We start from the raw sequence: 72,089 nt of genomic DNA on the forward strand, positions 1-72,089 counted from the left end.
GGCTATGAAATTGTGCATACCCTTTGAACCAGAAATACCACTTCTAGGTCTGTATCCCTAAGAGATCATAAAAATGGGGGAAAGATCCACATATACAAAAATATCTATAGCAACTATCTTTGTGGTGGCCAAGAACTGGAAATTGAGGGGATGCCCATCAATTGGGGAATGGCTGAACAAGTTGTGGTATATGAATGTAATGGAATACTGTTGTTTCATTAGAAATGATGAGCAGGTGGATTCAGAAAACTCTGGAAAGAGTTATATGGACTGATATTGAGAGAAGTGAGCAGAACCAGGAGAACGTAGTACACAGTAACAGCAACATTGTGTGATGACTGACCTTGCCAGACTTAGCACTTTTCAGCAATGCAAGGATCTAAGACAACTCCAAAAGATTCATGGTGGAAAATGCTATCTACATCTAGAGAAAAACCTTTGGTGTCTGAATGCAGATGAAAGCATGCTATTTGTTGTCTCTTTCTTCTATTGCTTTATTTTATTTCTTCTTTCTTGTGGTTCCTCTCATCAGTTCGAATTCTTCTTTACATCGTGACTAATGTGAAAATGAGTTTAATATGAATGTATAAGTAGAGGCTATAACAGATTACATGCTGTCTTGGGGAGGCGGAGGAGAAAATTCAAAACTCAAAATCTTATGGAAGTGAATGTGAAAACTAAAAATAAATAAATTGCTTTTTAAAGAAATTTTTCATATAGCCATTGATAGCTTGTATATCTTCCTTTGAAAATTACCCATTCGTACTATTTGACTGTATTGGGTTCTTAGTCACATTTGAGAAAGTTCCTTCTATTTCTTTGACATGAGACCTTTTATCTGAGAACTTGCTGCAAAGACTCCCCCCTCCAGTTACCCATTTTTCTTCTAATTTTAAGTTCCTTGGTTTTGTTTGTGCAAACACTTTAATATTTTATGCAATCAAAATATTGCCCATTTTCCTCCATCTTTATCCCTTGTGTAGCCATGAAACTTTTCTCATATTCATAGAGTTGCTAGGTAATCTCTTCGCTGCACCTCTAATTTGTATTATGTCACATATTATGCTTAAAGCATGTATCCACTTGGAGTTTCTTTTGGTACATGGTGTGAGATGTTGATCTATACCTAATTTCTACTAGACTGTTTTTTAGTTTCCCCAGAAGTCTGTGTCAAATCATGAGTCCTTAACCCAGTAACAGGAGTCTTTGGGTTTGTTGAACACTGTGCTAAATGCGTTCATTTGCTTCATTATGTTGTGCACCTAAGATGTTTCACTGATAAACGTCTCTATCTCTTTTTTTTTTTCAGCCAATGACAAATCATTTTAATGAGTACCAATTTGTATTAGAGTTTGATATCTGGTCCTGCTAGGTCCCCTTCTTTCCTACTTTTTTTCCTTGCTTCCTTTGATTTTTTTTTTTGTACTTTTTGGTTCCCTAAGATGATTTTCATTATTGCTTTTTTCTAGTTCTATAAAATAATCTTTTAGTAGTCTGACTGGTCTAACAGAAAATAAATAAATTATTGTAGGCAATATTGTCATTTTTATTGTATTTGAAAGATCTACCCATGACTAATTACTACTTCCCCAATTATTTAGGTTTGCATTTTTTCTATTAATAGAAAAGCTTTGTAATTGGATTCATATAGTTCTTGTGTGGGTCATGGTAGATAGATTCCTAAGTATTTTATATACTTTTAGGTGTTTTAAATGAAATGTCTCTTTCTGTCTCTTCCTGCTAGATATTGCTGATAACATACAGGAATAATGATGATTTTTTGAGGATTTATTTGACATCCTACAACTTGGCTGAAGTTGCCAATTATTTCAATTAATATTTAGCTGATGCCCTGAGTAAATTATCGTATCTTCTGCAAAAAGGGATCATTTTGTTTGCTCTTTGCTTGTGCTAATTATTCAATTGGTTTCCCTTTTTTGTCTAATTATTTCAACTCGTATGTCTAGTACTATGTTAAACAAGGGTGATGGGTTCCTTGCTTTACCCCAAACTTATTGGAAAGACCTCTAGCATTTCTCCCTTGCATTTAATGTTGGATCTTAATTTTAGATAGATATTATTCACTATATTCAGGGAAAAGCTCATTTATTTATTCCTATGCTTTCTAATGTTTTTAGCAGAAACCAGCATTGAATTTTGTCAAGTCTTTTCAAGATCTATTGACATAAGCATGTAGTTTTTGTTATTTGTGTTATGAATATAATCTAGTAGGGAGTAGGAGTCCCTGAGGCAGATTGTCATTTTCTGAGGCACGTGGGCCACATCCTCTTCACTCTTGGCTCCATTTCTGATTCTCCAGTTTTTTCTGCCTCTGCCCCAGAATCCTTGACCCCCTCCCCTTTTCCTTTCTCCTCCCTTCCCATTTCTAGCTCCCTTTTTGTGGTATTTTCCCCCATTAGAATATAAGTCCCATGAGGATAGGGACTCTTTTTGCTTGCATTTGTGTCCCTGGAACTCAGTGTAGTGCTGGAATGTAAAAAGCACTTACTAAGTACTTTATCTAGTGATACTCATAGCCCCCTCCTACCCACAGGAGCCTAGCATTGGTTAAGTCTATATTTGCTGTGCCCTCTCCAAAGGCCTGCTCTCCCAATTGGGTCTCAAAGGCAACCCATTCACCCACCTGCCACCCCCTTGCCTCCTGCAATGGAGCCAGGAACCTATCTGTTCCATTAGCCAAGACTGATGGTTTGGGAAGGTTGGCTCCTTTGATCAGACTCTCCTGGATCTGCTCTTTGTGCAGAGGCACACACGGCCATTCCCTAACAGGCTGCTGGATGAAGGCCCTAGGCCTTGGGCCATGAAGAGACAGACCAGCATGCCAGCCCTAGTCCTGGTGACCTTGGGACTAAAGAAAGAGCCAGTTGATAAAACAAGGGAATGAAGAAGGCTTGACCCTGGAGGATGGCCTATGATCTCTCAGTAAAAACACAGTGGGATTTCTCCATGAATGAGGCTGAGAGCTTGGGAGCTTATCTCCATTGGCTTTACTTGCTATTAGATTCTGGCCCTTACATACCTCGGACTTGGAGCTTCTGCTGAACTTTCTACCAGGGGTACAGCATGTAACTTACCTTGTGGCCATCTTGCAAGACTGGGAGAACAACTATCATGTCCATTTAATAAATGAAAAAAATCAATACTTAGGAGACATTGTCAAATCCCAGAATCCCCAGGGCGTTTCACAGGATGTTCAAGTTCATCCAGTCAGAATGTTGCAATGTTCTTCCCATTCTTCTTGACTGTGAATGTGGCTGGGCCTCAGTTTTCTTCACTGTAAGATGGGCTCTTACAGACTAGGTAATCTCTAAGGTTCTTTCCAGTTCTAACATTCTATGTGGGAGATGATCTGACATGGATCTGTGGAAGGCTTCTATAGAATGGCAGGACTGAACGGAACCTTCAAGATCATCTCAGCTGGGAATTCTGAACCTTTCTAGTGTTAAAGACCCCTCTGGCAGGTCTGGAGAAGATCATGAACTCCTTCTCCAAATATTTTTAAATCCACAAAATAAAATACAGAGGATTACAAAGGAAACCAATTATGCTGAAATACAGTTATCAAAATATGAAAAAAAAAAACTCAAGTTCACAGACTCCAGGTTAAGGACTCCTGATTCTGAACCAGGGCCCTCCTTTTATAGAGGAGGAAATCAAGACTGAGTTGAATACCTTGTCTAGGGTCACATGAGGGGTTCTTGGCAAAGCAAGTACTTTTAATCCCAGCCCAGAAGGTGTTCTACTATGTTATGATGGATACTTAGCAATGACTCCAGTGGTGCCTGGAATCTTACGGGCACAACTAGTCCATTTGGCTCTCAAACTCTTTGGAATTGACCCCAGTCTGTCCCTAGCTCATGTGGCTGAGTTGGATAAGGCCCTACAGCTGATTCAGGGAATAAGTCCTGAGGGCCAATTGATCTTCCTCCTCTCTCCAATATCTCCTCCACATAGCTGCCGAAATGACATTGCTTAAGCCCTGGTCTGACTATGTCCATTGCTTGCTCAAGAAGCCTAAGCAGAGGTTCTTAAACCAGACTCCACAGAGTAAACTCCCTCCCAAAGGGGTCTGTGAATAGGCTTCATGAACTTGGATGGGAGAAAATGTCTTTGTTTCCTCTAACTTCTAACTGAACTTCAGCATGTCTTTCCATTATGAAGGCAGGCTACAAGCATAATTCCAAGAAAAGTCCATAGACTGGCAAGGTCAAAAACTCTTGCTCCAGTAGCTCCCTAGTACCTCTAGGAGAAACTCTTCCATTTGGCATTTAAAAACCTTTACAATCTCACTCCAACCCATCTTTCCCAAGTTCATTATATAGAAAATACCAAACAAAATAAATCAAAATACAATAGAACATAAGACATGAGAAAAAGAACATAGATAATGTTAATGCATCATTTTCTAAGTCACTAAGCACCTGCAGCGTAACTAGTGCTCCTGTTTTTGAGTTTAATGTCATTGCTCTAATCCATCTCTATAGTTTTACCAATGAAGAAACTGAGGAACAGATCCAAGAAAGAGCCTTGCCCAAAGTGATACCAGGAGTAAGTAAGAGGGCTGGAATTTAAACCTAGGGCCTTTCTCTAGAAATCCTTCTTGCTCTTCTCAAAGATGGAACCCCTTCTGCCCATTCTGTACCTTTGCACAGTCCTGTTTCTGTATTTATAAGGCACTCCATACCACCTTCAACCCTGGCTTCCTAAAACTTTGAAACTGATCCTGACTGCTACAGTTGCTAACTTTCCATGACAACAATACTTTGTATTTTTTTGTATGTACGTATTTTGTATTTACTCATCGGCATGCAATAAAATGAAAGTTTTGGAGAGCAGGGACCATTTAGTTTTTGTCTTTGTACCCTGTTGCCTGGCACACAGTCTTTACTTAACAAATGCCTATTGAATGAATGAGTTAGGAAGCATCAGTAACATGTAACATGTCACTACTGACAGTGGGGACTTCTCCATCCTAAGGATGTGCTATAGCATGAAATAGTGGAAAGTACATGCGAATAAGACTAAGAAGACTCAGAAGCCTATGTCCTAAGTCTGCTATGGACCAGCATGGACCTTGAACAAGTCATGTCGCCTTCCCTGGGCTTGTTTCTTCATTTGCAAAATGAGTAGGGCAGCTAAGTGGCACTGGAGTGGACAGAGCACCAGGCCTAAAGTCAGGAAGACCTGAATTCAAATCCGGCCTGAGACACTTTTTAGTTGTATGACTCTGGACAAGTCACTTAACCCTATTGGCCTCAGTTTCCTCATGTGTAAAAAGAGAATGAAATAGCAAACCACTCCAGTATCTTTGCCAAGAAAACTCCAAATGGGGTCATGAAGAGTAGGACATGACTGAAAAATGAATGAACAACAACCACAAAATGAGTAGGCTGAACTAAAAGACCTCCAAGTTGTCTTCCAACTCTAGTACTCTATGTGCCACTTCTTCAAGTCTCTTCTAGCTTGGGCATTTGGCTTTAAGGTCTTTTTTCTGTTCTAACAGTGTTTTATTTACTATACTATACTAAGGATCCTTTCAGCTCTACCATTCTATGGTTCTATTGCATTAAGGCCCTGGCAAGGTAGCAGGCCACTGGGTCTCTCTCACTCCACAGAGCCGTTCCCACACAAACAACCTGAGGAGGAATCCAGAGAGGAACTACAAGTCAGCACCGTGGTTCAGTGACACGGGCTCTACTATATTCTCCTGGCTTCCACTCCTATTTAGGGCTGGACTAATGGAATGACATGACCTGTCAGAGCCAACTCTAGGTTAGTATGACTTCATAGACTTAGAGGGTCCATACTTTCAAGGTTATGGCCCGAAAAGCCAGACTGGCCAGTGGGTGAAGTGTTCCATTTGTTAAACTTAACTGGTGTCTAATTAACCCTCCTGTCTTGTTCTCTATCCAAGGGAATAGAGGGTTGCAGTAGAAGGAGCACTGGATTTCTAGAGAAAGGCCCTAGATTTAAATTCCAACCCTCTTAGTTACTCCTGGTATCTCTTCTGGCAAGGCTCTTTCTTGGATCTGTGCCTTAGTTTCTTCATTGGTAAAGCTATAGAGATGGATTAGAGCAGTGATGTCAAATTCAAATAAAAACAGGAGCACTAGGCACCCTGCTGATGCATATTGACTTTGAAAATAACACATTAGCATTATCTATGTTCCTTTTCTCATGTCCTATGTTCTATTGTATTTTTATTTATTTTGTTAAGTATTTCCTAATTATATTTCAATCTGGTTCAGGCTGCATCACAATGTGGCTTTGTAGGCTACTTTTGGATTAGATGATCTCTAAGAGACAAGCTAACTCTATTCAATGACTCTGGAAGAGAGAGTGATGCTGATGTCTCTGCCTCATTTAAATCCAATTCACATTCGAGTCAAGACATCACCACATGGTGCTGTTGATTCTCTTCCAAAACAAAGGATGGACAACCAACCAACCAAGATCTTGGTGGCTAAGGAGGTTTGAAAAGACTGAAAACCCCATGTATGTACTGCACCTTATGTCATACACTTAGTCTATAATCTTGGATCCACTCTGCTCACATGCAAGACTTAACAGATGACTTGTACCTTGAGTTGCTTTAGCGGGGAAAGGTATGAGGAGAGGAAATGGAGGCAGAACTGAGGTTTCCAAGCAGTCTATGGTTTCTGTCAAGGCTACTCAGAGAATTCAGTTGAGGTGACTCCCTGCCACCGGTATCCACACCTGTAACATTTCCTGGAGTAAAAATGTATCCTCCCTCAATTTCTCAGCCCTGGTTCTGTCCTAGCATGGAGGCTAGACTACTAGAGTGAAGTTATCCCACAATATAGAGATATGTGGGCAGAATCAGGAAAGGATGGCATGTTGGTCAGCACATCACTCTCAAAGGAAGTGATCCCAAGGGTATGGAGGACCTTGGGAATTTGAGGAAAGGGGACTTGAGCAAGCTGACACTCCCAAGGCTGCTGTCTCCACTCCAATTTCTGGTCACCTTGTATTTTTGGAGGCCTCTCAAAATGTGGCCAGAAGTTGGAATCAATTGCAGAGAAGGTCATCATAGCAACAGATGCTCTGGTAATGCACACTCTGCAGATGGCATCTTAATAAATACTATTAGATGATAATGCCTTAGTTTATTTAATGTCTTGCTCCAGAGAGCTTTACCCTGTTATATAGCGTATCCTTGCAAAGCCCCAAAACATTGGGTGACTCGTCCAAGGTTATACAACACACAGTCACCAAAGGCAGGAGCCAACTCCAAATCTTCCCCCCATTCCCAGTCCCCAGGTCATCAGTACTCACCACTTGCTGTGGCTTATGTGGGTGTGGGACATTGACTGTGGAACACAAGATGTCAGGGCTAGGAGGGACTTTAAAACAAAGAAAGTCAGAGAAGGTAGAAAGACCTTAGAAAAGATGCTATCAGAACTGGGAGGGATGATAGGTCATAGAAGATCAGAGCTAGTGGGGAAACAGAAATTGTCAGAGCTAAAACGGACCTCTCAGCATAGAATGTCAGAGCTGGAAAGTGACTTTAGTATACAGGAAGTGAGTGACCTTAAGACATAGAATATCAAGGTTGAATAGGATTTTAGTGATCATCTAGTCATTTCATGCATGGGAAAATTGAAACCTAGAAAAATCAAGTGATTGTCCCATGATTACAGATCAGGTTAGTACCAAGGGCACTTCTAGAACCCAGGTCTCCTGGTTCCCAGCATTCCTAAGTCCACTGCATGTCTCATTTTTTTAAAGTATTTAATGATTTCCTCTCTCAGACTTGCCATACCAGCCCAACTGAACTTCCTGGCAGCAGTGATCAGTCTCACACTTCTTCTGGAACTGGATTGGACACAGAAGAGGTGCACAGTCCAGACTTGGTCTATTTGCTGGTGAATGGAGACTAGAGAAACTCTCTCCCCCCTCCACTGGTGGTGGCAGCTTTTCTCCTGGAAAAGGCAGCCTGGATTAAAGGGCAGAGGTCTGGACTAGAAGTCAGAAGGGCCAAGCTTCAGCTCCAGCTTAGCCACTAATGAGCTGGAGGACCTCAGGGAAGTGAGTTCTCCTCTTGGGTCCTCAGTATCCCTTTCTAGAAACAGAGGGAATTAGAACATAGAATGTAAACACTAGAGGAACCTTAGCATATATTCTAAATTCCAAAAGTCCTGACTGTTTTTGCCCATCTATGGCTCAGTATACAGTGAAAAAAACACTAGCTGTGGAGTTAGAAGACTTGGATTCAGACCTTGGGCAAATCCCTTCTCCCTGGGTCACAGTTTTCTCCTCGGTAAAAAGAGGGGGTTCAATTTGGTGGCCTCTGAGAGCCTTTCTAGTTCTATATCTGGACTCCTATGTATGATCTTGGGCAAGACATTTCCCCTCCCTAGGCCTCAATTTCCTCCTCTGTAAAATGAGGGGGGAATGGACTAGCTGGCTTCTAAGAGCCCTTGTCGTGCTAAATCTAGAATGCCAGGCTCCTTTTTCCTGTCTTAGTCCTTTGGGGGTCTTCATCACCCAGGGCTATTCACGTGGCTTGGCTATTCTCTTCTCTCTGCTCCCTCCCACCCCTCTTCATTTCACCTCACTTCTGAGCCCTCTCATTTTTAAGCAGAGAACATGGCAAAGAATTGCTATAGCAACCAGCAGCCTGGCTCTGATTAGCCAGAGTGAGTCATCCTGCAGAGCCGGGGGAGAAGATCTAGGGAGGGGAGAAGGGCTAGGGAGGGAGGCAGAGCTCAGGAGGGGGCCAAAGCAAGGGAGGGGGCAGAGTTAGGGAGGGGGCAGAATTAGGGAGGGGGCAGAGCTAGGGAGGGAGCAAAGCTAGAGAGGGAGCAGAGCTAGAGAGGGAAAAGAGGAAGGGGTAGAGGGAGGGAATAGAGCTAGAGAGGGAGCAGAGCTAGGGAGGAAAAAGAGGAAGGGGAAGAGGGAGAGGGCAGAACTAGGGAGGGAGTAGAGCTAGAGAGGGGCACAGAGACAGAGAGGGGCATAGAAATAGGGAGGGAACAGAGGGAGGGGGCAGAGGGAGGAGGCAGAGATAGGGAGGGGAGCAGAACTAGGGAGGAGAGCAAAGCTAGGGAGGAGGCAGAGCTTTGGGGGTAGGGTTAGGGAGGTGAACTGAGATGGTGAAGGTGCGGAAGTAGGGAGAGGGGCAAAGGGAGGGAGGGAGCAGAACTAGGGAGGGAGTAGAGCTAGGGAGGGAAGAAGAGCTTAGGGAGGGGAGGAGATAGAAGGGAGGCCAGTTAGAGGTTTAGATTTCCAAGAGGAAGGAAAAGGAAAAGGAAAAAGAAAAGTGTCCCAATTGTCTGCCCCAGAGACAAAGCACTTCTCAACAGAAGCAGGAGAGCTCAGGAAGGCCCACAGTGCCTAGACATACGTGTGTCTACACACACGCACTCACAGTCACACTCACACACACACTCACACACACAGAGAGACAGTAAGGTGAGCTCCCAGGGCCCTTCTACTTCTGGTTTCGTGGATGATCCTCCTGATGAGCCGCATCTCTTGACTAGCTCAGCTCAGGTCTTGGTCTTCAGCATGGTCAGAGTTACTTAGGGGCCATGAAAAGGGCAGGAATTTGTCCACAGTTAAACTGCTCCCACGTGTTAGAGGCAAGCCTGGAACCTGGTCTTACTCCATGCTGCCTCATAGAGCATAGAATGGCAGGACTGGGAGGGACTTTGGAGATCATCGAGTCTAACCCACTTGCCAGTTTACAAAGGAGGGAACTGAGCCAGCATGACCCCTTCTTCCTTAACTACTCCCTTGCTCAGCCTCCCTTCTCCCTCTCGTGATGTTTCCTTTACCACTCATTCTATTGAAACAATTTTCTCGAAGGTTTTCCATGACTTCCTCATAGACAAATCCAACAATTTTTTTCTCAGTCTTCATTCTTCCAAAGCTTCATCTCTGCAGCATTTCTAAGTGCTCTATGAACCTTCAAACTCTCTTGGAAGGGGAGCTGTCCTTAAGAGCAGTGTTGGAAAAAAGCTGTTTCTATGCCCTTTCTTGTACCCTCTCCTCCTTTGGCTTTGAGGATACCACATACTTTGGATTCTCTCCCTGCTTCTCTAAAGCATCTCCTTCATTAGTTTTTCTTCCTCTTTCCACCCCATGAATGATATTCCTAATTCTCTCCTCTCCTCTCCCTACACATTCTGATTCTCTCTACACTCATTGATATCAACCACTACTGTGGCTTCAGCTCTAGGCAGATGCTTTAGACCCACATCTCCACCTGGATGTCCCACCAGTATCTCCAACTTAATGTGGCCCAAAAAGAACTCAGCAACTCCTTCCCTAACCCTGAATTTCCTCTGCCCTTCACTAGTTTTATTAATGGCAGGCATCCATCTCTCTATCCACAGTCACCCAGGCTAAACAGCTCAGGCACTTTTGGTTTTCCCAACTGGGGACACTCTTCATTGGTAGGAAGTTTGTTCTCTACATTAAGCCTAAATTTTCCACTTGGCAACTTCTACCCACTGTTGCCTGATCAAAGAAGAAACCTCTCCCAGGCAATGGTCTTTCAAATATGAGAAACCAGACATCAGACTTTAATGTTTCAGGCTCAACATCCCCACTTTCTACAAATGACCATGGAGTAGAATGACCTCCTGCCCTCTCATCATCCTGGTGGCTCTCCTCTGGACATTCTCCAATATGTTAATATCCTTTCTAAAATGAGGCCCCCAGGACTGAACCCAGCATCCTATGCATGGAGTCTGACCAGGGCAGACTGCAATGGGACTCTTACCTCCTTCAATCCTGGACCCTGCATGCCTCTGTTTTGCAGCTCTAGCATTATGTGTTCCAAGATACTTTTCAGCTCTAACATGCATGGCCATAGAATCATAAATACAGAGCTAAAGCCCCATCATTTTATAGAGGAAGAAATGGAAGACCAGAGAAGTCAAAAAGGCTGGAAGGGACCTTGAAGACCACCACATCCTTTTTCCAGAGGGGAAAACTGAGACTCAGGGAAGCAAAGTGACCTGATCAGAGAAAAAATTGGAATCCCCACCTTCTGACTCCAGAGTCAGTGCTCTTTCCTGCATAAATATGACTCCCTTGGGAGCAGTAGATTGTGTGAGTGTGTAGATGTGTGTATGTGTGTATATGTGTGTGCAAGTGAATTGTACATGTGTCTAATGGTGGCATTATGTTGCATGTATATGTGTATTGTGTGCATTCTGCATGTGTGTGTGTGTGTGTGTGTACATCTGTGCATGCTTGCCTCTTGCATTCAGCACGGAATGAGCCCTTGCCTCCCACTTAGATCTCCTTTCCTCTCCTCCATGCCCAACTCCAGGTATCCCTGGCAAAAAGCCCTCCATGAATCAATGAAGATGAAGGGATGGGGTGCTAATAGGGCTTAGTGCTAATAGGGCTTCTACAGGTGTTATTACACTCATCTATTTTCCAACAGAAAATCGTCCAGAGGAGGCTGAATTACAGTGATTATACACATCTTCATCCCCTGGTGGGGGGTTCTGGGGGGAGGCATTGCAGCTAGCAGGGGCTGGAGAAGGAGAGGGGGTGGCAGCCATGACTCGAAAGAAAGAATGAGTTTTCTGGGAAATGTTTAAAAATTGCCTGCCTGTGTCAAGGGTCTACGGTGACAGGCAATTGTGATGATGAGCAGCCATGGTGACGAAGGTAGTCTATTTCTCTGGGGAAATCAGACAGGGCATCCATCCAATCTTATGACTGGTGCTGATGTACCCTTGAGGGAATTCAGAGGACCAGGTGGGGCATGCCCAGAGACCTGAGGTATGGGGGGGGGGGGGGGAGAAACAGCCCAGGGTCACTCAGCTTGGGATGGGATGGGGGGGATGGTGCATGCAACCCCCCCTGGGGGTGTTCAAGCTAGTTTGAGGAGACTCTGTCTCATCCTGAGTACATGAGCACACATACATATGTAGAGACAGGTTCTCTTCCAAAGACCATGTGTCCAGATGCACAGATCTTTTTTCTTCTATATATTTACAGACATGGAGATATATTTGCTTTAAACACTCATTCGTGCAGTAAACATTTGTTAAGTACTGTGCTGGGTGCTAGGGAAGCTGAGATATTGTCTTATTCCTTGTAAGCTCCATGAACACTAGAATCCTAGACCTAGAAGAAATCCCAAAGGTAAAGACTGAGTCCAGATCCCTCATTTGACAGAGGAGGGAACTGAGGGCCAGGAAGGGCCAGGTCACAAAGAGGAGTTGGAAGAAACCAGAAGGGACACAATATGTCCCCTACCATCCCTTCAGAAGAAGCCCCCAGGGCTTGGGCTTGGAGGTCAGAGAACTTGGATTCAGATTCTGCCTCTCTCACTTACTACTTGTGACCTTGAGCAAGTTAACTTTTCCTCCCTATGCCTCAATTTCTTGCTCAGTCAAATGAGAGGGTTAGATTGGATGAGCTTGGAGGTCCCTCCCCACTCTAGTTTTAAGATCCTGGGGGTCACAGAGCTTACAAGGGTAAGAAAAATGCTGAGATAATGATGTGGGTAGTATGACATGAGAAGTGCATTGGAAAGAAGCAAAAGAAAACGTTCCATGTAGATCCAACATGGAAATCAGGGCAGACTTCCTAAAAGAGGTGGCATTGGGGGTGGGTGGACTGAGAACAAAGAGTGCCTCAGTTTGTCTGCAATTCCTGTAAACACCCTTATGTTTGAAATGTAGCCTTCGAACAAATGCCAAGATCACAGTACTAAGCAACATGTGACTTCGAAAGGGCAGAGGAATAAGACAGAGGATTCAAGAGGCAAGCAGCATGGTGTAACAGAGAGGACATTCAACTTCCAGACAGAAGCCTGAGGTTCAAACCCTGCTGTAGTCATTTACTGAGTGATTTCTGGGCAAATCACTAAACCTCTCAATTCCTCATTTTCCTTTGCTATAAAATGAGAGGGCTGGAATTGAGGACCTTTAAGACTTCAAGACCGAAATCTGAGATACTACACTTCCTTTGAGTACAAATAAACAGGAGTAAACATGTACGCAGAGACAATTCTTCTTCCAATAGTCATGCATCTAAATGGACACATAGAGAGAGACTCACTGTCTCTGATACCTATGGACACAGGTACATATATACACACATACATGTAGGCATGCTTTCTTCCCAATATACTGGCAGGGTTGGATAGTGGTTGGAGAAGCTAGAAAGTTCTGCTTTCAAGCCCTGCCTCTGATATATACAGATTGTCTTACCCTGAACAAATCACTTAACTTTACAATGTTCCTGGACAGCTTCCAAAGACTAGAAGCTTCAGAGGTGTTAATTTTTATTGGTGAAGGGAGTTTCCTTATCCAGGAGTCCCTTTATCTGTGAAACCTGAAGTCCCACCTTTACGCCTATGCTGACACATCAGTGAGCTGTGTTTTAATTTAGTTTAGTTTAACTAGTTCCACAACGTGTGTTTGTGGAAGTGCCTAACTCATGACCTCCTTTGCCCAGAGGCAGTTAGACAGATCACTGTGCCTGGAGTCAGGAAGATCTAGGTTTAAATCTGGCCTCAAACACTTACCAGCTATGTGACTCTGGGCAAGTCACTTCATTTCCGTCTGCCTCAGTTTCCTCAACTGCAAAATGGGGAATAATAATAGCTCCTACCTTGAAGGGTAGGAGGATCAAATGAGGTGATATTTGTAAAGTACTTATCACAGTGCCAGGCACATGATAAGTGGTATATAAATGTTTAATCCTCTCCCTTTCTCTGGGGATTGAAAGTGAGAAACCCACTGCTAGCATGGCTAGCCCAAGACTTCCTGGGCCTGTGTTACTATGCCTGGGGAATGGTGGACCCAGCACTGTTCTTTCTGCTTGCGAATTTCTTTAGAGGCAGAGGAAATCAACACCATGCCTTCTCCATCAAACAGCTCTCACCTCACAGGTAACCTCTTCTTCTTTCAGACAAGCCAGAGTCATCTCATTAGAGTTCAAAGGGTCCTTAGAGAATATCGACATATCCACTACTTTTACAGAGGAGATAACTGAGCCCCCAAGAGGAGAAAAAGCTGAGACCTCAAAGCCAGGTCTCCTGCCTTTCCTCACCCTTTGCAGGAGGAGTGTTCATCTTTATATTGTCCCAGCCCAATCTCTGTTGCATTGGGACCACCATTGATATATGGTTTTATTCTTTTGTGTTTTTCTGGGTTACTTTTGGTAGTCAAAGATTGGGGAGGAAGGTGGGTAAGATCCCCCAAATCGGGCCACCTGATGAGTATTAGCATCAAAGATCCTCCTCAGTCTCTTACCACCTTACCTTTCCAACGGTATTTCTTACTGTTCGTTCGCTTCACTGTAATCCAGCCCAAGTTGTATGCCATCTCATTCCCCAAATGTGCGCAGACTCGCCTGCCCCTTTTCCATTCCACAACTCCATATCATCATGAAATATCATAGGATCCTAGATTTGGAGTTGGAAGGAACCTCAGAGATTGGAAGAGGACCTTAAAGTCCAATCCCACCCTGGTTTTACATAGAAATTGAAGTCTGGACTAGTGAAGTAACTTGTCAAGGGTCACACAGAAGATCCTAGATCTAGAGCCAGAAGGGGCCTCAGGGGTCATCTAGTTCCCCTCTTTCATTTGACAAAGGAATAAACTGAGGCCCATGAAGGAAAAAGAACTTCCCAAAGGTTACTCCAATAATACATAGCTAAGCTGGGATTTGAACCCAGCTACTCTGAGTCCATGCTTCCAGGCCCAGGATCTTGTATCTCTCCCAAAAAGTCTAGCTTGCTACCCTCTTCTGGAAGTGCCCTCTACCCCTCACTGTTGTCCCAGCATTTTCTGTTTCCCTGATTCTCTTTACCATGTTCTCATTTCTAACATTATATGTTTTTGTTGATGTGTCTTATGTCCCTATGCAGTTGTGAGCTCCTTGAAGGAGGAGTTGGTGACTTAGACTAGAAATTCACATCTATAGAACTTGAAAGTTCAGAAAGAGCTCTTCCCACAATTATTCTATGGAGGATGTAGATTTTGGTGTGCCCAGATTTTGCTTGGATGAGAAATATCCTGACCCTCCAGGTGGTGGCAGCAGAAAGTTATCTAACATCTGATCCCAGAGTCTTTGAGTTGGTGGTAGCATTGAGAACTCAACTGACTAAAAGACAGTGTGATGAAATGGAAAACATTAGGAGGTAGGGAATCAAAGGACCTGGGATTAAATACTAGCTCTCTCCCTGAAGCTATGTGAGTTCAACCAGTTTTCTGCCCCCTCTTCTGGGCCTTGATTTGCATCTCTGTGAAATAATAGGGCTAGATATCCTAAAGTCACTTCTAGTTCCAATTAGGTTCACAGAAGACACTACATAACACACAATTGCTATCTCATGGGCCATTTTGAGACACAACCGTTCAAATTGTTACTGATGTTTTTTTAAATGTTCACACAATCTATTCTCCCCACAGCCTATAATATTATAATACAATAAATAATGATAATTAAGCAAAACCAAGTAACACATCCATTATTTCCTATAGCATCATTCCACATTTGTAGCTCCACTGCATTTCTACAGAAGCTTAGGGAGGCATCAAGGTACACTGGAAAGAGAAGACAGAGGAGAACACTGGCTGAGAAGACAGAGGACCTGACTTCAAAGCCCCTTACTGATGCTTACGATGTACATAATGTTGAGCAGGTCACTTAAACTCCCGAGGACTTGGTTTCCTCAAACAAAAAATGGAGGAGTTAGACGAAATGGCATCTGAGCCACCTCTAGATCTATGATCCAAAGTGTGTTTCATCCATTATTTCAAGGAGCCAATATTGGTCATTTTAATTAATGAAAAAGCAGCTGGTTTTCAGAGCTATTTCATTCACCTTATTGTCATTATCTAGATTTTTCCTGATTCTCCTTACTTCACTCTGTGTCAAATCTTATGTCTTCTTATATTTCTCCATATCTTTCCTATTCATCATTTCTTGCAATGCTGTAATATTCTGCTATATGCATGGACCACAACTGGTTCAGCCAGCCTCCAATCTATGAGTACACTTACTTTATTTTCGATTTTGGGCTATCACAAAACATTTTGCTTTTAAATATTAGAGCTATCCCAAAGGGAGAGAATGGGATGCTGAGGGAGGTCACTGGTTCTCCTTTACTAGGAGTCTTCAGGAAAAAAATTGGGCGACCACTTGTCGGGTATTTTGGGAAAAGAATTTCTTTGATTAGAAGACTAGAGAGTGGGGCATTAAACTCTTCCTAAAGTCTTCCCATATAGAGGGCTCTGAACTTTCCAGGTTTCACTTTCCAATAGCAGTTCTGCTTGGTTTGGACTCCATGGAACATCATTCCCTGCACCTACTATCCCCTGGTGACTTCCCTTTCCATTTTCCTTTTGTGTGTTGTCTTGTCTTACTAGATGATAAGCCCTGTGAGGCAAGGATTGTCTTTCTTTTTCTTATTTCTATCCCCAGCAACTAGGACTGTGCCTGGTACATAGTAGGTGCTTAATAAAAGTTAACTAAACTGAATTGAATACAATGGCCATTAGTTGGTTGAGATAACTACTAAGCTCTCTTCCAACTCTCAGATTTTGTGATTTTGGAGGAACACTCTTTGTCTTTCTGTGACTTCCTTGAGGTATATGTCTCCCACCAGGAGCTCTGGGTCAAAAGGTGTGAACACTATTCCATTTCTCAGCATAATCCCAAATTGGTTTCTAGAATGATTAGACCTTTTTGTAGCATCACCATTTGTTTCATATTCATGCAAAGACAGTTTTCTCACATAATAGAGTGTGTCTATACATAGTCTTCCAAAATGTTCAAATGTATTACTAGCCCATAAAATCATTAATCTCATGGGGAATAAATGAGAACTTGGCCCTTATTTATGTAGGGTGTTAGCGGTAGAAGGGATTTTAGTAATCAGAAAGTCTGACACTCTATTCTAGAAAGAAAGGAACTAAGACTCAGAAGACATTGGCTTGTCCAAGATTACACAGTTAGTAAGTAAACAGATACAGTATATCAGTTCAAGTCCTCTGACTCCCAACTGTACACTGCTCAATAGCCCCCATAACAAACTTTAGTTACCAAATCTGAGGTACCAAAGAAACATCACAAACTAACTGAAGGGTAATCTTTCTGCCTGTAAATCATAGAACTGGAAGAGATTTTAATCTGACCCCCTCATTTTACATTTGAAGAAACTGAGATCCATAGAGGCTAAGTGGCTTGCCCAAAGTCACAAACGTGTCAGAGCAAGAGCCAGAATTTGAACTTAAGACTTCTGATTTGAAATCCAGTGCTCTATCCATCCTACCACAATGACTCTCCCTGTTGAATTACTTTCTATTATTTTATTTCTCAGAATTGTGCCCAGGGATAATGGGTGCTTTGATTGAGAGTATTTCCTTGACCCAGCCAAGAGAAAATGGGTAGAGGCAGAGATAGTTGACTGGAAAATTTCCCAGAAAAGTGGAAATGTAGACTGTGGTTTAGCACAGAGGTGTCAAACATGCAGCCCACAGACCACATGTGGCACACAACACTCCCACAGCCTGAACCAGATTAAAATGTAATTGGGAAATATTTAACAAAATAAATAGAAATACAATAATATATAGTTATTACATTTAAAAACTAAGTTAATATGAGGCCCACAGATTGTTGGTGGTAGTGTTCAGTCATTTCAGTCATACTCAACTCTTCATGATCCCATGTGGGGTTTTCTTGGCAAAGATATTGAAGTGGTTTGCCATTTCCTTCTCCTGCTCATTTTACAGATGAGGAAACAGAGGCAAACAAGGTGAAGTGACTTGCCGGTGGTCATACAACTAGTAAGTGTCTGAGGCTGGATTTGAGCTAAGGTCTTTCTGACTCCAGGCCTGGCACTCTATCTACTTCACCACCTAGCTATCTATGTACAGGTTAGTGACCCCCATTTCTATTTGAGTTTGACACCACTAAACTAGACTTCTAGTATAACCCTCTCTCTGGGGTACTCCTCCAACTTACAATTGTATTCATGAATTAAATCCCCAGAGGGATAACTGTTACCTTCAGTACTAGGGGCAATATTGTGTAGTTACTTCTACTAGTGTAGCTCATGAGCCCCCACAGGTGTGGGCCCCTATAAACAAAGACACAGTGTCCATGGCAAGAATAGGCTAACACTTAAAATATAATGGTAGTGGGAATACATATCTGAAGTGTTTCCTACATTGTGTGTAGTATACATATCCGGAAAAGGATAACTCCCAACACCTGGTACTTTGGGGCCTGGAAGACTTTTTTGTCTTCATAGGGTCCTCATGAAGATCCCCTTAGATCTTCTTCCTCTCTGGTAAGAGAGCTCTTCACCTAGGATCCCATGGTGGCTTTTTCTTGATTCTACAATCCACATTCTTTTCAGGTATAAGCAATCACACACCATGAAACTGTCTCTTCCCTTGAGTGATTGACTTTCTGCATTTGTGGTTATTCTCGAGTGTGTCGCACAGCTTTAAATATCAAGGAAAGTATCTCAAACCAGGTCTACATAACTCCTAAATGGATGCATTATCTCCTAGTGGTCCAGTAGCATTGTCAACATGACCAAAGGTGGCAGGAGATGGCTGGGAGGAGAAGGAAATAAAATCCCTTTTCCTCACCTTGCTACTCTCTGATACAAATACTAAGATTTCCTTCCCCAACTGCTGTTCTGGAACTCCAACCCAAACTCTTCATTTGTTGAATTACTTGCTCTTTTTATATTTAGGTCCAAGGAGCATGACTGATTGTCTTAGCCAATCATGTTGCTTTATATTTTGACTTATAAAGAGAGGATCAATTGTTTATACATTAAAATCTAATCCTGCTTGTCTTTATCATGGTGAGATTGTAGGAAAATTCCTTGATTTCTGCTTTCCGCTTTTTGACTACATTTTGGACTTTCTGTGGTTATAGTCATTGGAAGTATGAGAGAAACTATCTTCTCTTATGTAATAGTTTCTTATTGCTCAGCCTTCTTATCTGTCAGATGGACTTAAATGATACCCAGCAGGGTACAGTGAAGAGAACGAGACTTGGAGCCAGCAGAACTGCCCAAGTACTTGTCATGTGTCTATCATTTACTACTTGCAAAACCTTGGGAAAGTCACTTCTACTCTCTGGGATTCATTTTCCTCATTTGCAAAACAAAGAGGAGGAGTTGGTCCTTTCCATCTCTAAATCCTAAAATAGTACTGCCCCCCCATCCTGGAAACCATGCCAATTTAGTCATTGGCCAGAATTTTTGTGGGCCATGATATGGGACAGGACTTTTTGGAAGGGGAAATTTATTTCACCAAGACCTTTATTCAGCACATGCTACATGCTAGACATTATGCTAGGTGCTAGAGATGCAGCGCCAAAACAAAACAAAGCCAGGCAACTTCCTTCAAGGCATTTACTTTCTACCAGAGGATAGGATGTACACAGAAAAGAATATTCTATTTATGTTGGCGTTGGGTGGGGGGAGAATGGAACAAGTGTAATCTCTGTATCAACAAGCAGATGGCTTAAATCTGGAACCACTCCAAATCCTGAACTTTGTCCCCCACCTTCAGTTCCTCTGGTATGAAACTTGCCTGTATTCCAGCACCATCCAATCCTCTTCCAGGCTAAACTAAGGGGCAAAAATACATTTGCAATCAAATGTAATGGAGGATGAGAAGGAAGTGGCCCAAGACTAGACAGCTAAGAAGTGTCAGTGGAAGGACTTGAACCCAAGTCTCTTGACTCCAAATTCTGAGTTCTTGACACTCTCTCAGTGTTCCTCCTGAGTAATAACAATAAGATTTGAAAGAGGAGAAAACTGAGAAGCAAAGAGAGGTGAAGTATCTGGCCCAAGGCCATTCATGCATTCATCTCTATAAATGTCAATGATAGGACTGCAGCCCAGTTCTACCTAACTCCAAGGACAAGCTCCACATGTTGTGAATAATCCCAGGCTGCCTGCCACTAGCCATCCCCCCCTCAACGAGCCTGTGATCATTGACTCACTTTCCCATGAACCAAACATAATTAGTAATATTAATAAGGGGCCAAAAAAACATTTATCATCTGTTACCAAGCCAAGCCCTAATGATTTCATATTAACTCTCATTTAAACTACATGAGTAAAAACTTACTGCCCCACCTCCAGCTGGTACAAATAACAGAGTAGAGTCTAGAGATCTTGACTTGAGCCTTTCTGCTTTCCTGGGAGTGGGTCATGGTGCTGCTCTAACATGAAGTCTCAGAACTTGGGCAGTGGAAGACTTCACCCAGTCACTCCTGCTATGATGGCCACCTTGCCTGAGATCTTCCTAGAGACTAGGGAATCATAAGATTTTAAATCTAGAGCTGGAAAGAACTTTGGAGATCACTGATTTCAGTCCCTTCATTTTACTGATGAGGAAACTGAGTCCTAGAGAGGTTAAATGGCTTGCTCAGAGTAACCGAGAGAGTCTAAGATGCGATTTGAACCCAACACTTTCCCGCTTCAACTCTAGCACCCTGCCCACAGTATTATCAAGAAACTCTCTGAGGACCCCCACCCCAAGCCATTCCTTCATAGGGAAGGTAGTTGATGATAGAATTGACCCATTTGCATCATCAGCTGATACCCACAGTGAACATTTCAGGGGACCTTGGGAGTTTCTCTGGCTCCATGGTGAAGTCCTGGCAAACACTCCAGCTTTGGGGATAGTCACTTCTACTTCCTTTAACACATTCAACTCAACATAGATGTCAAAAGCACAAACTGAGTATAAGAGATACAAATACCAGTAACAAGGACTTTGCCCTCCAGGTACTCACTATCTGCTGCGGAGGAATAATCTAGATACAGAAAGGTTGAGAGTGAAGGAGAGGATGAGACCAAGTGTTAGAGGGAGATTTGAGGACCTGAAGGGTCTAGAGTTCTCCCTGCTCTGTTACATCCTGCCAGTGTGACTGTGGTCAACTCACTTCCCTTCTGGGGACCCTTTTCTCCCTATCTGTAAAATCAGATAAGTGGCCTGGATGATTCCAAAGGTGCTGGTCAGCTCCAAACCTTGATGATTCCAAAGGTGTTGGTCAGCTCCAAATCTTATGATCTGTGATAATTTGAAGGTTGAGTGAACAGTAGAAGACTTTAGTAAGGGGAGAGCATCTGAGTTGGACCTTGGGTGATTTCAACAGTTATAGATGAGGGATGCCTTCAGGGTCCAGGGAGCAGTGAGGAGAGGATTGAGACAAGCTCTGATAACTTAGAGCTGGAAAGGATCTTCAAGGTCATCCAGTCTGACCTCTTCTTTTACAGATGAATAAAAAGTCTAGATTAGGAGGAAAGGATCTCAGACTATAGAGTATAGACTGTTCAATGCTCTACATTCTAATGTGCCTTACAACTCTGATATTCTCTGTTTTAATGTCCCTTCCAGGTCTGATATTTTACATTCCAAAGTTCCATCCTTTAATTCTCTATAAAAAGATCTAACACATATTGAGTGACCATCCCACAGAATTCCTGAGGGCTAACACGAAAACAATCTCAGTATCACCAAAAGCTTCTCCAGGGAGAAATTGAAAGATGAATAAGAAACACAATTAAATTCCTCCTGGAGGCAACTCCTTCATTGAGTCTGAGCCAACCTGTTTCTGAGAAGGAGCCTAGTTTTACTTTTTTTTCATTGTTAAATTTTATCAAAACTTCCATTGACAGATCCATCCAAATATACCAATAGGAGTCAAAGAAAGATATTGCAAGGTAATCCGAAGGACAACAAAAACAAAATAACGGATTCACAAAGCAAACCAGAGAATAAGGAAAACAAAGCTTTTCTTCCCTTCCAAACAACCCATAAGCAATTAAGCAAAATGCAAATAAGTGACTGTGGATGAGTACAGCTGTGTTCTGTGGTTAGTTGCCAACTGAGAAAAGAAACCATAGCAGTACATACGAGTCTCTGAAAACTGTTCGATGCTTCATTTTCAACCTCACAATCACTCTCCTGTAATTCCCGCAAAGGTTCCACCTTTATTAAAACAAAGTTCAAAAGTTAAGAGAAACTTAACTTTTGCAAGCAACTGCAACTGACAGAGTATATACCATTCCACACCTATAGGCCACCATCTCTGAACTGAGGGGAGTGAAGCAATTTCTCAGGTCCATTCTCCAGAACGAGGATTGAGCATTCAGAAGAGATAACTTGAACACACTAGAATTAACCTTGTCCATTCATTGTGCTAGGAGTGGCTCTGTCTGGAGATGTGATTTTCCTTTATATTTAGGAGTATGTAAAGTCAATGCTTGTGCTCTCTGTCTCTCTTATTTCTCTCACCTTCCTTCTTTTTTCTCCCTCCTTACTCTCTCTCCCCCCTCTCATCTCTCTTGTTCTCTTTCTCTCCCTCTCTTTTTTCTCTATTTTTCTGTCTTTTTTACTCCATGTCACTTCATAAGTCTTCCTACATTCCTTTGTATTCTCAAAGTTTGCTTTGTCATTCCTCATAGCACAATAATGTTCCATTGTGTGCATGTTGGTGTTCAGTCACTTTTCAGTTGTATTCAACTCTCTGTGACTCTTTCTGGGGTTTTCTTGGCAAATGTAGTGGAGTGGCTTGTCATTTCCTTCTCCAGCTCATTTTACAGATGAGGAAACTGGGACAGACAGGGTGATGTGACTTGCTCAGTGTCACTCAGCTAGTAAGTGTCTGAGGCCATATTTGAACTCAGGTCTTCCTAACTCCAGGCTCAGCAATATCCATTGTGCCACCTTGCTGCCCTATGTTCATGTACCATGATTTGATTTAGCCTTTTGTCAGATGATGACCACAGTCTATTTCCAACTTTTTGCTCTGACAAATAGTCTTCCTGATAATCTTTTTTGTACAGATGAAATCTTTCATTTTGTCACAACTATAAACTGAAAAGTAGGGTTTTGAGGTCAAAGGGTACAAACAGTTTGGTAGCATCCGTTTTGTATGGTTTCTTATTATTTTCCCAAAGGATCAAATCCAATTCTAGTATCGTTAGCAGTGAATTAAGCAAGAGCCTGGGTTGCTACCATTCAACCCTAGTGGAAGTGGAATATGACCAAAGAGAAGATCTAAACATGGCCATGGGGGCACAGAAAAGAGGGAGGGATCACTGTGTCTTGGCAGTATCTTGGAAGGCTTCTTGGATAAAAAAAAGTGGTACAATAGAGGAAGAGTAGATTGCCAGAGGGCTGTGTTGTCAATATCCAAACTCAGATCTGCATTAACCCAATGTCTCTTATTTACCAGAAGAGGACAAACATTCTAACAGAGCTTCTATATTTTCTGTAACTTTCCATGGAAAGAATCCTGGCTTTGGAGTGAAAGTATAATAAAAACAACCAGCATTCCTATAGTGCTATCAAGTTTGCCCAGTGTTTTACACATTATCTCATTTGATCCTCACAACAACTAGGGAAGTAGGTGCTACCATTATCTCCATTTAACAGTTGAGGAAACAGAGTCTCTCAGCTACTAAGTGTCCTATCCCAGATCTTTTGTTTTTCTTTTTTAATTTACCTATTTATTTTTAGTTTTCAACATTCAGTTCCGTAAGACAGCATGCAATCTGATATAGGCTACACATACACATTCATATTAAACATATTTTCACATTGATCACTTTGTAAAGAAGAATTAGAACCAATGGGAGGAACCATGAGAAAGAAAAAAATGAGAGAGAGAGAGAGAGAGAGAGAGAGAGAAAGAGAGAGAGAGAGCAAATAATGTGCTTTGATCTGCATTCAGACTCCATATCCATAATTTTTTCTCTGTATGCGAATAGCGTTTTCCATCATAAGTCTTTTGGAGTTGTCTTAGATCCTTACATTGCTAAGAAGAGCTAAATCTATCAGCTAGTCATCACAAAATGTTGCTGTTTTTGTGCATAATGTTCTCCCGGTTCTGCTCACTTCACTTAGTATCAGGTCATGCAAGTCTTTCCAGGGTTTTCTGAATCCACCTGCTCATCATTTCTTATGAAACAATAGTATTACATTACATCCATATACCACAACTTGTTCAGCCATTTCCCAGTTGATGGGCATCCCCTCAGTTTCCAATTCTTGGCCACCACAAAAGAGCTGCTATAAATATTTTTGGACATGTGAGTGATTTTCCCATTTGTATGATCTCTTTGGCATACAGACCTAGAAGTGGTGTTGCTGGGTCAAAGGGTATGCACAATTTTACAGCTCTTTGGGCATAGTTCCAAATTGCTCTCCAGAATGGTTGGATTGAACTGAGGTCTAACTCCAGGTCACTCTACCCGTGAAGGCAAGCTGCCCTTCAAATCCCTACTCTGTCACTTACTAGCTATGTGACCTAAAGCAAGTCACTTTCTCTCCCTGGGCTTCAGTTCCCTTTTCTGTAAAATGAGGAGTTTGGACTGGGAGACTTCTAAAGAACCTCCCAGCTCCAAATCTGTGAATCAATGAGTCAATCCCAAAGTCTGTCCTAAGGACTGGATTCAGCTTTGAGCACTGGCCCCCATTCCTGTCTGGACTAGTCCTTTGCATGGGGTTTTAAGGGATACAGAGAATTTTGACAGGTGGGAATGGGGGAGGTTATTCTAAATAACAACAAATCATATTTACATAGTGTTTTTCTCAACAAGAAGCCTATTAAGAGGGAGGGTAGTGTTAAGCATTGATAGTCCTTTCTTACAGATGAAGAAATTGAAGTGCAGAGATAAGGAGTGACTTGCCCAAGGTCACACAGCTGGTAAACATCAGAGATGAAATTCCAGTCCAGGTCACTCTCCATATGGGAAGAATAATGTGGGCTAACCTAATGGGAGCTGGCTGAATGATGGGTCTTATCTACAGAAATTTCATGCATCATACAGAGGTTGGGTAGATGCCCTCCAAAGTCCCTTATGATTCTGTGGTTCTAGGACTCTATGATCCTACAGGCAGAAACTCTGAGTGATTCTTTTCCCCTTTAGAATTGGACCCAAGGGTGAGAGCCAGGGACACAGTGCCAGTGCCCTGCCTTGCCATTCTTATAACAAACTGGCCATTTTGCCCTCTGAAGGAATTGTTGGCCAACCTGGTCTGCCACTCATAGACAAAATCTTTAGCCTCACCTCCAGTCTGGTGAGCTTCAGGTAGCCAGAACCGAATCAAACCTAGGAATCTCACAGAGGGGACATTTCCAAAGGGGCTTGCTTAGCTTCTGCTTTCAATAGTTTGAAATGGAGTTCCTTCAGTAAAAGGAACAACTCTAGACTTCTCCAGGTGAGTCTTCTCCTGGCTCTGTCACTGACTATGTGACCCTGGGCAAGTTATTCAATCTTTTGAGCCCCAGTTTCCTCATAATAACCCCCATTTCTAGAATGCTTTAAAGTTCACAAAAGGCTTTTCTTACAACTTTGCTATGAGGTAAGAAAACAGCATTACCTTCCCTTTTCTACAAATAAGAAAACTGAGGCCCCGAGAGGTTAAGTAATTTGCCCAGGGTCACCCAGCTGAGTAACAACTCCATTCTCTTGTCCATATTCTAAGGTCTTTTCCAGAATATTCTTAAATTCTACAATCTAAGGGTCACCATGGTTCAAACATTTTCTGTTCCAAGGTCCATTCTTGCTCTGATGATCTACATGCTAAGTTTCTGTTTGGCTGTAACAATATTTGTTCCAAAGCCCCCTTTGTCTCTGACATGCCCTGCTCTCTTTCCTGTCTCTTCCTGATGGGAACACTCTATATACTCTGAGGTTCCTTCCATTCCTGAAATTCTATGCTCTACGTTCAGAGCTGTCCAGTTCTGAATTTGCTGAAACCATGGATCTGCTTCTTGATTCCAGTCATTTTTCCATCGGCCCCCCACTGGGCCACTCAGCCCTTCACCCCTCAGGAACATGAAGCATTATCTTTGCTCTTTCTGCTCTGCTGTGATAAGCCTCTCTCCTTCTCCTCCCTCTCTATCTCATTCTCTGAGAACTGTAATCAAGTCAACACTACAGCTGCTTCTAGAAGGGGGGTGTCAATAGACTGTTCTATTCTAGCACTCACTATCTCCATCACTCCTGAGACTAAAATCATCTGTCTCTGGTCAGCAATCTCCTCCATGTATTTTCTCCCTCTATTAGAATGTAAGGTTTCTGAAGACAAGGACTGCCTAGCACACTGCTTGGCACATAGTAAGTGCTTAATAAATGCACACACACATACACACACACTTCACTTGATGTAGTCACAGAAGGCACCAACTTCACAGGGTTTTGTGAGGATTAAATGAGATAATATTAGCACTTACCACAGTGCCTGGCACATAGTAAACATTTAATGAATTCTTGTCCCCTTCCTTTCCTAATCCAGCCCCATATAAAGAGGAGAGACAGAGATAGAGAGATAAAAACAGAGAGAGAGACAGAGACAGAGACAGAGGGACAGAGAGAGAGGGAGAGAGAGAGCACAAAGAAATCTCCCTCTCATTTTTGGATGAGACAGGAAGGAAGACTGAATGTAATTAGATGAGTAAATGAGGGTGCTGTTGGACCCTTTTGTTGGAGGGTCAGGAAAGGAGAAAAAGAAGGAAAGGATGGAAGGGAAGGACTTTGTCATGCAGGCACTATAGCTCTGAAAGCTGGGCAGACAGAAGACCAGCTTGAGAAAACCCTCTCAGAGCCTGGGAAAGTTATGTAAACAGCCAGGAGAAGTCCTGATATACCTCTGGAAGGGCATGCCTCTAAGACTCTTGGAGGACTTGAGCTGGCTGTATCAGGATCCTAAAAGGCCGGACACAGACACATAAATGCTACCATAATCTTGCCTTCTAGGCCTGGCTCACTGGCCACTCATCTCTTTTGGAGAACAGAAAATCAGAGAACTTGGAGCCCCAGAGCTACTTGATAGGTTTTTTTCTGGATTTTTTTTGACAATAACCAGTGCCTGATTTATAGTCAACGTTTCATAGATTAAAATTGGGCGGTGGATGGGATGCTCTCCATTGAGTTAGTGAGGTCTCTGACAGACAGACCCATGCCTCCTACACAGGAAGAGGACTCCCAAACACAGACTAAGTCTGAGGGCATTGGTAAGGTGGGCTGAGCCTACTGTGTTCCAGTCAGCTTGGCCCCAACAGCTTGGTCTGTGAATCTTCTGCTCTGGACATGAGAAACTTCAGAAGCCAAGATATGGAAGGAACAAGAGAAGAGAACATAAAAGAGGGGAAGCATTTTGGAGGTCCCCAACAAAGGTTTCTGCCCTTTTGGAGGAGCCAGGAAAACCCAAGAAGATGGAGCCAAATATTTCAGCAAAGCTGAGTGCTGAAGCCTCTGACAAAGAGACTACATCAGGCTGAACAGCAACCAGCAGGGCAGCGTACAGTGGAGTCATGGACCCAGCTCAGCCATAACCAAAGTTGCATAGGAGACCAATGGGCAGCAGCCCCAGGGGCTCAGTGCAGTGAGGTAACTGAACAACCTGACTCCTCTGCTCCCAGCATCTGAGGTGGCAGTTGCTCCTCCATACATGTTCCTTGGCCACGATTCTTCCCCACATGGAGCTCCTCCAGGCAGGCTCCCTTGGTCCACCTGTTCCCTCTCTATGCCCTTCCATGTGTGCCCTAGTCAGGGGCCTTTTTTACTTGTGTGCCTCTCCACACATATTGCCACCCTGTGTCTGCCTCTCAAATTGATATTTGTACTTATGGGAAGAGTATAGGATGATGGGAAGAAACACTTTCTTGCCATATTGTTCTTAATCAAAAAAGGGCTATGGCCCTGCATCCCACTGACTTTACACCTTTTCTTCCCTACCAAGATGCTCATTGCAACCAGTAGCAGCTCAGAAACATTCTCCTTTCCACAGAATGCATCTCCAGAGGGATCCTAGAACTAAATGAACTTTCCAGGGCTATCCCAGCCTGAAGGACAATGTGGGGCAATGGAGAGAGCATAAACTTAGGTCAGAGTCTCAAACCTGCTATTAACTAGCTGGTTGGTCTTGGACAAGAAATTTCCTTTTCCTTCTCTATAAAATAAGAAGATTGAGCTGACAGATCTCTCAGGTCCTGCTCAGGTTTAATATACTTTGTTCTAGGTTCAATGTTCCTCAAAGCCCATATCTCTCCATTTCAGAAAAAAACTGGACTAGGGCCAGAGTTCACTCACTATATGGTCATTCTGACTCTCTTTACAGAGTCTGGGGAGAAGAGATTCTGGGGGGGTGGGGGAGGAGTGCCTGTGTTGTGCGTGTGTATGTGTATCTGTTTACAAATGCATCAAGTATATTATATGCATACATGTGGCCTTACTGAGGGGCATATGTGGCTAGGTAGATTTAATAGCTGTGTTTCCATGGAAACATGTGCATCTGGGAGTATGCATGCCATGGGCAATTGTATATGAGCATGTCTGTGTGTGTTCACATGTATGTGCAAGTAATAATAACTCCCATTTAACTAACAAAGCACTATCCCCCATAAATGCCTGTGAGGTTGGGAGGAAGAATATTATTAGCCTCATTTTACCAAAGAGTAAGGCTCCCAGGGGGAGATGGAATCATTGAATTTGGGGCTGAAAGTGACCTTAGAAATCATCTTGACCAGTGATCACCAAACATTTTTTATCTCATACATTCCAAATATAAAATTTCCAAGCACTTAGCTCCAATACATGCATATTTTTTATTAACAATTATATACAAAATAATAATAGTTAACATTTATGATTCTGAGCATTTGAGTATATTTTCTTATTAACAAATTACACACAAAACAGTAATAGCTAACATTTACATTGTGCTTTCAGGTTTACATATACACTTTATAGGCAATCGCTCATTTGACCCTTACAACAAGCTTATTAGATAGGTACTATAATTATCTCCATTTTATAAATCAGGAAACTGAGGCTAAGAGAGTGACTTAAGATAACACAGCAAAGAGGCAGGATTTGAATTCTGGTCTTCCTGACTCCTGCTCCTACTATCTGTCCATTATGTCAGGTACGATTTTACCAATAATTATTTACATTATAAAACAAAAACAGATATTTTAAAAGGATGAGGTAAACAAGAAATAAAATTTTATCTTAAAAATAATAGGAAACCACTGGAATTTGTGGAGTAAGGGAGTGATCCAGTCAGATTTAAGCTTTAGGAAAATCACTTTAGCAGCCATATGGTGGATGAATTAGAGGAAGAGGAGATGTGAGGCAGGGAGTCTAATTAAAAAGTGATTGCAATAGTTCAGGTGAGAGGGGACCAGAGACTGAACTAAGGGAGCGATTGCATGAGTAGAGAGAAGGAGATGACTGAGGGAGATGCTGTGGAGGTGAAAAGGATGAGATGTGACAAGTGACTGGAGAAGTAGGGGGAGGGAGAGGGGAAAGGCAACTATCTCTGAGGTTGGGAGCCTGGCTGACTTGAAGGGTGTGCTCGTATTCTCAACAGTAATAGGGAAGTTTGGAAAAGGGAAGATGTTGCTAAGCAGATTTCGACCCATCCATGTGTGCGCTTCCCATGAGACTCACTGTCCTATCCCAAACGAAAAACGGAGTGGCAGGGGACTTCATTACCCTCGAGAGCCCAGCCTGTCTTCCTAGAGGCACCTGCACAGTTCCAGGGCATCTGGGGGTACTAGGGGTGGGGATGAAGAAGAAGGTCAGAGTGCGGGGGGTGGGGGGGGAGGAAAGGGATTTTCCCAGCGGCACCTGTGTAGCTGTTGCTGTAGGTGACCAGGGAGTGGCTAGGTTATAACTGCCTCGTTAGGCTGAGGCTAGGCTCAGAAAAAGGGTGGGGGGAAGGCAGGAACTAGCACAGCGGAAGGAGGGGTTAGAGTGGGGAATTGTTGGAAGATAAGGGTAGGTGTGGTTGGGTTGGAGACAAGCCTCATGATTGGTTATTGTAGGTAGGGTGGGCTACGACCCCTCATTCCATCCTCTGATTGGTTGATCACTCCCCTACACACAGACACAGACACACACGCACACACGCACACACGCGCGCACACACACACACACACACACACACACACACATACACACACACACACACCCCTCTCTCATCTTTCAGAGAAGGAATTGAGGACCAGAGAATTGGTCAGGGTCTCATACCTAATAAGACTCAGAGCGAGTCTTTGGATCATCATCCAGAATCCTCCTCTCACCCCCCCCACACCACTGGGTATGCAGTCTAAGTTTCCAGAACCCTTGCTCTAGGCTGATCACTCAGAACCAGCTATGCTCAAGTATAATTCACATACTGGTGACTTTGTGCCTATGAGGTGTAAACCAGGTGTGGATGGAAGTGGGGGAGGGTGGGGAGACGGGAGGGTAGGGGTGGAAGCAGACACAGCCTTGATCCTGACCCAGAGGGACACTCAGGAGTTGACAGCAATTTTGGAGCCCTATACTGGCTCTTACCTCCTGCAGTAGTTGCACCCTGACTGGAGCTGAAGTGGGTGAGCTTAGACTGGCCCCTGGTAGGAAGGTCCTCTGGGCACCCTTCCCCCGTAAGGTTTCTCATCCTCCATAGGCAATCACAAAAACTCAGAGTTGAGTGGACCTCAGAGGGTAGCTAATGAAACCCCTACCTGAGCAAAAATCCCCCTTGCAACTGCTCCCAACAAGTGAAGGAGTAGATTAAATGGAAAGATCATTGGGCATGAAGTCAGAAACAGGGGTTCGAGACCCAGGTCTGCCACAAATTCATGTTGTAAATTGCTTTTCCTCTTTGGTCCTCAGTTTCCTCTTCTGTAAAATGTGGGGTAGACTAGATGATGTCCCTTTCAGCACTGACAATTCTTTTTTCAATCATTCAACCTTTACTTGAATAAATCCAGTGAAAAGGAATTCTCTGCTGAAAAGCATATTTCAATATAGTTCAACTGTCTTGGCAGATCATATTTATTTAAGTCATGGCCCAGACTGAGTCCAGTGTTGTTTTGTTAGTGTTGCTTGGTCATTTCAGCCATGTCCAACTCTTGGTGACCAAATTTGGGGTTTTCCTGACAAAGATACTGGAGTGGTTTACCATTTCCTTCTCCAGCTCATTTTACAGATAAACAGGGTTAAGTGACTTGCCCAGGGTCACAGCCAGAAAGTGTCTGAGGCCAGATTTGAACTCACTAAGAAGAGTCCTCCTGATTTCAGGCCCCATTCTATCCATTTTGACACCTAGCTGCCTTCGATGTTGTGGGCAGCCCATTGGGCATCTAAGTGGTATAATGAATAGAGTGTTGAGCCTGAAGTCAGGAAGACTCCATTTCCTTAGTTCCAAGCTAGCCTCAAACACTTCCTAGTTGTGTGATCCTGGGCAACTCATTTAATCCTGTTTGCATCAGTTTTCCTCATCTGTAAAATGAACTAGAAAAGGAAATGGCAAACCACTCCAGTCAGTATCTCTGCCAAGAAAACCACAAATGGGGTCACAAAGAGTTGGGCATGACTGAAATAACTGTAGGCAGCCCCTAAAAACACACCTACTCTCTTTGGCTCATGCCTCCCCTTCCCAGTGGCCTCTGGGAAATCTTGGAATGCAGCTCAAATATAACCTGCATCTAAGTCTCCACAGAGGTGAGTAAAAGGGTCCCCACCTCAAGGTATCAGTGTATATCAGATATAGGACAGCTTTTATTCCACCCAACAGAAAACAATAAAACCCATAAATCAGCTTCCCACACTGACACTGAGCCAACATCCACCAGCCATTGTTCCTAGCTCTGCCAAGCTGAGAGGAATTCCGATCCTTCCATGTGGCCATTGGTCAGCTCTTTTCGGGATCCCACCTGACTGGATCACCTAGTTATAAGCATATATCTTGGTGGACCTAAACAGCCTCCTCAGAGTACTTGGCAGATACCAAGATCCTAGATTTAGAGCTGCAAAGGATTTTAGAGGCCAGCCTCCTCGTTTGAAAGAGGAGAAAAAGGAGGCCCAGAAAAGTAAAGTGATCTGCCGAAGGTCACACAGTGGCAGAGTAGGATGTGAACCCAGGTCTACTGACTCCAAATGCAAAGTTCTGTCCCCTAATCCATATTGTCTCATGAGGAAAGGAGCAGAACATAGATTCAAAGCCAGGTTGCCTGACTCCCAAATCAGTTTTCTTTCCTTTCCACTCCTTTCTCCCTCCCTCCCTCCCTCTCGCCCCCGAACAGAATCCAAGAGTCCCTGGAGCGAGTGGGGAGGGATGAGGAAGTACAGAGGGAGGGGGAGTGGAGAGAAGGCTGCTCAGCTTCTTTGTGAGGGGCTGTAGAGGGGAGGGGGGATGCGCGAGCGCCTCCTTGCTATTCTGCTCCCACCTCCTCATCTTCGCAGGCTTTAGAGCCCATCATGAATATAAGAGAACATTTTGACGTCAGCAGTGAGCTTTATCAGCAGACCCAATAGGGTAAGAATATTAAGTGCGAGTCAATACCTACCATAGCTTTATTAGCAGCCTTAACCACGGAGTAAGGCTTCAGATCCCGAGACTGATCAGAGGAAGAGGAAGGAGCAGCAGTCTTCAAAGGATCCGCTGAGCCTTGATCGTTGGGACCGGACCGGCTGGTCAAGCCGGCCCAAGTAAGAGATGGGTATTGCATGACTCCAGACTGGGCGCGGGTCGGAATGGGCAGGGATACGGGAGGTGGCAAGGAACGGAAAATCAGGGGCGATGGAGTGGAGGGCAAGGGGCGTGGGAAGCAAGGGTATGGCATCGCGGAACATTGGATGTGGGAGGAGTAGGAGAGCCTCTGTCCATGGTCCCGATCGGGGCTGGGCGGAGGCTGGGGCGAACAGTGGGGGGCACGTCCTTTTTTTCCCCCAAGGAACAGGTAAGGGTGGTTGGAGAACACTTGCCTCCTCCGCGAGCCCTGAGACACCTTAGCCGCAGGTTGCCACCGAGCCAAGGGCAGAGCACCGGGGGCAGGCTGGGCTGAGCTCCCAGAGTCGGCCCAGGAGGAGAAGGTAGCCCACCTCGGCTCCGCGCAGAGCGCAGCGCCCAGGCTGGGTGTCTTTGCAGCGGCTGCAGCGGTGTCCAGGGAAATGTTGCACCAAACACACACGGGTGCGCGCGCGACACACACACACACACACACACACACACACACACACACTCACACTCACACCCCGCCGCCACCACCACCACAACACTACCATCACCACCACCAACAAAACCCCTAAAACAAAGTGATCTGCTGAACCCCGACTTCTCCCTCAGCCACCTACTTGAGGGGTGGCTCTCCGGGGGGAAGATAGTTCCCCAGGGTGTTGAGGAGGTAGAAACCAAGGATCCAGACAGATAGACTCCTCGGGGTTCTGAAACTAGGGAGATAGATGGAGGAGGGGACCCATGACCATTGTGGGGTCAAACAACCACACCCACACATAGAGGATGAAGACAGATGAGACAGATTCTCACCGAGGGACTTAGAAAATTGACAGAAAGAAACCCTGAAATGCACTGTGGAGGGCGAGAAAGACACAAGCCCTGGGACACAGAGAAGGGTGAACAGACAGAAAGACACTCTGGGGCCTTAGAGAGATGGACAGAAAGCACCTTAAGACACAGAAAGACCTCGAGTAAGAAACCTGGGACTTAGGGAGGCGGACAGAAAGAGAACCTTAGGTTCAGAAAGGACGTGAAGTGCAGTATTGTGACTTAGAGACGCTGGCAGACAGTCCCCTAGATATTTGAGACATCGACCACCAGACAAACATGGAGAGATGGTAACCCTGGGTCACAGACAGAAGCGCAGTTGGTCTCTGCCTCTGCCAAAGCGTGGCGCCCCCAAGGGTCATGGGTGGGGCGGTCAGCTTCAGGCCCCTTCTACCTATCCCATGGTCTTCCCCCTCCCCAATTCCCCAGAGTCCAGAGGCGGCATTGCTTCCCCCCTGCTCCTTTCCCTCTCTCCTTGCCCCGCCCCTCAGCCCCAGCCCCTGATCCGTCTTTCTCCTTTCTGCCTTCTTTTCCACAGAAATGGTCCCCCCACCGACCCAGTCTCCTCTTCAGTCGCCTCTCCAGCTCTTGCTCCATGCCTCCACCGTCACGGGCTCCAGCCCTGGCCCAGGCACCAGCCCCAGCACTGCCACGGATGCCTCACCTCCCCCACCGCCAGACGGCAGTCCCTGGCCCCCCAACGGCTCCTGGCCGATGGGCCGTGGCCGAGGTCTGGGAGGTGGTGAGGGGGTGAGCCCGTGGGACATCGCACTGTGCGCAGCAGGCACAGTCATGGCCTGCGAGAACGCCCTAGTGCTGGCCGTTCTCTGTTGTACTCCCAGCCTTCGGGCTCCCACCTTTATGCTTATAGGTAGCCTCGCCCTGGCCGACCTGCTCGCTGGCGTGGGCCTGGTGGCCAACTTCGTTGTCCGATGCGTGATGGATCCGGTGAGCGACGCTGTAGCCCTGTGTTTGGCCGGCTTGCTGCTGTCTGCCTTCTCTGCCTCGGCTTGCAGTCTTCTGGCCATCACGGTGGATCGATACCTGTCCCTGTACAGCGCTCTCACCTACCAGGCCGAACGCACTCTGCCCTTCACCTGTGGTCTTCTAGCGGCTCTCTGGCTCACCTGTCTCGGAATCGGCGCTCTTCCCGCTATGGGATGGCATTGCCTGGACACCCCTGACACCTGCAGCGTTCTGAGCCCCCTGACCAAAGATCAGGCGGCCGGGCTGTCTGTCTCCTATCTGTTCCTCTTTTCTTTTATCCTGCATCTCTACCTGCAGATCTGCCGGGTTGCCTTCCGCCACGCGCAGCAGATCGCTGTCCAGCGCCACATGGTCAACAACGCTGGCTCTCCCATGCCGTCCGCCTTCTGCCTGATGTCCAGCACTCGCAAGGGCGTGTCCACTCTCTCGCTGATTCTGGCCACCTTCGCCTTCTGCTGGGTGCCCTTGGCCGTCTACGCGATGGTGGCTGACCCTACCTATCCGCAGGTCTACACCTACTACCTGGCGCTGCCAGCCGCCTGCCACTCGGCCATTAACCCGGTGGTCTACGGCTTCCGCAACCCAGAGATTCAGAGGTCTCTGTCGGCTGCCTACACCACCTATTTGCGCTCCCTCTTCTCCCGACCTCGGGCTGCCACCAGCAGTGTCTGAGGCTCGGGGCGAGGGAGTAGGGCGAGGGTCCGGGAGGAGAGGTTGAGGAATGTCGAGGGGTCTGAGGAGAGAGTGGGGTCGACGAGCCTAGGGCTTCTCGGCTGAGAGGTCCTAGGTCAGAGGAGGAGCAGGGAGCACCGAAGGTGGAGGGTCAGTGTGAGCACAGAGCTTAGTGGGGAGAGGTGGAGTGGGAGACCCTTTCCAGGGCAGACTTGGCCCCTCGTGATGGAATCAACCTCTGGCCTTTCGCCCCCTGACCTTGCTGCCTCCCTCCCGGGGTGCAAGGCTTTTTCCCCAACCCAGCTCCATGCTCTTACCCGCTCCAACTCTGAAGCGGTTTCACGCTGGCTGCTCTGTGCGCATTTGTGCGTGTTTGTACGTGTTTGTGCCTATGTGCTGGTGAAAGCAGAAGCACTATCCCCAAATTCTTCAACTCGAGATGGGGGCGTGGGGAAGTGTCCCCTCAGCCTTCCAAGGGACCCAAGGCTAGGAAGAGGGAAAGACCAGGATCTCCTGGGGGAAGATTAGGTCTGGGTTCCTAGACTGGAAATGGGGAAGGCTTCTCCCTTGCTGTCCCCGCTCTCTTCCTCCCTCCCAGAGCCTGTTCCCTACTTCCCTTCCCCAGTCCAAGACGGGCGTTCTGCCCCAAGCACCTCTGGAGCGTTGTATTTCAGCACCAGCAAGTATGGAGAGCTCCCGGCTGGGAGAAGTCTTGAGTTCTACAAAGCAAGTCACCTGGGGAGGCTGCAGGCTTGCTCCCTCCCTCTCAGGAAGGTTATGGAGTCACGGGAGGACTCGAAAAAAAAAAATGATCTCTGCGTCGTTGTCACTTTGGCTTTAAATTGTCATTCCAGAGGTGGCTGACTCCCCTACTCCCAATCTTTGTAGAGTTTGCATTGCACTTTGGAAGGCCCTCTCCTTCCTGGACCATTAGAAGCACAAGTCCAGTCCAACCTCCCAGGTTCAAAGGGAGCTACCCCCTACTGTTCCTGCCCATGAAAGTATCAGGATCCCATTGGAAGGGGTGGGAATTTGAGTGTTTACAGGCAGTAGCTGTGGGAGCCAGGAAGAGATAGAGGCGGGTGCAAGAATGGATGTTCTGAACTCAGTAAGCCTTTCCCCTGCTATCTCCACCTGTGTATCTCGCAATGTATCTATAGTAAATTCTTTAAAAGACTTGGATTGCTTGCTCTCCCATCTTGTGCCCGGTTGTGGTGCAAAATAAAGTCTTTTATCTGCAAATCAATTATATTTGTGGTGTGTGGTTTTTTTTTTTTGAGGCAAGGGCAGACTGGGTGGATGGTGTTCATTCATTCCCACTGGGGAGGAGGGAGGGAGAGGGGAAAGGCAAGGTCTTGCCAGACTCAGGAATGAAAAATAAAACAAACCATGAATGACAAAAAAAGGGACAATGCCCAAAGTGTCCAGGAAGCCTATGAACCCCTTCTTTCCTCTTGGGAAAAAACATCAAAGCCAGCCTTTCTAAAGTCACAACCACTACCCCCCACCTTATCAAAGTCCCTAGCAGGCTAGACAGTGATAAGTCAAGTACTTTCAGGTCCCACTTCCCCCTCAAGAGGTAAAGAATGTCCTGAGCTCCCATGACCCTCAGTGGCTGGCCTAAGTCAGATCCATCCTTGAATGGGGGGGGGGGGGGGAATCTGGCCTCAAGTTGCACCTTCTCGGCCATGACCAACTGCCCACCAGCCACCTGTGAAGAAGCAGCTAGAGTTGGGCTGAAACAACTCAAGGATCACAGGATGGGTCCTTGCAATTTAGTGTAATAAAAAAGCTATCTGGGGGAGATGAGTGGGGTGGACACATAGGTGGTACATGACCACTTCACAGCTTCTTCCCATAAGGTGCATCAGTTGTAGGGTTGAGATGGGGTTGGGAGGTATGAGTATGAGGGTAAGGACTTCCCCTAATAAAATAGGGTTGACCTATTTCATCCACCTACCCATCAGATTTTCCCTTTCAGTGTCTCCAGCCTTCCTGTTGGCCACAAAGAGTGGGTGGAATGAAGCTCCACTAACCCTCCACTCCCCTCCAAACCTGTCAAATAAGGAAGCTGAACTATATGAACTATAAGGTGCACTATCCATGGACTGGTGCTGAAAGAGAGCTTAGAGAAGGGAAATGGATGGGTGTTGTTTTAGAAACAAAGTCCATAGTTCACCCCTATCATCGACTCAAAAGCACAAGAGAATGACATAGGAGAGAGGTGTAGTAGAAACAGCCCTGCCCTGGGAGCCAGGAGACATGACTTCTAAATCATCACCCAGCTAGCAACAATTTTTGGACTACATATTCCCTCTCCAGACCTTCTTTTTCTTCAGATGACAGTCAGTCACTCAGTCAACTAGAATTTACTAAGCACTTACTATGTGCCAAGACCTGTGCTAAACTCTGGGAATGAAAAGAAAAGCCATCTCAAGGTGTTCACATTCTAACTGGGGAGACAAATTGTGAATAATTAGATACATACTTTATGTATGCATATACATACATATATGTGTACATACAGATGTGTGTACAGAATAGAAGAAGGTAATCTGAGAGGGGAAGGCATTAGCATTTCAGGGACTAGAGATGGTCTTTCCTCAGAAGATGAAGTTTGAGCTGAGTCTTGAAAAATACCAGGGAAACCAAAAGACCAAGCTTAGGGGGCTAAGCATTACAGGCATGGGGGACAGCCAGTGGAAAGATGTGGAGGTAGGGGATGGAATGTTATGTTGGAGGAACAGGGTTATAGAGTGCATGGAGGAAGTTAAAATAAAAGAAAACTGGAGATAGGAAGGGACAAGTTTGTAAAGGAATTTGAATGCCAAAGAGAGGAGATTTGATTCTAAAGGCAAATGCGAGCCACTGGTGCTCCTCAGGCTGGGGGTGGGAGTGGAGGAACTAGTGTATGACATAATCAGAGAAGCTTTAGGGCAAAATCACTTTAGCAACTGAGGATGGATTTAGAGTGGTGAGAAACCTGAGACAAGCACACTAGTTTAAAGGCTGTTGAAATAGGACAGGCAGGAGGTGATAAGGACCTGGACCAGGCTTGTGGCTGCATGAGTAGAGAGGAGACAGATGTGGGAGAAATATTGCAGAAGTAGAATGATAAGATTTGGCAATTGTTTGGAGATCTGGGTAAGGGAGAATGATTCAAAGATCACACAGAGACTGTAAATCTGGGTGACTGGAAGAATATTGGTGCCTTCAACAGTAATTGGGAAGTTCCAAAGTGGGGAGCATTTGGGAGGGGGGAAGAGAATGAGTTCTATTTTAGACATATTGAATTTGAGATGCCTAAAAGACATCCAGGTCTAGATATCCAAGAGGCAATTAGAGATGTGTGGCTGAAGCTCAACAGACAGATGGGTACTAGAGCTATGGATTTAGCAGCTACAGAAATGATCATTGAGTATGTGGCAGCTGGTGAGATTGACAACTAAAATAGTATAAAATGAAAAGAGAAGGGGGCTCTAGCCTTGGGGCAACATCTATGGTTACCAAGCAGGACACTGATAAAGAACTAGCAAAGAAGACTGAGAAGTGGTCAGAAAGGAGGAGAAGCAGGAGAGAGAAGCATGATAATAACCCAGAGAGAAGAGAGTATCCAGGAGGTGACAGACAGTTTCAAAAGCATCAGGGGGGGTCAAGAAGAATCAGGATTGAGAAAAGGATCCTCAACTGAGTAATTAAGAGATCACTGGCAACATTGCAGAGGGCAGTTTCAGTTAAGTAACGAGACTGGAAGCCATATTACACACTTAGAAGACAGTGAGAGGAGAGGAAGTAAAGGGAGCAAATGTAGATGGTTTTCTCAAGGAGTTTAGCCACAAAGAAAATGAAAGATATAGTTTGAAAGGTAGCAGGGATGGTAAGATTTTTGAGGATGAGAGAGATATGGTTTTGTTTGATGGAAAAGGTATTGGCAAATGAATTCATAGGCATATCAATCCTCATTTTCCTTTGTTTAATTTTTTTAATTTTCAGTTTCAAATTCTCCCTTCCTCCACTCTCTCTTCCACCCAATGAGAAGGAAAGAAATATGATACCCATTATACATATGACATCATGCAAAACATATTTCTTAATCAGCCATGTTGCGAGAAGAAAGCAAGAAAAATAAATACACTTGCGCGCGCACACAGACACAGACACAGACACACACACACACACACACACACACACACACACATACTCACACATGCACTTCAATCTGCACTCAGAGTTCATCAGCTCCCTATTTGGAGGAGGATACCATTTTTCATGAGTCCTTTGAAATTGTTGTGAATCATTGTATTGATCAGATTTGCTAAGTCTTTACAGTTGATTATCATTATAATATTGTTGCTTCTGTGTACATTGTTCTCCTGCTTCTACTCACTTCACTTTCCATTAATTCATATAAGTTTGAAACCATCTGCTTCATCATTTCCATCATCAGTTCTTAACAGCACAATAGTATTATATCACATCAATATGCCACAACTTATTCAGACATTCTCCAATTAATGGGTATCCCCTCAATTTCTAATTCTTTGCCACTACAAAGACAGCTGCTATAAATATTTTTGTACATATGGGCCCTTTTCCTTTTTCTTTGATCTCCTTGGGGTATGACTCAAAATGGTATTGCTGGTCAAAGGGTATACATAGTTTTGTGCATAGTTTCAAGTGGTTCTCCAGAGGGGTTGAACCAGATCACAGCTCCAACAACAGTGCATTAGAGTCCCAGTTTTTCCACATCCCCTCCAGCATTTGACATTTTCCTTTTCTATTATATTAGTCATTCTGATAGGTGTGAGGTGGTATTTCAAAGTTATTTTAATTTGCATTTCTCTAACCAACAGTGATATAGAACAATTTTTTGTATGATTACAGCTTTGATTTTTTTTCTTCTGAAAACTGCCTGTTCATATCCTTTGACCATTTATCAATTGAGGAATGGATCTTATTTTTAAAAATTTGGCTCAGCTTTTTACATATTTGAGAATTGAGACCTTTATCAGAGAAACTTGCTATAAAATTTCCCTCTTGCCCCTCCAGTTTCCTATTTTTCTTCTAATTTTGGCTGTATCTTGGTTTCATGAGATTTTTTTTAATGTAATTGAATATGATCAAAATCATCCATTTTACCTCCCACAATCTTTTCTGTCTCTTGTTTGGTCATGAACTCTTTACCATAAAACTCCAGGTATTTTTTTTACATGTTATCCTAATTTACTTATGACATCACCCCTGATGTTCAAATCATAAATCCATTTTGAGCTTTTCTTGGTTTATGGAGTGAGATGTTTATCAATGTCTAGTTTTTGCCAGAATACTTTCCAGTTTTCATCAATTAGTGAGTTCTTGCCCCAATCTTTGAGTTTATCAAAATACTTTGAGTTTATCAAATACTATGTTACTGTGCTCATTTGCCTCTGAATATTTCATACTTAATCTATTCCACTGACCAGCCACTCTATTTCCTATCCAAGATCAAATTGTTGTGATGATTACCAATTTTGTTTGAGATTTAGTACTGCTAGACTGTCTTCCTTTGCTCTTTTTTCATCGATTCCCTTGATATCCTTGATCTTTTGATTCTCCAGATGAACTTTGTTATTACTTTTTCTAGCTCCATAAAATAATTCCTTGGTAGTTTGATTAGTATGACAGTGACTGAGTAAATTAACTTAGGTAATATTCTCATTTTTATTATATAGGCTCAGCCTACCCATGAAAAGTTAACATTTCTAGAATTGTTTAGATCTATCTTTATTTCTGTAAAGAGTGCTTTGTAATTGTGTTTATGTAGTTCCTGTGTGAGTCTTGGCAGGTAGGCTCCCAAATATTTCATCTTATATGCAGTAATTTTAAATGGAATTTCTTCTTGTATCTCTTCCTACTAGACTTTGTTGGTAATATATAGAAATGCTGGTGATTTATGTAAGTTTATTTCATATCCTGCAACTTTGCTGAAGTTGTTAATTGTTTCAAGTAGTTCCTTCTCTAGCATTCTCTAAGTAAACCATCGTATCATCTGCAAAAAGTGATAGTTTTGCTTCTTCATTGCCCATTCTAATTTCAATTTCTTTTTCTTCTCTTATTGCTATAGCTAGCATTTCTAATACATTATTGAATAATAATGGTGATAATGAATGTCCTTGCTTCATCCTTGATCTTATTCAGGAGGCATCTAGTTTATCTTAATAACAGATAATGCTTGCTCTTAAGAAAGACTACATTTCTTCCTATGCTTTCTAGTATTTTAATAGGAATAGGTGTTGTATTTTGTCAAAAGATTTTTTCATGATATAATCATGAACCTATGTTGTTTTTGTTATTGATATGGTCAATTATGCTTATGGTTTCCCTAATATTGAACCAGCCCTGCATTCCTGGTATAAATCCCATCTGATTATAGCAATCATATGATCTTTGTGATATACTGCTGTAAGCTCTTTGCTAATATTTTATTTTCATTTTTGCATTGATATTCATCAGGGAAATTAGTCTATAGTTTTCTTTATCTGTTTTCTCTCTCCCTGGTTTAGATTTTAAAATTATATTTGCTTCATAAAAGGAATTTGGTAATACTCCTTTACCTGTTTTTTTTTCAAACAGTTCATATAGTATTGGAATTGTTCTTTAAATGTTTACAAAGTCATCTGGGTCTGTGGTTTTAGGAAATTCATATAAGACTTGTTCAATTTTTTTTCTAAGAAAGGGAATAGATTTGGGAAATTCTGTGAGATTTTTCAAATCTCATATTATCCTCAGTTGTCCTCTTCCAGTGTTCCCTCAATCCTCAGTTATTTAACAAAAAGTCACTGAGATACTATCAAGGCATGTAAGCTGTTTAAGAAAAAACACCAAAAAAAGCACTTTAAAAATTCATTCCCCCTCCTCCATTCAAGTCTAGGATATTGGGAAATTCCTGAGGATACCTGGTAGCATTTCCAGTCAGGTTCTGCAGTAAGAGCTATGTATAGGTGTCTACCTTTAGCTGGTATGCACTATCATAAAGTTTGCTGAGAACCTTCCCCTATCTGAGACTTCAGGAAAACAGAGGTTTAGACTGGAAACTGGGAGCTCCAAGGACCCTAGCTCAGTCCCCAATTTCTGTATATCCTCATGACATGATCAAGCAATTTTTAAAAAGTTGGGGGTTAGGGATGGAGAGCCTCTTGTACAGTCTCTCCAACACACAAACACACACACACACACACTCACAGTCCCTGGAAGAGAAGACTAGGACTAGAGCAATCAATAAAATCAATTCTTTAGGTGGAGTCAGGGGAGAAGCCAGAATTTGATCACAAGGCTTCTGAATTATGCTTTCCAGAGTCTCAGTCAAATCTTGGAATACACTAGCAGAAGGTCACTGAGGCTCTGCTCTTTCCCTTTTCACTTTTCTCTAAGTCTTTCTTGAAATCACACCAAGTCAAGCACCACCTTCAGGTCCTCAAGAAGTGACCAGAGGGAAGCAGGTAACAAGACTGACAGGAAACAAAGAGCTGTAGCTTTTCTGCCTTTTTCTTACTTGGGTTTCATATATCTCCAAGGAGAATTACTCTTCAAGCCTATTCTCAGTTCAGTCCAGTAGACAACCTGGCTACTGAAAATACCAGATTCATCAAGACCAAGAGTGCTCATCTGTAATGTTTTATCCCCGGGCTACACTTCTGGGACAGCAAAGGAGTTCATACCTATTAGAGCTGGAATGGACCTTGGAGGTAATGTAGTCCAACACTCTCATTTTACAATGGAGAAAATAGATCCAGGAAAGAAAATATTTTCAATCCTAATTCTGGCATCCAATACTTTCTCTTTCTCTCCTAACTTTAATTTGGTAAGTATGGTATTCATACCTTTTTGAAAGCAATTGACAACAATGTTAAATGGGGTAGGCTATAAGCCTTTAACCCTGAGGCCTTCCCAGAAAGACCATTTCTCACATTGGGCCATTAATCTTCACTTTTTGTGCTGCTTACTCAACTAGGTTCAAATTCACCTGGCTGTGCTATCATCTTGATCACATCTCTCCAACTTGTCCATAAGAAAAATAATCATGATAGGTTTGGGGGAATTCTTTGTTAAAATATAGAGTTAATTATGTGGTGTAGTGGATAGAACATTGGACCTGAGATCAGGATGACTTGAGTTTGAATTCAGCCTTAGATACTTACTTGTTGTATTACCCTGAGCAAATCAACCTCTATCTGCTTCAGTTTCCTCATTTGTCAAATGGAGACAACAATATCATCTATCTCCCAGGGTTTTTAGAAGGATTTAATGAGCCCATTGGAGAAGGAAATAGTCAACCACCCCAGTATCCTTGCCAAGAAAACCCAATGAACAGTATGGTGTACTATGGTCCATGGGGTCACAAAGAGTCAGATATGAATAAATGACTGAATAACAACAAATACAATCATGTTTGTATGCTTTGCAAATCTTAAAGCACAACAGTCAATAAACATTTATTAAGTTCCTATTATATGTCAGGCACTGTGCTAAGTGACTGGGATACAAAGAAAGGCAAAAGACCGTCCCTGCTCTCAAGAGGTTCTCACAAAGCTCACAATCTGATGGAAAAGACAAAATGAAAACAAATATGTACAAACAAGCTATATATGGAATTAATTGGAGCTAATCAATAGAAGGAAGGTACTAACTTGAAGGAGATTGGGAAAGGCTTCTTACAAAAGGTGATGGTAGAAAGTCAGTGAAGCCAGGAGGCAAAGATAAAGAGGAAGGGCATTTCAGGCATGGGGGATAGACGGTAAAAATGCCTGGGGTCAGGAGATGAAGAGTATTGTGTGGGGAACAACAAGGATTCCAGTGTCACAGAATTGAAAGGTACATGAAGATAAGTAAGGTCTAAGAAGATTGAAAAAGAGTGGAGGTGGGGAAAGTGGAAGGAAGCAGGTAATGAATGGTTTTGAACAGCAAACAGAAAACTTTCAATCTGATCCTGGAGGTGATGGGTAGCCACTGGAGGCTATTTAGTGGGTTGTGATATGGTCAGACCCACACTTTAGGATGATCACTTTGGCAAATGAGTGAAGGAGATACTTAGAATGAGGTGAAACTTGAGGCAGAGTGACCTCAAGCTACTGAAACAGTCTGGGCATGAGGTGATAAGATCCTGAACCATGCTGGTAGCAATGTCAGAGGAGAAAAGGGAACATAGAGATATTATGAAGGGATATTCAACAGGCTTTGGCAACAGATTGGGTATCAGGGTGGGTGAGGGAGTTTGGATATCAGAGTGGGGTAGGAAGAGTGGGGAGTCAAGAATGGTACTGAAGCTTCAAGTCCAGGTGGCTGAGAGGATGGTTGCGTCATCAACAACAAAAGGGTAGTTATGAAGAAGGGAGGATTAGGAGGGGGTGGGGAGAATACAGTGAGGCCAGTTTTAGATAGGTTGAGGTTAAGATGTCTGGAGAGCATGCAGTTTTAATGTCTAATAGGCAGTTTGAAATACAAGACCGAAGGTCATCAGAAAAATTAGGTTTGGATAAACAGATCTGAGAATCATCCGCATGAGGATGATAATTTTGTCTATCAGAATAGATAAGATCCCCAAGCGAAATAGTACAGAGGGAGAAGGGGAGTGGAGGGGAGGGGAGGGAAGGTGAGAGAAAATAGCAGTAAGAGGGGATCAGGAACCCCAGCTTATAGTTCTTTCAGTACTGTAGGATTGAAGACAGTGTAGATGCTTTCTCATTATTTCATTTATTGGGGTTTCCCAATTTGTCTGCTAAACATTTCCACTCTCACTCCAAACTTTGTTCCCCTTGGAAAAAGAAAACAGAAATAATACAAGAGTTACATGGTTCACCCTTCTCAGCATCTTCAGTTTTCAACATCTTATCCGCCGTTTTTGCCCCCAAATAACTTAAAAATACCTTTTTTGTTGTAGTACACTGCATTCATTGCCATTCTCAGCTCATCCTGACACTATTCTTACAGGACTCTATGATAATCCTCCTCAGTTATATGTTTTTGCTAAATGTGTTTTAAAAACCTGATTTGTAAAAGAGTTCCTTGTGACATCACACTTTCCTTTCAAATAGCTTACCTTTTCTTCCATACTGAAATTCATTCTGCTTCAATCTCCAGAATTTCATTCTTTGGAGTTTTCCATGGTTCTTAGAGAAACTTCCCATGAAACATTTTAGATGACTGGATTTGACTTACACTATTTCTGTACCTGAAATCAGTGGAAAGAACTCATAGTGTGGAAGTTCCCTCCCCTGATGCATATCAACAGCTTATATGTAAGTTTTAGAGAATTTTCTGGGCCAATGCCAGATTAAGTGACTTTGTCGTGGTCACGTAACTAGTATGTATTAGAACAGGATATGAATCCAGGTCTTCCTTATTCTAGCCTTTGAACATTAAACCACACTAGCTAATAACTAATTACTTACAGGAAAAAATTAGCCTAATAGAAGAAAGAAGCTGAGACAAATACCTTTGACATGCCTCTTTCAGACTCTGACAAGTTGTACTCATAGAGAAACAAGAAGGAAAGTGTGTATCTGAGCAGAATGTGATAGCACTTTAGTGATTCATGGAAATCTTAAGAAAGATTGTTTTTAGAATTACATGGCATCTTTATGACATTACATGGGCTAGGGTCTAACTCACAAATGAATGAGAAAATATATTGCATTGTGTTTATTGTTTATTATATATCAATGTTATAGTTTTATATTTACATATTAAATGAATTCTTTTTAGACTATAACATAATTAAGACTGTAATCAATAAAGTGAATATGAACAAAAGCAAATTACATATCAAAATTTATGGGTAGTAGAGGAGAATGCATTTCCCTGAACATGTATGTGAACAACAAGGAAAAAAGGAGTAATGAAGCAAACGTAATACAAAAACTAGAAAATCAATCCATCAACAAGCATTTGTTGAGGACCTACTATGTGCTAGGCACTGTGCAAGGTGTTGGAGATACAAATATCAAAAAGAAACAGTCCTTGAACAAGATCAAGCATATACACAACACATACAAGATAAAGAAAAGGTAAATTGGAGGGGTAGACTACTGCCTGTGGAGAGATCGTAAAAGGTATTCTGTAGAAGATGACAAATAAGAGGAATTTTAAAGGAAACAAGGCATTCTAAGAGGTAGGGATGAGGAAGAAGTGTATTCTAGACATGGGAAACAATGAATACAAAGGTACAAGAGATGTGAAATAATACACAGTAAGTTTGGAAAGGTAGGGTGAAATGAGTGAGAAATCAAAAGGGACTAAACAAGGTTAAACTTTTCTATCACTGTATGGGAAGATGATACCTATAACCCCTCAGAATTTTATCATCATCAGGGCTGTCAGAGGGAATCTATTTAGACAGAGGGCATGGGTACAATTCTTTTATGTTGGGATGATCTCCAAAGAAGAATGGAAGGGTAAAAAAGGAAATACTGGGAGAAAATGGGGCACACAAGGAAGAGATTATATAATGGAGGTGGGGAGCAGGCAACATTTGAACCTCACTCTCATCCAAACTCATCAAAGAGGGAAGAACACACATACAGACACAGGTACAGAAATTCATCTTACTCAACAGGGAAGTGGTAGAGAAAGGGAATAAGAGAAAGAGGGAGCAGAAAAACAGGAGGAATGGTAGATTAAGGAAGGTAGTGGTCAGAAGCAAAACAGACTATGGAGGAGAAGACAGGATTAAAAAGAGGATAAGAACAAGAGAATAAAATGGAGAAAAATACACAGTTAGCAATCATAACCATGAATGTGAATGGCATGTACTTATCCATAAAGTGGAAGCAGAAAATAGAATTAATTAGAAACCAGAATTTAACAATACACACAGGAAACACACTTGACACAGAAAGATACATATAGAATTAAAATATGCGGCTACAGCAAAATCTATTATGTTTCAGTAGAAATAAAAAAGGCAGGTATAGTCATCATGATCTCAGACAAAGTAAAAGCAAAAAGAGATCTAATTAAAAGAGATAATCAGAGTAACTACATTTTGTTTAAAAAAAATATCGCAAGCAATGAAATAATATCACTACTGAACATAAATGTACCAAATGGCATAGTATTCAAATTTTTGAAGAGAAAGTTAAATGAGTTACAGGAAAAAATGGAGAGCAAAACCACACTACGGGGGGACCCAAAATTAACATCCTCTCAGACCTAAATAAATCTAACCACAAAGCAAACCAGGAAAAACTTAAGGCAATGAATAGAATTTTAGAAAAGTGAGATATAATAGACATCTGGAGAAAAGTGAATGAGAACAGAAAGGAACATATCTATTTTTCAGCTGTGCCTGGCACTGTCACAAAAATTGACGATATAATAGGTCATAAAATCTCAAACAAAAGTCAAAAAAAGCAGAAATATTAAATGTATCTTTTTCTGAGCCCAATGCAATGAAAATTACATTCAATAGAAAGCTGTGGAGTCATAGATTAAAAATGAACTGAAAACTAAATAACCTAAAGAAAGAGTGGGTCAAAGAACAAATAATAGAAGCAATCAATAATTTCATTAAATATAATGAAGCCCATGGGACAACATACCAAAATCTGTGGGCTGCAGCTAAAACAGTACTTAGGGAAATTTTTATATTTCTAAATGTCTACACTGATAAAAGTGAGAGAAAGTAGTTCAGCAAATTGGGCATACAGCTAAAAAGCCTGGAAAAACAACAAATAAAAACCCTCCAATTAAATACGAAAATAGGAATCCTGAAAATCAAAGGTGATGTTACTGAAATTAAAAGTTTCAAAAAATTGAACTAAGAAATAAAACTAGGTGCTGGTTATTTGAAACAATGACAGCAGCAATAACAATCACATAGATAAACAATTGGCCAATTTGATTTTATAAAAGAAAGGAGAAAACTAAATTACCAGTCTCAAAAATGAAAAGGGTGAATTCACAACCAATTAAGATGAAATCAAAGCAATTATTAGGAGCCATTTCACTCAATTATATGCCAACAAATAAAACTGACAATCTAAATTAAATGGCTGAATATTTACAAAAATATAAATTGCCTATATTAGCAGAACAGAAAATAGAATACTTAAATAACTTGGTCTTGGAAAAAGAAATTGAGCAAGTTATAAATGAGATCTCTGAGAAATAAAAAGCCCAGGACCAAGACGAAGTACATTCTACCAAACATTTAAAGAACAAGTTAATTCCAATACTATATAAAATGAAAAAAAATAGGTAAAGAAGGAGTCCAACAAACTTCCTTCTATGATACCAATATGATTTCTACATTTAGACTCAGGAAACAAAAAAAAATAGAGGCCAATTTTCCTAATGAATATTGATGTAAAAATTAAATACTAGCAAGATTACAACAATATGTCAAAAATATCACATAATGTGAGCAGGCTAGATTTATGAAAGGAATGCGGGGTTGGTTCAATATTAGAAAAACTATCAGCATAACTGATCATATCAATAACAACAACAACAGCAAACAGAGGCAGAAAAAGCTATTGATATCCATTTCTATAAAAAAAAAACACACACACCAGAAAGCACAGAAATAAATGGAGCTTTTCTTAAAATAAGTAGCTTCTATCTAAAACCAGGAGCAAACATTTTATGTAATGAGGATGATCTAGACTTTTTCTTATATTATCAATATGGATTTGATTTTCCTTCAAATACCCTAACCACTCAATTGCTGAACCTTTTCACCTCCCATGAGCAACTCCTCCACTCAATCTCAGCCATACACATAGAGGATCATATCTTTGCTCTTGCTATCACCCACAATACACCACCTCTATGTTCAAGAATTCTGAAATTCAGAGGGAGAACCAAGATGTCAGAGTAGAAGAGACACTTCAGCTGAGATCTTCCAATATTTCCCTTCAATGAACTTTAAAATAACTTCTCAAGTCAAGTTATGGAACAACAGAGCCAGTAAAAGGTCAGGGTGAGACATTTTTCAGGCAAAAATAACTTAGAAAGTCAGAAGGAGATATCTGTGATAACGGGGTAGGAGCTGGTGTGGACCACACTCGGTGGCAACATCAGCTATGGGCCTTGGAGGTAGTAGTGACAGTGGCAGCAGTATTCCAGGAGCTCTTACCTAAGAAATGGTAAAAAGATTAGGCAACTGGTCAGAAAGAGATTTACAGGGACCCCTGGGTTATGATTGTACACCATATAGGGTGCTGTTTGGCAATTCCATTGCCTATACTCACTTCCAAATTACAGTTCCAAGACAAAGAGTGCTTTTGGTCACAAGGAAGCAGGCGCCCTGGGAAGAATAGCATTTTTGCAGACCAGGAGAGCAATGACTACACCTCTCTCTACGTCACATCACTTTGGAAGCATCAAAAACTTCCAACTTCCCAGAACTAGCTCTGAAAAAAGCAATGCAAAAAGTCTGAAGCTTGGGACAGTACCTCATCACACTCCAGCCCCCAGGCTCTAAGATGAGCAGAGGCCAACTTTAACATAGCATTCAAAATCAAAAAACAGGCAGAAATAATGAGCGAACAACAAAGGAACCTGATGATAAAAAGCTACTACACAACAGGGGTGATCAAAACACAAACTCAGAAGAAAACAACAATGTCAAAACAGCTACAAGCAAAGCCCCAAAGGAAAAAAATGCAAAGTGTACAGGTCCAACAAAAATTCCTGTAAGGAACCTATAAGAAATTATTTTAAAAATCAAATAAGAGTGTTAGAAAAAATTTGGGGAAAGAAATGCAAGCAGTGAAAGAAAACTATGGAAAGACAATTAACAGCTTGGTTAAAATAAAAAGAAGCACAGAACATACAGAAGAAAACAGCACCTTAGAAAACAGAATTAGCTGAATGATAAAAGATGTACAAAAGCTCACTGAAGAAAATAATTCTCTAAAAATTAGAATAGGGCCAATGACTCCATGAGACATCAAAAAATAAAAATAAAAGAAAGTCAAAAGAATGAAAAATTAGAAGAAAAATCTCATTGGAAAAACAACCTGGAAAAGAGATTGAAATAATACAATTTAAGAACTACTAGACTACCCAAAAGTCATAATTAAAAAAAAGAACCTAGACATCATATTTCAAAATTATAAAGAAAAACTGTCCCAGTGTCTTAAAATCAGAGGGTAAAATAGAAACTGAAAGACTCCACCAATCAATTTCTGAGAGAAATTCCAAAATGAAAATTCCCAGGAATATTATTGCCAAATTTCAAATTTTCCAGGTAAAAGAGAAAATCTGGCAAACAGCTAGAAAGAAACCATTCAAATTCTATGGAGGCACAGTTAAGATTGCACACAATTTAGCAGCTACCACATTACAGGAGTGGAGAGCTCAGAATATGCTGCTCCAGTAGGTAAAGAAACTAATATTGTAATCAAAAATAACTTACCCAGCAAAATTGAGTAAAATCTTTCAAGGGAAATGGACATTTAATGAAATAGAGAATTTAGAAGCATTTCTGGTGAAAAGGAAAAGATGAATAAAAATTTTGACTTTTGAATATAAGACTCAAGAAAAGCAGAAAAGGTAAACATGAAAGAGAAATTATAAGGGACTCAATAAAAACAGTTTACATTCCTATATTGAAAAATGATGCATCTAACTCCTAACAACTTTTATCAATATTAGGGTAGCAGGAGAAGTCTATATAGACAGAGAGCATGAATGTAAGTCAATTATATTGGGATGACTTCAAATAAATGGATAGGTGAAAAAGATAGATGAACTAGAAGAAGGGGGAAGGAAGAGGAAGAATGGGGGAAAATAATCAACACAAAAGAAACACTCAAGCAAGAGCTTTTTACAATGTAAAGGGAAATGGTAGTGGAGAGGAAGCAGGCAATGCTTGAGTGATGCTCATTCTTTTCTAAACTGGTTCAAAGAGGAAAGAATTATGTAGGTAGGTAGGTAGGCAGGTAGGTAGGTAGATAGATGATAGATAGATAGATAGATAGATAGATAGATAGATAGATAGATAGATAGATAGATAGATAGATTGTTGTGTTTGTCCTTCATTTTTGAAAAGGACCATGGCATTAGAGAAATGATGATATGACTTGCAGTTGACTTTGATTTGAGTGAGTGAGGGCTATGCTAGGTCACCAGCCTCACTTTCTTCTCCTGAGTCATATGGATCCAGTGACCAGATATTCATCAGGATGACTGGATATGGCTCAGGATGCAATGAGAGACCCTTGCCCTTTTAGGCTAAGGCTTTTTCAGGTACTCACTTAAAGTGAGGTAATGCCTATTCAGGGAATAGGCCTCACCTCTTTAAGAAATGAATTAAGAGTTGGCCCTTTTAATTAAAAGAAAACAAAACAAAACAAAAAAATCAAGTTGGAAGGGGAAGACCCTCAGCATTGCTGTTCCAAAGAGAAACAGTTACTAATGACATTCACCCTAAATTCACTCAAAGCCAGGAGGACTCAAAATACAGCCATTAGGTGGAGCTTGGCTAGGGACCCATTGTGGTCTAATATTTTAGCTTCAGAGTGAACTGGGAGGAAGGAAGGAAGGAAGAAAGGAAGAGGAAGGAAGGACTCTAGTCAGTAAACCTCAAGTTAACTGGAAATTTACCTCCCTTTGGAGAGTAAATTAGATAGATAGATAGATAGATAGATAGATAGATAGATAGATAGATAGATAGATAGATAGGTAGGTAGGTAGATAGATGATAGATAGATAGATGGATGGATGGGTAGGTGGGTGGATAGATATAACATTCAGTTTGGTATAGAAATCTATCTTACAGACTTGCCTAGGGGGGGTGGAGTCAAGATGGCAGAATAGAAAGCCACACATACTCTAGCTCTTCCCCCACAGGCCATAAAATACCGTAAAAAAAATGACTTTAAACAAATTCTAGAGCAGCAGAAGCCACAAAACAACAGAGTGAAAGAGATTTCCAGCCCAAGGTAGCCTGGAAGACCGACAGGAAAGGTCTGTTGCACATGGCACCAAGTGAAGCGCAGCCTACATAGCCCTGCCCAGCCCTGGCTGCTCAGCATCAGCAGGAACAGGACCAGAACAGGCCTCAAGGGTGGAATTCCCAGCAGCAGCTTAAGTTCTCAGATCCCTCAACCCACAAAGGCCAAGGAAAGCTTCAAAGGTCAGTGAGAAAGTTGTTTTATCTGGATGAAAAGGGAACATTGTCTGACCCGGCCAGCAGCAACCACTGCAGCTGCAGCTTCCATTTTTGGAGCCATCTGCCTAAAACTCCTGAGGGAATTGAGCCACTGATCTGAATCTCAGCCCTGAGCCAGGCCCTGGGGTGAGGAGGAGGAGTGCTGGCAGAGTTGAAGGTGTCTATGGAGAGGGAATTCTACTACTTGCAGATTCTGGCCAGAAAAGTTTTTGGTTGCTCCCACACCAGTGTGCAGGCCAGGACAGGAGTAAATTCCTCTCCCTTGATTGTGCCACCTTGGAAGAACTGAGAACTTACAGGTTCCCCAGAGTACACCCTCCTCTTGACAAAGGACTCAAAAGTCAAGTAACTAACTGGGAAAATGGCCAAAAAAGGGAAAAAGAATAAGACATTAGAAGGTTACTTTCTTGGTGAATAGGCATTTTTTTCCATCCTTTCAGATGAGAACAATTTAGGTCTTCAGAGGAAGACCTAAAAGTCAAGGCTTCTGCATGCAAAACCTCCAAAATAAATATGCAATGGTCTCAGGCCATGGAAGAGCTCAAAAAGGATTTTGAAAATCAAGTAAGAGAGATAGAGGAAAAATGGGAATAGGAATGAGAGAAGTGCAAGAAAATGATGAAAAGCGAGTCAACAGCTTGCTAAAGGAGACCCAAAAAATGCTGAAGAAAATAACACCTTTAAAAATAGGCTAACTCAATTGGAAAAAGAGGTCCAAAAAGCCAATGAGGAGAAGAAGGCTTTAAAAAGGAGAATTAGCCAAATGGAAAAGGAAGTTCAAAAGCTCACTGAAGAAAATAATTCTTTAAAAATTAGAATGGAGCAGATGGAAGCTAATGACTTTATGAGAAACAAAGAAATTATAAAACAAAACCAAAAGAATGAAAAAATAGAAGATAATGTGAAATACCTCATTGGAAAAACAACTGACCAAAAAAATAGATCCAGGAGAGACAATTTAAAAATGATAAGACTACCTGAAAGCCATGATCAAAAAAAAGTCTAGACATCATCTTTCATGAAATTATCAAGGAAAATTGCCCTGATATTCTAGAACCAAAGGGTTAAATAAATATTGAAAGAATCCACTGATCACCTCCTGAAAGAGATCTGAAAAGAGAAACTCCTAGGAATATTGTAGCCATATTCCAGAGTTTCCAGGTCAAGGAGAAAATATTTCAAATAGCTAAAAAAGAAACAATTAGAGTATAGTGGAAATACAATAAAGATAACACCGGATCTGGCAGCTCCTACATTAAGGGATTGAAGGGCTTGGAATAGAATATTCCAGAAGTCAAGGGAACTAGGATTAAAACCAAGAATCCCCTACCCAGCAAAATTGAGTATAATATTTCAGGGGAAAAAATGGTCATTCACTGAAACAGAGGACTTTCAAGCACTCTTGATGAAAAAACCAGACCTGAAAAGAAAATTTGACTTTCAAACACAAGAAAGAAGAGACACATGAAAAGGTAAACAGGAAAAAGAAATCATAAAAGAGTTTCTAAAGCTGAACTGTTTACATTCCTACATGGAAAGATAATATTTGCAACTCTTGAGACTTTTCTCAATATTTTGGTAGTTGGAGAGATTACACACACACACACACACACACACACACACACACACACGTATGAGAGAGAGAGAGAGAGAGAGAGAGAGCGAGCACAGGGTGAGTTGAATAAGAAGGGATGATATCTAAAAAAATAGAATTAAGGGGTGAGAGAGGAATATATTGGAAGGAGAAAGGGAGAAGTGAAATGGGGCAAATTATCACTCATAAAAGAGGCAAGAATAAGCTTATTCAGTGGAGGAGAAAAAGGAGGAGGTGAGAGGGAAAAAAGTGAAGCTTAATCTCTTCACATTTGGCTAAAGGAGGGAATAACATGCTCACACAATTTGGTATGAAAATCTATATTACACTACAGGAAAGTAGGGGAGAAGGGGACAAGTAGAGTGAGGGGAATGATAGAAGGGAGGGTAAATGGGAGAAGGGAGCAAATAGAAGTAAACACCTATGGGGAGGGACAAGGTCAAAAGAAAGAATAGAATAAGTGTGGAGCAGGATAGAAGGGAAATATAGTTAGTCTTACACAACATGACTATTATGGAAGTCTTTTGAAAAAGTACTCATATGTAGCCTATATTGAATTGCTTGCCTTCTCAGTGGGGAGGGAGGAAGGGAGAGAAGTTGGAATTTAAAGTATTAGGAACAAATGTTGAGAAACATTTTTGCATACTACTGGGAAATAAAAAATATGGGTAATGGGGTATAGAAATCTATTTTGCCCTGCAAGAAAAGAGAGAAGATGGGGATAAGGGAAGGGAAGGGTGTGATAGAAAGGAGGACATATTGAGGGAAGGGGTAATCAGAATGCAGGGCATTACAGGGTGGGGGAGGGGAGAGATGGGGAGAAAATTTGGAACTCAAAATTTTGTGGAAATGAATGTTGAAAACTAAAAATAAATAAATAAACATTAAAAAATTTTAAAAATTGAAATAATTAACAACTTTAGCAAAATCACAAAAAAGAACAAAATAAACTCACACAAATCATCAACATTTCTGTATAATACCAACAATGTCCAGCAGGAAGAGATAGAAAGAGATATTCCTTTAAAATAACTGCAGACAATATAAAATACTTGGGAGTTTGTCAAGACACACACAGGAACTATATAAGCACAATTACTAACAACTCTTAACACAAATAAATTTATAAAACCAACAGCTATTTTCCAAATGATAAATGATCAAAGGAGAAGAATGGGCAGTTTTCAGAAGAAATCAAAGCTATCAATAGTCATATAAAAATGCTCTAAATCACTAATAATTAGAGAAATGAAATGAGAAGCGTTGTTTTTGTTCATCTTTCATTTTCAAAGAGGACCAATGACATGGGGTGATGTCTTGACTTACCTGTAAATTATATTTAAGTCAGAGTTGCTCAAAGTTGTCAGCCTCACTGCCTCTTTCAGTCACTAAAGTTCGGTGACAAGACAAAAGTCTAGACAACTGGCAGTGGCTCAGGATGTAATGAATGACCTTGGCATCTTAAATGCCTGACCAAGCTCTAAGCACTCCACATCACCTGCTTAAACCACCTTCATGGCCATTGGAACAAATTGTTCTTATCCATCCATTCTGCCAGAGCACTTGCTGTCTTCACGTGCTTGGAGTAGACATCCCCTAACTTACTGATGGGTTTGAGGTTACCCTCAACCTGGTTTAGCCTATCTGCTGAGACAGTTTTGCCAGGGTATGGGCACTGTATCTGCTACAGATTCTTGGAGACACAGGTGAGAGTTGGGTGAAGACACCAAAGGTGAATCAGCAGCCCTGAACAGGGCTCAGCAAGCCCTCACACCAGAAGTGCTAGTCTTTCCTGAACACACCATATACCGCAGAGGAATGTAAATTCAAACAACATTGAGGTACTACTTCAGAACTATCAGATTAGCTAACATGACATAAAAAGAAATGATGAGATGTTGGAGAGGATGTGGAAAAATTGGAACACCCATGCACTCTTGGTAGAGCTATGAACTAGTCCAACCATTCTGAAGAATAATTTGGAACTATGCCCAAAGGGCAATAAAACTGTGTGTACCCTTTGACCCAGCAATATCACTACAGGGTCTGTATCCCAAAGAGACAAAAGGAAAAGGACTTATATGCACAAAAATATTTATAGTAGCTTTTTGTGATGTCAAAGAATTAGAAATTGAGGGATCCTCCTCAATTGGGTAGTGGCTGAACAAGTTGTGACATGTGATTGTGATGAAGTACTATTGCGCAGGATGACAAGCAAGATGCTTTCAGAAAAACTTAAGACTTATATGAACTGATGCAAAGTGAAATGGGCAGAATCTGGAAAACTTTGTACACAGTAACAGAAATATTATGACTATGGTGAACTGTGAAATATTTAATTACTCTAATCAATACAAATTACCCATAATGAAAAACGCTATCTACTTCCAGAAAGAAAACTGATGAATTCTGAGTGAAGATTGAAACATACTTTTCCCACTATTTTTCTTGAGTAATTTTTTTTGCAACATGGTTAATATGGAACTATGTTTTGCCTAACTTTACGTTTTTAATTGATATATTGCTTGCCTTCTCAATGGGTGTGTGATGGGCTAGAGGGAGGGAGAGAATTTGGAACTTAAAATGTAAAAAAAAGATGTTAAAAATAAAGAAAAAAATATCAAAAAAAAAAGAAAGGGGGAGAAAGAATTCCAAAATCCCTTTATCTTCCTATAATCTATTGGTTTTTTCATCTCACTCTGACTTCCATCGTATAATCCTACTCTTCATACACACAGTGACCTCCAATTCCTTGACTCTCCCAAGCTATCTCCCTTGCATTAACCACTCTCTCCTCTCCATCTTGACTCCTTGGTGAATCAATGCAACTCTACACTTGTCCTCCTCTCTTGAATTCCTACTCCCTTCATCATATCACTGATTACACCAAACCACATCTCAGCCTTGGATCACTCTCACCATTTATCATCTTTGCACCTACACATGTGCTGCTGAATGAAAATGGAGAAAATCACTCAACCATTCTAACAGGGTTCACTACAAATTATATTACATGAATTCAACTGGGCCCTCACTGTTACTTGGTTAATCCTACTATGTCTTCCTTATCAGTTCAGTGTCCTACTCTCCACAGTGGCTCTTCCAAACCTTTCCTTCCCTCCTCAAACCTCCTAGGACTTGACTTCCCCTCACCCTCCCAGCTGAGAACTTTGACTCATTAAATTGAAGCTATTTAGCCATAAGCTCCCTTTTCTCCCCTCCTCCTCATCTGTCACTCAAGTACCTCCTGCCACTCTCTCCTCCTTTTCCCCAGTCTCATGTGAAAAGGTGTGACCTCGTTCCTTACCAAGGCCAACTCTTCTATTTGTTCAAGTGATCCAATTCCATCCTGTCTCCTCCAACAGACTGCCCCTTCTGTCATCACCACTCTGTCATTTATTCTCAATCTCTCCCTCTCTATTGGTTTCTTTCTTACTGCCTACAAACATTTCCATGTCTCCCTCATCTGAAAAGAAAAACCCAAACCCTCACTTGATCCTCTCATCCCTGCTAACTATTATCCGATATCTCTTCTGCCCTTTGTAGCTAAACTCCTCAAAAAAACTGACTACAATAGGTGCCTCCACTTTCTTTCCTCTTACTCTTTTCTTAACCCTTTACAGTCTGGTTCAGACTTTACCATTCCACCAAAATAACTTTCTCCAAAGTTCATGATCTCCTAGTTGCCAAATACAATGACCTCTTCTCAATCCTCATTCTCCTTGACCTCTCTGAAATCCTTGCCACTGTTGATGACCCTCTTCTCCTGGATGCACTCTTCTTTCTAGGTTCTCCTCCTACCTATCTGACTGCTCCTTCTCTGACTCCTTTGCTAGATCTTTCTCCAGATCACACCTTCTAAGTTTAAATGTCCCTCAGGGTTCTGTCCTGGGTCCTCTCCTCTTCTTCCTCAATATTATTTCACTTGATGATTTCATCAAGCTCCCAAGGATTTAATTACATCTCTGTGATGATGATTCTCAAATCTGCCTCTCCTACCTCCATCTTCCTACTGACCTCCGTTCTCACATCTCCAATTACCTTTCAGACATCTCAAATTAGATGTCCAACAGACATCTTAAACTCAATATTCTCAATATAGCACTCATTATAATCCCCTCAAAACCTTCCCCAATGCTGACTTTCTTTATTACTATAGAGGGCAAGACCATCCTCCCAGCCCCTCAGACTCACAACCTAGGAATCATTCTGGATTCCTCACTCCTCTCACCCCATATCCAATCTGTTGCCAAGGCCTGCTGACTTCACTTCTGAAACACTTCTCAAACATTCCCCCTTCTCTCTTCTGACATGGCCACCACCCTGGTGCAGTTCCTCATCTCTTCACACCTAGATTGTTGCAATAACTTATTAATGGTTGAACCTATCTCAAGTCTCTCCCCACTGTAATCCATCTTTCATTTAGTTGTTAAAGTGATTTTTCTAAAGTGTAGGTACAATCATGTCACTCCCCTATTCAATAACTCCAGTGGCTCTCTACTGCCTCTAGGGTCAAATACAAAATGTCCTGTTTGGCATTCAAAGCCCCCCAGAACCTAGCCCCCTCCCATCTTTTCAGTCTTCTGTAAGAGCAAGAAAAGTGGGGTTTTGTTGTTTTCTTTTTGGAATTCAGTTTCCTAGGCTCAAGCTAAATTGAAAACATCTGAAGGACTAATCGCCTTTGAACCCTGATAATTCACAGCTGTGCTGAGTCACATGGTTTGTGATGCCTTCTGAGTCAATCAGGAGCCGAGTCTTTGTTATATATACTGGGAGATTGATATTTTGCTTTGGGGGTTCACTTATGAGAAGGACCTTTTGATTTCCTGGTTGAAACTCTGAGTAGCTGTATGTTTAGAGCCCCCTGACTACTTAGATGTCTGTGCTCCCCAATCCAGAGATGTGTGTAAAGTGCATAGCAATATTGCTATGTCAAACAGCTGGAGGCCTGTCAGTCTTTGTGCTAATTTCTCTGCTTGTATTTTCTACTTATCTGTCTTTTGGTGCTGACCTTTTCTTCTGAACTAGTAAATGTAATTAAAAGTAGGATTGTTAACCCCCCTTTTTTTAGCAGTCTTTTCTTTAAAAGCAGGTCAAAGAACCTATGGTAGCAGGCCATCCTGGGTGTGCTAGGGTGCTTGCTGTTACATTTTGTTACACATTACTCTCCAAAACGTACTTTTCAATCCAGCAACACTGGTCCCCTGGCTGTCCCACAAACAAGACACTCCATCTCTTGGCTCTAGAAATTTGCTTTCTCAATTGGAATGATCTTCTTACTCTGCTGTGACTATTGACCTCCCTGGCTTCCTGTAAATTCTAATTAAAATCCCATATTCCAAAGAAAGTCTTCCCTAACCCCTCTTAATTCCAATGCCTTCCCTCTGTTAAGTATTTCCATTTTATTTTGTATATAACTTGCTCTGTAGTCATTTGCTTGCATTTTGTCTCCTCAATTAGATTGTAAGCTCCTTGAGGACAAGGAATGTCTTTTGTCTCTTTTTGAATCCCCAGTGCTTAGCACAGTGGCTGACTCATAGTAGGTACTTAATAAATGTTTATTAATTGGTTAATCAAGGATGAAGCAAGGATTCCAGTATCACTATTATTATTCAATACCGTATTTCAATTACTTGCTATAACAACAAGACAAGAAAAAGAAATTGAAGGAATAAGTATAAGGTAATGAAGAAACAAAATGATCACCTTTTGCAGATGAGATGATGGTATATTTAGGGGACCTTAGCGTCAACTTAAAAAACTAGTCAAAATAATGACCAACCTTAGCAAAGTTGCAGGATAGAAAATGAACTCATACAAATCATCAGCATTTCCATATTACTAACAAAATCAAGCAAGATGAGATAGAAAAAGAAATTTCATTTAAAATAACTGCAGACATTATAAAATACTTGAGAGTCTGCTTGCCATGACATCCATAGGAACTGTTTGAACACAATTACAAAACATTATTTACACAAAGAAATTTAAATAATTTGGAGAAATATTAATTGCTCATGGGTAGGCTGAGCGGATATAGTAAAATGACAATACTACCTAAATTAATCTGTTTATCAATCTTATTTCAATAAAACTGCCAAAGAATTACTTTATAGAGCTAGAAAAAATAATAACAAAATTCAGCTGGAGGATCAAAAGATCAAGAATATCAAGGGAATCAATGAAAAAAAAGTGAAGGATGAGGGTCTAGCAGTATCAGATCTCATATTATAGTACAAAGCTGTATTGTCAAAAGAATTTGGTACTGGATAAGAGACAGAGTGTTTGATCAGTGGAATAGATTAGGTACACAATATGTAGAAACAAATGACCACAGTGTCTGATAAACCCAAAGATCCCAGCTACTGGGAGAGAATTCACTATTTAACAAAAACTGCTTAGAAAACTGGAAAGTATTCTGGTAGAATTTAAGCATAGATCAGCATCTCACAGCATATATGAAGGTAAGCTCAAAATGGGTACATGATTTGGACATAAAGTAAATTAGAGGAGCATGGAAAAATTACTTGTCAGATATATGGATAAGGAAAGAGTTTGTGACCAAACAAGATAGAGAGATTTCATGGGAGATGAAATGGCTAATTTTAATTACATTAAATGAAAAAAAGATTTGCACACACCAAATCAATACAGCAAAAATTAGAAGAAAAGCAGAAAGCAGGGGGAGAGAATTTTTGGCAATTTTCTCTGATAAAGTGCCAGGCCTAGAGGCCTGAGGGCTACCCGAGTCTTCCCTTACCTCTATCGGAGGTCTTCTGTTGGCCAAACCGGATGCTCATATGAGAGAAAGGACGTTCCAGAGTCGAACAAGGGTTGAGCTTTATTTCAGGGTCTAGTTACAAGTGCAGGGGAATTCTTCCTTAGGAGGGAGCGAAGAATCTCCCAAGGAGGCAAAGATCTTACAATAAAAGATTGGAAGTAGAAGTATAAGTGGGGAGAGAGGGGGAGGGGAGAGAGGAGAGAGGAAAAGCGGAGCCTTGTTGTCCTCACACGTGGCCCCTCCGCCCAAGAGAGCTTTCAGGCTTTCCTGATCCTACTTAAGCTCTCCAGCCGCATAGTTTGCATCTGAATACCGTGCTGTTAGGTGTGCCCAGATCCGGGACAATCTCGAGGGCGGGGAGAGCTCTCTCCCATCACGTTTCTCACGGGAAGAGGCGGAAATACACGAGATAGCTCGGTTCACCTCGATTCCCAGTCTTTTCCTGGGGGGGCCTCGTGAGAACTCTAAGATTTAGAAGTTCCCACCTTTACCCGCCCGAGACTGTCCACATGGAATTGAGCTTCCATCCCCAGCAATAAAGGTCTCATTTCTCAAATATATAGGAAACTGAGTCAAATTTCTAAAAATAAGAGCTATTCTCCAGTATTCAATGGATATGAGCAAACAGTTTCCAGAAGAAGAAATTCAAACTTTTAATTCTCATACAAAAATGCTCTGAATCACTAATAATTAGAGAAATACAAATTAAAACTCATAAGTATCACATTAGCAAAGATGATAGAAAAAGAAAATCACAAATGCTGGAGAGGATTGGGAAAACAGGCACAGTAATGCACTGCTGGTAAAGATGTGAACTTGTCCAATCATTCTGGAAAGCAATTTCCAACTACACCCAAAGGGGTATAAAATTGTACATGCCCTTTGACCCAGCAATACTTCTACTAGGTCCATACCTTAAAGAGAGGTGTGTATGGTGTGTGTGGTGTAAGGGCTTCACAAGCCTTTTCAGGGCTGCTCACCCACCTTTGGTATTCACTTTTCACTCTCACCTTTGACTCAAGGAAGCAATAGTATGTGCAGCAAACACACTCTGGTAAAACCATCTCTGCAGATGTGCTAAACCAGATTAAGGGTAGCCAAAGGGCCTCCAATCCATCAGTGAGTAAAGGGGAGGTCTACCCCAAGCATGTGAAAATTCCCTCTACTAGAATGGATAGATGAGAACAATTTGCTCCAGTGGCCGTGATGGTGGCTGAAGCACTTAGAGCTCGGTCAGACGTCTAAGATGCCAAAATCAACTACCGCATCTTGGTCCATTGATAGCTATCTTGATTTTTGTCTTGCCATTGGACTTCAGTGACTCTGTAAGAGAGGCTTATGACTTTTGTTCAGCTCTGCCTCACTTAAATCCAATTGATGCCAAGTCAAGACCATCATCCACTATTTTACTATTTTACCCCAACACCATGATGTCATTGGTCCCCTTCAACAATGAAAGATGAACAAGAATCACAAAGAAATCAAAGGGAAAGGGAAAAGACCTTCATATGTACAAAACTATTTATAGCAGCTCTTTTTGTGGTGGCAAATAATTGGAAATTGAATAGGTACCCATCAATTAGGGAATGGCTGAACAAATTGTGGTATGTGGTTGTGATGGAATACTATTGTGTTATAAGAAATGATGAAAGAGATGCTTTCAGAAATACCTGGGAAGATTTATATGCACTGATACAAAATGAAGTGAGCAGAACTAGGGGAATAATTCTCAGGATAACAGTAATACTATAAAGATAATCATCTGTGAAATACCTAATAACTGATCAACACAATGATCTACAACAATCCCAATGGACTCAGAATAAGACATATTCTTCACTTCCTGACAGAGAACTGATGGACTCAGACTTTTCTCTTTCTTTTTCTTTTATTATTCCACCAGAAGTTGGTCATATGTTTTGTGTGACTTCATATTTGTAATGGGTTTTGTATTTTTACCTTCCCAGTGGGTAGGGAAGGGGAGAAGGAGAAAGCGATCCTGGAACTGAAAATAAAATGGAATTGAATGGAAAAAAAAGAAAGGTAGAGTGGAGCAAAGGTGATAAAAAGCTCTGAAAACCAACAAGAGTTTATATATGATCCTAGAAGCAATCGGAAATCACTGGAGCTTTTTGAGCAAGGGGATGACATGATCAGACCTGCACTTTAGGGAAATCACTTTGGCAACTGTGTAGAGGATGTTTTGTAGAAGGAAGACACTTGAAGACCAATTAGGAGGTTGTTTCAATAGCCAAGGCAAAAGGTAATGAGGGCCTAAAACTAGGGTGAGAAGAATTTGAGACATGTTGTGAAGGTAAAAGCAACATGATTTGGTAACTTATTGGATGTGTAAAGTGTGAGAGAGTGAAGCATGAAAGATGATATAAGGTTGGGAACCTGGGAGACTGCAAGAATGGTGGTACATTAGACAGACATAGGGATATTAGGAGGAGAGGAGTGGGGTTGGGAGAAAAAAATGCATTCTCTTTGCAAACACTGAGTTTGAGATAATCATAGGACATCCAGTTTTAAGTACTGAGGTGAATATGTTGGCCTAGCCCCTGAAGAAGAAGGGGAGCAGTCCCCCAGAAGCTGCTTGAGAAGCAAAGATTTGAATCTAAGTAAGTGGAGGCACAGGACAATTCTTAGTATCCATCATGTCACTAGGACAGGTTGTATGCAGGAAGGTAATAAATCAGTCACACAGTTTAGTCCAATAGATCAGTGGCACAGTGAAATCCACAGTTTAAGAAGCATTGAAGGTATCTTGACTGGAAAAAGTTTGAGGACTCTGACCCATGATGCTGCCTTCACTATGGTCCTAATGGTCCTAGTACTGTTCCTGCTCATAGTCACCTCTGTATATCAGGAGACCCAAGTGAGATGCAAAGATCTGATATCACCCTACCACATGGATTAGATTGTTTAGACCCAAGTCTTGGTCCTTCCAAAGGGAGCACATGAAACCTTGGATTTGTGGTCTTCAACTTCCCACTCTTCTGGGGGGGTGGGATTATATTACTCGTCTTTTGTTTTCTTTTTGCTCTCTTTCTGGTTTAGTTACATTCCCCTCTAGTGCTGTTTATCCCAGGCTTCTTACACCCCCAAGTTCAAGGCTGTCCAGTAACAACAACAAAACCAGAATGCAATGTAATTCCAAGGACCAAGCTTGCTCTGCTCCTCTGCCTGCCAGATCTAAAGTCCTTTGCATCTGCCCTCTTTGATGTGTCATCTCACCCAGTTAGAATGTGAGTTCCTTGAAATCAGGGTCTATCTCACTTTTCTATGTATCTCTCAAGGGCTTGACACATAGTAGGTACTTCATAAACACTTTTCCTTTCCATTGAGATTTCTAGTTTAGTGTTCTTTTTGTATTATCTTGAAGGTGACAGCATAGAGGGAACAAATGGGGCCATGAAGAATTGAAATATAGGGTAAAGTGGGAATAAAATGAAGAATAATGAAGAGCAAGGAAATAAAGACATCACCAGCCAAACCACATCTGCCTTTGTTTTGAATCAGTTCCTGCCCATAACAGAACTTCCTCTTTTTTCCTTTTTGTTCATTTGCTTTTCAGCAGATGCACATTCCTGGTCCTCTTGACCAAAGTGTCTGCTTTTTTCTGTTTCCCAAGGAACAACTACCAATCACCAATTCTTGGGCGATTGATGGCAGTGAAAGATGGAGAAGAAGAAGCCCTGAGAAGAAAAAGTTCTGGAAAGGGTTAGAGTTCCCAAGCTATAAGAAGGACCTTTATATTGTCTTATCTCAGTTAGGGAAGGGATGAGTAATGGGTGGAAGAATTTAAACAAAGCTTCCTCACTTGTAGTGGAGTGCATGAGTAGTGCTCTGCATTATAAAAGGAGGGATCTAGGGCCAGGGGTGGGGAACTTGCAACTTTGAGGCTACATGTGCACTTCTAGATCCTTGCATGTGACCTTTTGACTGAGTCCAAGTTTTACGGAACAAATCCTTTTATTAAGGGGATTTGCTCTGTGAAATTGGGATTCAGTCAAAGGGCCACCCATGAGATTCTAGAAGGGTTCATTCTAGTTGGGATTCATTCAAAGGGCTTCACTTGAGGACCAACAGGACCTCATGTGACCTCAAGGTGTCAGGTTCTCCACCCCTACTCTATGACAAGAGAGGCCAGAGCAGTAAGCAGGCCCAGGGAGCCCAGGGTTTGGGGATTCACAATGAAAGGGTGATTCTCTGGTTCTCTTTCCTGTGGGTGAATATCATGAGAGAAGAAATAAAAGGGAAAGGCTTGAGTCAAATGAAGAGAAAAAAAACATTCAGGTGACTTGATGGATTTAAGGTCAGAAGTTACATTTGGGGGGAGGGGTCTGGAGAAATTTGGGAAGCAGTAAGAGAAAGTTGAGCAACATGTTCCAGGCCCAGACCCTAATGCAAAATCGATTTCCCAGTTGTAAGAGAAGCAGGATTAAAATCAAGGAGAATGTTTTTATGTTTATGTTTCCTTATTAAGGAGGCTTAAGGAATATCTTGGAGAATTAGATAGCAAAACTAGAAGAAGTTTATTCCAGGATAAGAAGAAGGTAGTTGACATGATGAAATGAAGGAAAAAGAAAGGACAAGCAGAATAATTAGAGGGCTGAGCAAATTGATTGAGTGGATCAGTGGGTGAGATCAAGCTCTGGAGATCTTTCCGATTCCAGTTCATGCTGATGAGTCAAATCCCCCAGAACAAGGCTACATCTCTCTTTGCTTCTAAGGATTCCCCTGAGGGGTTGAGGGTTTCTTTTCTCTTTCTATTGGCTCCCACCACTTACCAAAATGAATTACCCACTGTGGTGATCCACATGAGCAAAGACAAAAGAAACCCTCAACCCCTCAGGGGTGAGAGTGACATTCTGGGTATAACCCTTGGTTAGATTTAATACTAGATATAATAAGCTTTCTAAACAATATAAGTATTTACAAATGTTGTCTCATTTTATCCTCACAACAATGCTAGGAAGCAGGTGCCCCATTTTACAGATGAGGAGACTGAGGCAAACAGATGAAATGAGTTGCCTAGAATCTCACAGGTAGCAAGTGTCTGAGGCTGATTTTGAACTTAGCTCTTCCTGACTCCTGGTCCTGTGATCACTCCACTTAACTGCTTCTTACAAAGACTCAGAGAGGTATAGAGTTATGCCACTTAGAATTCAAGGCATCCAGCATAATGATTCCATACAGGGTGGAATTTATACTAAGAAGTTATACTCACATAAGGAAATCCAGGAACCAGAAAGGAGAGAAGTATGACTGAGAATATTTGAATGAAGATCAGAGGAAGAAACCAAAGTGATTTTGTAATTAGATTGTGCTACAGTCTACTTATAGATTTAGCAAGGATGGAAGACTTCAATTATCCAAACATTTTTAGAGCTCTGCTAAAACAGAGAAGCTAATAACTTCCTGACTTGGCTTAGAGATAATTTCATCCTACAAAATGAGGAAATTCTATTCTAGAGCTGACTCTCACTAACAGGAAGGAACTGCTTGCTAGGGGAGAAATGATGGGAACTTTTGGGGGAAAATGACCCCTCCATCTTCGAGTTTGTGATTAGAAGAGGTGAAATGTAGGTAATCTGACATGTGTTCCAATTCTAAGGAAAGAAATTCCAATGGGTTCAGAGGAACCATAGGTAGAATCTCAAGGGCTAAAATCTTCCAGGGGAAGTCAGTTTGGGAGGGATAGATGATGCCCAGAAATGAAATTCTAATGAGAATCAAAAAGGGAATTTGTCTTAAGAGATGGATGTGGATGCACAGGGATCTCACCAATCAACTTAGATTTTGAAAAGAAAATGTATAGAAAATGGAAGCAAAGTTAGGTCTGCTAAATGGTCTCGGGCAACCCCCTAAACCCAGTTATCAGAGTGGCACAAAGGCTGATCTGGCACAAACCAGGGGTTATTAGAGAATAAGTTTACTCACAGAGCAAGGATACATTTTCTTAGTTCAGGTTGGGTTCAATTTAATTCCAAGACCTCTCTTTGTCTCCCCTCTCACTACAGAGATAACACTCACAGCAGTGGCTGATGATGGCAAAGAGTTGTACGGTGTAAAACAACAGACAGATCTGAAGAAACACTGGGTCCCAAGCATTATGCAGTTTATGTCTGGCTGGGAGTGGGTTCCAGATACCACATCGCTAGTGTAAGGCCTTAAGTTATGCATGAAACTTTTTCTAATGGTCTATCTGAGAGGAAGCATCCTAATTCTCAGTACCTTGTAATCCTTTCTATAGGCTAGGGACTTCCTCTGTGAAATTCTGTACATATTGCAATCTAGGAAATTCCACTTAAAATTCTGGCTGCTCCCACGGACCTATTTCCTCCCTTGTACTGCATATGAGGTTGGCCATATCCTACCACTACCTCCCCTTGTTTGAGGACATCAATCCCAATCGTTCTTAGTAACATAGGACCCAGACTTCTTTACTAGGTGGAGACATCAAACACTGGCTTAATTGCAGGGAACAAAACTCTAAGCAACATCACCAAAAACAAACTATAAAAATTAGTACTAAAAATATTACTACTGCCTCAGAGAACTTGGGGCCCCAAGCTGGTTTGTCATCCCAAACCAGGGCTCTTCCATGCATTCCTCATTCTGGATCTTGGAGAAGGTCCATCTTGGCTCCTTCCATCCATGTGAGGTGGTCGTTGATATTAACAGTGGAGACATCTTTTCCAGTGCAGGATTCACTGGGCATGCTCTCCTGACTTGTTTGCTGATCTAAAGTCTAAAGTGTAGATCCAAGTGATTCTGCAGAGTGGGTAACAATCTGTTTTGTTTTGCCTGATCCCTCAGTAGTTATACTAAAGAAGGAGTCTCATTTCTGCAAAACTTCAGGGCCAGGCTCAAATTCATGATAGTTAAATCGATGACTCACTGAGTCATGGTCCTCTTCAAAAACGAAGGACAAAGAACAAATAGCAGTCAGCAACAACTAAGAGAAAACAAAAGAAAGCAAAACCAGAAGCAGTAATTTGCTTGCAGAGCCCAGGATTCAAACATCATAGATTCTTCCTCAGTTTGTTGGAAGGGAAGGTATTATGATAATAGCTAGCCTACAGAATGCCTTAAAGTTTGCAAAGCATTTTATAAATAATGCCTTATTTGATCCTTGCAACAACTCTAAGAGGTAGAGTGATGTTATTATTCCCATTTTACAGATGAAGTAACTGAGGCAGGGGAGGAAACAAATATTTATTAAGTACCTACTCTTTGCCAGGCACTGGGCTAAGCAATTTACAAATAGTGTTATTTCGTTTGGCCCTCACCAATCACAATGTGATCCTCATATTTAATCCTACCTTGGGAGGCAGATATTATTATGATCTCTATTTTAAAATGAAGAAAACTGAGTCAGACAGAGGTTGAGTGACTTGCCCTGAGTCACACAGTTAGCAAGTGTCTAAGGCTAGATTTGAACTCAGGTTTTTCTGATTCAAGGTTCCTGATTCTATACACTGTGGCACCAGATGCTTCTAAGGGAGAAATCCTGATTACCCCATTGTGTTGTTGTTTTCTTCATCCTTTGTTTTCAAAGAAGACCATTACATCAGAGAAACAATGACATAACTTGCACTTGACTTTGTTTTGAGTGAGGAAGGGCTGTGCAAAGTCACCAGCCTCACTTTCTCCTCCTGAGCCATCTGGGTCCATTCATTGGGATGACTGAAGACAGTCCAAGATGCAATGGAAGACCTTGGCTTTTTTAGACTAAGGCTTTTTCAGGTACTCACTTAGAGGGAGGCAACACCCATTCAGTCAAGGTATGGTAGCCAGCCACTAGGTATTAGTAATACTAGACCACTTCCTTCCGCTACAATTTATACTGGATCAAACTATGCAACTGGAAAAGAAAGTCTGAAATTAGGTAGTGTCTCCTGAGTAATTCTGGGACTACTTCTCCTGCTTGAGACACTAGCAAGTTGAATTCCTTATCTCCCAATGTGTATCAAAATGAAAAAAAGATGTGTGATAATTAGAATTTTTCTATATACAGCTCTTCCTCAATTACATGTGTATGTATATATATAGTATTATGCACATATATGTATATGTACACACACATATATATACAATCATATAGGCCTTCTTCTAGCATCTTGCCCTACCATCCCAGAAGCCATCAGTGGGCTAGCATTCCCTTGCCTTTAGTCAGTTTCTAAGGTTCAGGGTAGATGCTAGGACTTTCTAATTGAACAAAGGTTCCTAATAGGTTTCACTCATATGGGATTGAAGTTCATGTCAATATAAGATATTAATATCTATAAATTAATAGAAGTAGAAATAGAAATAGAATTGTCCACCCCCACACCTTCGTCATCCAGGACTCAGGGACACCTGAAAATAGTAATACGGTTCATTGTAAAAACAATTGACGTTCTCTTGCCACGGTCAGAATAATTTGCTATGTCAGAGAGACGTACTTTTTAACAATTTCAAAATTGTTCACTCACTCCTGGCCATGAGAGTCACAGACTGACCTTTCATAGGTATAATGGGACAAAACTCCCCGCAAATAAATTGTCACAGGTGCCTTTTGAAACAGATGATTCATAAGTTAGAACTCCACGTTTTCAAGGAATTTTGTAACCAGGCCTGTCATCTTAGAAGAGAAATGACATTGTGGGAAAACTGAGTCAAGAAGCCCCTGCCATTAGCTTCACAAGGCCATCCTCTCAACTTTCTCTGCAGTCTCTGTGCATCCAGCTGACTAACTGGAGCTTTCCCTATGGGCAGCTTTTGGTATCCCCCCTGGAATAGTGAATTATCAATTCAGCAGCCACATAAACATTTTCACTGGGATTGAAATTCAAATCAAATCAAAATTAAAGTCCCCAGAGGTTCTATCTCACTACGATTTGCAAAGTGAGTAGTTAAGGGAGACTAGAGTTGGTTTTCAAGTTAACTAACAGCAATACAAGCAAGTCCACAGTCTAAGCATATGTTAAGTTACTGAAAAGTGACCCAGCTTTTGTACCCATTAAGTATTCCTGAAATACCGAACTCCTTCCTTCTCTTCCCAGCTGAACATATTCTGATGTAAACACCCATCATTACCATTTAATAAACTAATCACATTCTCATGTTTCTACAGCAAATGAGTACATGAATGTTTACTCAAACCCAGAAAGGTACTGGTTACATTTGGTCTGTATCTTAATGGCTGTACATCAACCCCCAGAACAAAAGGATTTCAAAACTGTACCCTATGGATCTGAGCTGAAGCAGCAGGGCTTAGGGTCTGGGGTCTCTGATTAGGGCCTTTCCTTGGCTGGTTTTCTGGATGCCTCTCTCCTTGATGAACTGAAACAGACACTGGGTCTGGGAATACAATCTTTCAATATAACATCAGATTCTCACAGCAACTGACAAACTCCCTATATTCAAAGAGGTAGAGCTAATGTGGTGGTTCATGATTTCGCTCAAGATGTTAACCTTAGCATGATGAGCAGTAAGAAATTCTGGGCTATAACAATACAATTGGTTATTTCTTCAATAATCAGAAAAATCTCCATGTAAATCATTCCTCTACTGTATAAGCAAACTTTGGGGTCCATTCTCTGAAAAGGTTATAGAAATAACATCCTCCCAAATGACTGGGTTGGGGAGTGCAGCGCTGGGGGCTGAGCAAGTAACAGGAGGTTGAGAGACTTAGGAGCTCTCTGGAAGCCAATATCCTAATTAGCCTCAGGTCAGACTTCATGAAGCTGTCTCTCTCTCTCTCTCTCTCTCTCTCTCTCTCTCTCTCTCTCTCTCTCTCTCTCTCACACACACACACACACACACACACACACACACACACACACACACACACACACACACACACACTACTGGGGCTTCTCTCACAGAGTTGATAAAGTTTTGTGATCTCTCCATGGCTGAAAATTTAAAGGGATTCATATTCTTTCTCTGTGTGTGTATGTGTGTGAAATTTTGGCACGAGAGGTGGCTGTGAGCTCGGAAACCAAATTTCACACCATAAATCACCTCCTTTCCCTAACAATAGCAATATAAATCCCCACTCTCCATGGAAAGAGGGGGAGACAAAGACAAAGAGACAGACAGACAGAGATAGAGAAAGAGAGACACACAGAGAGAGAAAGACAGACAGACAGAGAAAGAGAGACACGGACGGAGAAGAGAGGAGAAAGAGAAAGAGGGAAGAGAGTGAGAAGAGAGAGAGGAGAGAAGAGAGAGAGAGAAAGAAGAGAGAGCAAAAGAGAGAGAGAAACAGAGGGGGGAAGAAAGAGAATGTATATACTCTGGGTTCATTCATTTCCTTACGAAGTCCTTTAAATCTCTACTTTTTGACAATAATAGCTAACATTTATATAATAGCACTTTAAGGTTACAAAACACTTTACTTAAATAAGCTATCTCATTTTATCATCACAATAACCCTATGAGGTAGGTGTTATTATGATCCCCATTTCACAGATGAGGAAACTCAGACAGATAGTTTAAGTGAATTGCCCAGGTTCACACAGCTACCTAGTGTCTTGAGACAGGATTATGAACTCAGGCCTGTGCAAGCTCCAAGTCCAACATTGTGTGTGCCGTGCCACCTAGTGGCCTGGTAAGGTGAACCCTAAAAAATTCTTGCTAGGCTATTTCTGCATATAAAAGAGCTAAAGCTCATTCCCCTGATCATTTGAAAGTCCATGTTTTTAAGAAATTATACCTGAGGAAAAAACCCTAAAATTTCTTTGGTTTCCAGTGCCATAAATTTATGCATATTGGGAGAAGATCATTTTTCCATCTTTCTTCTCTCTCCCTTCTAGGCTGGCCAGAACTGTGACATGGTAGAAAGAGAACTAGTGTGCAAAAGTTTTAAAACTATCACCTGTTCTCAGCCCTCCCAATTTCCACTCATTTTCTTTTGACTGATCATGCCATAGGGAGAAAGAAATGTTTCCATGTGACTAGGAAACAGAATATACACACCACCCACAGAATATACTTACACTACATCTCATACACACACATACATGAACATAAATACACACACACACTAAAGCAGAAGCACTTCTCTCTCTTCCCAGAGAAGTGGGGCAGTCATTTGAGTTTCTCCTATGGCAGAAGACTGGCAGGGTTTTCTCTGCCCTGCAGGTCCCAAAGCTTCCTTTGCCACCAGTTCTCCTTCCCATACCCACCACAGCACTCCCTGAGGCCTGGAAGAGCAGCACACCTTATCCCACTAGTGGAACTTCTCAAAATCCCTTCCACAGTTCTTTGCTATCAGGTGCTGGGAGGTAGTATCAACAATCCCTCCCTCCCCAATAAAATCCTTACTCGTTTTCTTCCATTTCTTGAACCCAGCAATCATTTTCACCATCACAGCAGTAGCTCTAAAAGTGTTTGAAAGCTTAAGAATACTTCCTACATGCAAGTATGAGGATAGCATAAATTACTGACTCCACACAAAGAAAGGGGGTTATGAAAGGAAAGAAGGAAGGAAGGAAGAAAGGAAAAAAGGAAGGAAAGAAGGAAGGTTTGAAGGAAAAAAGGAAG

The 72,089-nt window shown here is 41.9% G+C and overlaps 1 protein-coding gene across 1 annotated transcript; it reads left to right on the forward strand.

Annotated features, from left to right (window-relative positions):
* Positions 1–33,899: 33,899 nt before the first annotated feature.
* On the forward strand, positions 33,900–35,449 carry LOC140515564 (G-protein coupled receptor 12-like). The gene has a single exon (XM_072626355.1). The coding sequence runs from the start codon at positions 33,900–33,902 to the stop codon at positions 35,016–35,018; it is 1,119 nt and encodes a 372-aa protein (XP_072482456.1). The 3' UTR covers positions 35,019–35,449.
* The last annotated feature ends 36,640 nt before the right edge of the window (positions 35,450–72,089 follow it).

The sequence above is a fragment of the Notamacropus eugenii genome, chromosome X (genome assembly GCF_028372415.1).
Source record: "Notamacropus eugenii isolate mMacEug1 chromosome X, mMacEug1.pri_v2, whole genome shotgun sequence".
Classification (NCBI taxonomy): Eukaryota; Metazoa; Chordata; class Mammalia; order Diprotodontia; family Macropodidae; genus Notamacropus; species Notamacropus eugenii.

What these genes read in the sequence shown, in the direction of transcription:
- LOC140515564 (XM_072626355.1), top strand. Translation starts at nt 33,900, where the DNA reads ATGGTCCCCCCACCGACCCAGTCTCCTCTTCAGTCGCCTCTCCAGCTC.